This window comes from Amborella trichopoda, chromosome 13, assembly GCF_054954075.1.
Source record: "Amborella trichopoda isolate Santa Cruz 75 chromosome 13, AtrichopodaSantaCruz75HAP2 v2.0, whole genome shotgun sequence".
Classification (NCBI taxonomy): Eukaryota; Viridiplantae; Streptophyta; class Magnoliopsida; order Amborellales; family Amborellaceae; genus Amborella; species Amborella trichopoda.
The window spans coordinates 10243269-10315357 of NC_142348.1; the positions used below are offsets into that span (position 1 = coordinate 10243269).

General features: G+C 36.2%; 2 protein-coding genes across 52 annotated transcripts; both read right to left on the reverse strand.

Moving 5' to 3' along the window:
* Positions 1–6556: 6556 nt before the first annotated feature.
* Positions 6557–47336, reverse strand: LOC18432164 (Peptidyl-tRNA hydrolase family protein). Of its 50 annotated transcripts, none has more exons than XR_016046851.1 (11): positions 47099–47336; positions 21812–22012; positions 21571–21655; positions 21161–21228; positions 20023–20073; positions 19869–19942; positions 9377–9464; positions 8905–8959; positions 8431–8507; positions 7597–7628; positions 6557–6944 (listed from the first exon to the last, which is right to left on the reverse strand). XR_016046851.1 is itself a non-coding variant. In XM_088854869.1 (11 exons), exons 3-11 carry the CDS (start codon positions 22001–22003, stop codon positions 6941–6943), a joined length of 642 nt encoding a protein of 213 aa, XP_088710995.1. In that variant the 5' UTR covers positions 22004–22012; positions 38720–38879; positions 47099–47232; the 3' UTR covers positions 6557–6940. The 50 variants fall into 50 exon arrangements, 27 of the variants coding, with proteins under 27 accessions (XP_088710995.1, XP_020521596.1, XP_020521593.1 ...); XR_016046853.1 differs by having other exon boundaries at positions 8901–8959; XR_016046861.1 differs by having other exon boundaries at positions 19826–19942.
* Positions 47337–56772: 9436 nt separating this feature from the next.
* Positions 56773–66509, reverse strand: TRM22 (DnaA initiator-associating protein). Of its 2 annotated transcripts, XM_020665958.2 has the most exons (6): positions 66006–66509; positions 65112–65813; positions 64922–64986; positions 62756–64693; positions 57941–58166; positions 56773–57792 (listed from the first exon to the last, which is right to left on the reverse strand). In XM_020665958.2, exons 2-6 carry the CDS (start codon positions 65266–65268, stop codon positions 57083–57085), a joined length of 3096 nt encoding a protein of 1031 aa, XP_020521617.1. In that variant the 5' UTR covers positions 65269–65813; positions 66006–66509; the 3' UTR covers positions 56773–57082. The 2 variants fall into 2 exon arrangements, with proteins under 2 accessions (XP_020521617.1, XP_011622626.1); XM_011624324.3 differs by having other exon boundaries at positions 65112–66509.
* Positions 66510–72089: the final 5580 nt, after the last annotated feature.

Here is a 72089-nt window from a genome sequence, read left to right on the forward strand (position 1 = left end):
AGAGTTAAAAATTAATTGCACTAGAAAACCCTCTGAGATCTCCATGTCCATAGATTTCAACTGATTTGTTTATCAATCATCTAAATAATAGGGTCCTTGATAGAGCTATGTCCATCATATCTCGTTGTCATCAAATTCATCATAAGGGTGTTCGTTAGGGCTTTAGTAGGGCGTATAATTTTGTCTTGTACCTTGCTCATTAAACTCTTAGCATTATCCTGATTAGGAATAGCACCTTATATAGTTTTACTAATGGACCCCTTCATAATTATGAGGCTCAACCTATTGGACCTTTCTCATATCTCATATTGAACTTTCTGTTCGGTTGTGCTCTTGTTTTTTGTTTTGGGAGTTTCATCTTTAGTAAAACCTAAATCAATATCCAAAATGCCTAGAGTGATCTCAATCTTCCAATCAGAGAAATTATATCTATTTAGACTTTCAATTCCAACTAGTAAGTGCAGGAGGATTTAGGGCTGTCAAGATTTGTAAACACTCATGCTCACAAAACAACATTATAAATAAAACTTAGCAATAACATTTCATAAAATATTAAAATGAAGTACCTTTAATGAAGCGGCACATCATCACAACCCCTCATTTGGGCCAAGATTATGACATACAAATGGCCTACAGTAAGTGAATAATCAATCCTTATACCCACCATAGGACTAGTCGATCATAAACATGGATATTGAAGATGTTACTCCTTTGGGTTTAATGCCCTCTTGGTCTATAGTGCTCACACCAACCACTCCATTTCGCCAAGTTGCACATATAAAAAAACCACTTTTGAGTTTGATTTTTATCTATAACAGCTCAACACCATTCCATAGGCTCCTTGATAATTCACACAATTTTTTTCTTAAAATATTAAAATCAAAACAAAAAACTATTATTGGGAATCTTTAAATATTTTAATTTAATCCAAGTTGTCATGATTGCACCACTTTGATGATTATACAATCATTTCTAAATGGTTGGTTTAAATATAAGAAGCATCCACCCTTTAATTTATTTATTTATTTTATTTAATGTGCATTTAAATGTTTTTTAAAAAGATGTGGGAGACCTATATGCAATATATTGATCTCAAAATTTATTATTAACTAAACCTAAAGATATTTTTGACAATAATCAACCAAAAAGTGTAGCATTTTCTACCGAGAATTAGGGTTTTTTTAAAATTTCCTTACTGTAAAATGACTTTTTATGTGATTTCTATGGATAAACTTTGCCAAATAATTAAGACCAATGAGAGAGAAAGAGTTAGCCATTAGTGTTAGAAAGTATGCTTTATCATTGACAATAAAAAGCTCCGTTTTTGGCTAGAGACCCAATAGTTAGTCTCATCTGTTTGCTGACCTTATGAGAGAGAAAGCACAAGCCTTTCCCTTTTCTTTTGCTTGTTGAATGTTGGAGAGAGAAAGCAGAAGTCAAAGCTCATGCCAAAGTAAAGCTTATAAGATGCAAATCTAACAAATAACTAAAAAAGAAACAAACACAAGAGCCAAGCAACGATAACCCTATAAAGAGAGAAGTTGTCCGCTTAGAGAGAACTATACAATTTTTTTTTTCTTTTATGTGTATCCATATTACGAAAGTTGTTCATTACATATGTTAGTTTCTTTAATAGTACACAACCTTGTAACTCTATAAATTGAGGCTCTTGTTCACATCTTCGATACGCTCAATAATACATCTTCCATGGGGGCTTAAGGCTCAAATGTACATAAATACAGTTTTTACCATAGTATCAAAGCAAAGATTCCATAATTAGTTTTTAGAATTTGCAATCTCACACAAATCTGGTCACTCAAGATAAGTTCTTGTTTTCTTTCCAACAAGGGATTGTAGAGAGAAGGAATCCTTGTCTCTTGCTCTGACCTCCTCGGCTTCCTTCAGAGAACGAAGGAGCAGAAGAAAATCCTACCTAGGGTTTGTTTTATTCAGAGGCTGATAAAGCCATTAATCTCTTACATGGGTCTCGTCCAGTTGAGGTTGAGCTTAATCAACTAGAGAGTGAAGTAAAAAGGTGCTTTCATTCTGATGCCCCTGTCTTCCATGTGGTTATGGGCCATTATGCTTGCTTAACCGTGGTTTTCGCTGCTGATGTGTGGTGTATTGCTTATGTTGTAGTGGCAGTCCTTGGACCTCTCCGTCACTTCAATAATGCTTTTGATTTTATTCTTCCTTGGTAATCAAGTTTGGTACATTTTGGTATTTATCATGGGTTATGGGCAACTTGTTATGGGTCTTGCAGGCAGTGGAAACTCCAGCTTCAACTTCCCTATGTTAATATCCTCTCTAAGATGCAACCTCGTTACAAACAAGAAAGGATTTAGAAGGCTATTTAAATCCAGAGACACAGGTATTACTGTCAGAATTGAATCAATATATGACACCATATGTAAAATAGCTATCGAGTCGTGTTTCGACTCTCTAATCTATCTCTCTGCTAAGTCGTGTTTCGACTCTCTACTATGTCTCTCAGTCGACGTGTGTTTCGACTCTATGATCTATCTCTTTGCCAAGTTGTGTTTCGACTCTCTAACCCGTATCTCTACCAACTCGTATTTCGACTCTTTGATTTGTTTTGGATCTTACTGTTCTCAACTCTAAATCTAACGTCATATTGTGCTTGTTGGTCCGCCGCTGATTTCTGTTGGCTCTTCCAAGTGCCTGCAATTTGATGACCGAATTTATCAATCATGGTTGATGATCAAGTTTTCTGTTACTAGATCATGTTTTAATAATTGAGTTTTCCGTTACTCAAACCTATTGGATGATGGAGTTTTTTGTATCTATCATATGTGATGATCAAGTTTTTTTTATTACTCGATCATGTCTGTTCCGAAGGCCTGATGATTTGATATTATGCACGACTACTTTGTTCAAGGTGTCGGTTTCTGAGGATCATTAAATTAACTGCTCAAGCTTCTTATGTTCCTGCTTTGTTTCTACGGCCTGCTTTGAGTTGTCAAAACTCAAGTTGTTCTTCTTAATGCATCTTGATTTTGAGGGGGAGTGTGGAAATATAGAAACCTACGCTAAGGCCTGTTTTGAGTTGTCCAAACTCAAGTTGCTCTTTCTTAATGTATCTTGATTTTGAGGGGGAGTGTGGAAATATAGAAACCTGCGCTTAATTTTTAGAACAATATTCTTCTTCCTTTACGTGCACCCATGTTAGGAAGATGGTTCATTACATATGTTAGTTTTTTTAATAGTACACAACTTTATAACCCTATAAATTGGGGCTCTTGTTCACATCTTCGATAAGCTCAATAATACATCTTTCATAAGGGCTTAAAGCCCAAATATATAGAAATATAGTTTCTAACAAGAGAGAAAAAGCAGAAGACAGCTCACGCCGAAGTAAAGTTTATAAGATGTAAATCCAACGAATAACTAAAAGAGAAAGAAACACAAGAACCAAGCAGTCATAACCCGTTAGAGAGAGCAATCACCCGTTTATAGATAACTATATCATTTTTGGTATCCATAAACATGCCAAACATAGCTCTTATATCACATGTAACATAAACTATATATTTACAAATTGTAATAATTGAAAAAGGGAAAAGTTTATATAAGGTTGCAACCTTAAAATGTAGAACTACGGATGCACCTCAAAAATCCATCGAAAAAGGTCGTTTTAATGTTGAAAAACCATGTGATTGATCATCTTGACATCGAGATGTATGACTATGAAAAATAAAAAGATTTTGGGTCTCAGAAATAGTGCATCTTACAACATATTATCTACACCGTCCATTTTCAAAATTTCCATATGTTTATAGATCTACTTGATTTTAACCATTTTTTAAATTTAAAATTTTATAATTAGATATAAAAATAGATTTTGAGATAATCTTAAGACTATTTTACTTCAAAATTATATATTATGATAAAATTTGAAGGTACACCTTAGTTGGATTGTTTAAGGTTGCAACCTTATGGAAACCACACCCACCCATTGAAAAAACATGTTAATCGAGTGTTCACAATTACCGAAAAATGGAAATAAAATTGAAAGACCTAAACTACATGCCATGAGATAGAAACGTTCCTAATCTTTAGCTTTTTATGGGTCCCGAGAGGGGACATGTTAATTGGTGTTCGGTGTTCACAATTACCGAAAAATGGGAATGAAATCTTTAGCTTTTTATGGGTTCCGAGAGGGGACATGTTAATCGGTGTTCGGTGTTCCCAATTACCGAAAAATGGGAATGAAATTGAAAGACCTAGAGGGGACATGTTAATCGGTGTTCGGTGTTCACAATTACCGAAAAATGGGAATGAAATTGAAAGACCTAAACTACATGCCATGAGATAGAAAGGGTCCTAATCTTTAGCTTTTTATGGGTCCCGAGAGAGGGGTGAGATGGAAACGATCCTAATCTTTAGCTTTTTATAGGTCTTGAGAGAGGGGTGAGATGGAAACGGTCCTAACCTTTAACTTTTTATATACAAAGTGGTCACGCTCAAGACTCGAACCCACACTCTTGCGCTGGCCTTTTACCATCACACCAAGTGACGGCCCTTGATCAAACACGCACTATGAATCTTAATATTCCACTCCCTTGAAAGCACCCACCCCAGAAATGCGAAAATTGTTGCCGAAGCTTGTAGAGGTGCTTCCAAAGTGGCATATTGGGGTATTCACAAGTATAATGGACCAGTACTTTAGCAACTACTCAATTATTGTGCTTAACCCTTCTCCCAGCCAAGATAGCTTTGCTGAGTGATAGCCGAATCTGAATATTTCTCTCACAATTATGGTACAATGCAAGGCAAAAAAATCCAGGCAGTTGTGTCTCAATCAAATAATCTAGAAATACTGATAACCAAATTATTTTCTTGTGGAACTCTTTTAAGTATAATAGACTTCATAGAACTTCCCAACTGCATAAATCCATCTACCCATATTTTTCTTTTGACAATATTCCAAATTTATTAATCAAATAAATAAAAAAGATCAAATCATCTGAAATAACCAGCCAACAATGTTTAGCTAATCCATCTGCAATGTCATTTGCTTCTTTATGAACACATCAAGAGGAGATCTGTAGGGAAACCGCAATGTCTAAAATATTCAACCACCAAAGTTTCAAAGTCTAAGGTAATCTTCACTCCTTATTACTTTATTTAATCAAATTCATAGTCACCTTTGACCAAAATATATACACCTATTTAATTTTTGGAAAAATGGTAGATACTCACCAAAATCAACTTTCTACACATCCTACTCTCAATATTTTTTGTATTATATCCTAAACCCCAACATTATTTTCTTTAGTATTTACCCCCCCAATGAAAAAATCGATGAATATTGAGAAAAAATTGCCTCTTTTCTTTTTCTTCCCCTTTTATCTCTCTACCTCTCTCCACCTGTCCTCTCTCTCTCTACCCTCCCTCACTCTTTCTCTCTCCAATTTTTTTATACGATTTGACACACTCCTTGCTAAACCACACAAATTCCAGTAACTTCTCCTTTGCCCCTAACAAGGTCCAACAAAGATTATGCCAGACCGCATAAAAAAATAGAGAGAGAGAGAGATAGAAAGAGTGAAAGGTAGAGAGAGGAAGCGTGGAGGACAGAGAGATAGAGAGAGAGAAACAGGTGGAGAACGAGAGAGAGGACGAGTCGAGAGATGCAAAAAGAGAAAAAAGGAAAGAAAGAGAAAATTAACAATTTTGTCTCAAAACTCATTGACATTTTTATAGGATAAGTAAAAAGTTAACTTTGGGAAGTATTTATAATTTTCTTTTTATTTTTCTTTAAAAACTTTCTAGTCTTACAAAAACAAACTATGATTGGCCATAATGTCACCACAAGGTAAAGTCATGTATAACATAAGATGATAGCCCATTCCAATCTCTCATCAACCACTAAGGAGAAAGTAAAGACTTAGAGAGAGGGAGAGTCGCAAACTCCTAGGTACGAAGGCAAGGCTTAGAGAGAGAGAGAGAGGGAAAAGAGAATTTTTTATTGGGTAGTTATAGTGGTAGGAATTGAACTTGAGATATAACCACCCCATAGAGAGTAGATTGGGATTGACGAGCTCTTGCCTAAGTTGAGAGAGAGAATACAGGTAAAGAGAGAAATTTGACTATCCACCTCTCTTAAAGAGTCTCTTGGGTTCTTGTCTTAAAACGCTTCACTCAGAAAGATTAGGCCAAATTGGTGAACCAACTGACCATGCAAACTCCATGCTTAGTTTTAAAAATTGTTTCTCTTCACGAGCTTTTCGATTGGATTTAGGTAAAGAGAAGTGCGAAATGGCTTTGAACAATGGGAGATGAAGTTTCCCTTCGTCCGTTGCCTTGTACGGTAAATGGCACCTTTAGGATCAAGCAATTCCCATCCAGATCGGCGTTTTTTCTAAATATTAGTTTCTATGATTGCTCTCTCTCTCTCCTAGTGTGTGTGTTTTTTCCCAGGTTTGTTGTAACATTACAAAACGCTTTTAGTAATTTTAGAAAAATGTCCAGAATCACTGTTTTTGCCCAGATATGTTATGAAATTGATGAATTATGTCATAGTCGTGCAGCATTTTTGTGGTTCCATATATAACAGAATTGTTATTCGGTAATTTCCTCAAGGTGCACCACGAACATGTGTTCAAAGGCAAAGCCTTCGATTTTAGTAGGAGATAGTCTTGTTCAGTAAGAGAAGGCCTTGATTTCGAAAAGGCTCAGCACATCAGTAACTTGCAACCCAAACCTCTTGGTCAAAATAAAGAACTCAATGTTACAACAAATGATGATCAAGAAGAAAGAAGGGTACAATAACAAAAACTACAATCTAACCGAGCAAATTTTCATCACACCTGGTGATACTTGTACTTCTGGCGAAGGTTAAATCGATTGACGTTGTCATCGAAGCCTTCTAAAACTAAAGTTCTCACTGCTTCCACACCTTGCCATAGAGCAGCATTTATCTAACCCAAAAATTATCAGCAAGACCATCGATAGTAACACCAACTTCCAAATACCAAGACAAGAATATCACTTAAAAAGGAAAACTAATTTGCAAAGTATCACAAGATCTGAGAAAATTAAATTTCCAGAGTATCACAAGATCTGCCCAGCGCCCAACCCCACGGATGGACGCACACACGCACGAGTAAACTTATACAGTATGTCTTTCATGTTTCATCACCATCCAAAGACTATCAAACAGTCACAATTGTTTGATGATATTTGAATTTTAATACTTTTTACAAATCAATTAACTCAAATTTTGTGGGTATGTGCACCTTAGTGAGGTACACCTAAATGAAATATAAAAAATACTTCAAATACAAAAATAATCAAATTATGCCTATGAATATTTCAGGTGTATTTTCATCGTTTTATTTTTATCTTTTTGATATTTTATTTTTGTGAGAGATGGTTAGATATACATACACCCCAAATTTCAAATAAAACATATTTCTAGAGAAACTACTAAAATTCAAACAGGAGAATCATGTCCATCTGAATAACTTTGAATGGTGATGAGCCACGAGTAAAATATTATAGAAATTCACTCAGAGGTGTTTGTAAGTGTTATCCTATATATGTATGCACGTGCGTGTGTGTGTGTTTTACCTTTCTTTAGACATTGAGAGCCCCTGCAAAAACTACATGAAATTCATAAACACTAGTCACAACTTTTATCGACTGTCTAGGGTAGCTCAACATTCCTAAATAAACAATTTCAGGCAACCATTTGTCAGTTTTAACAGAAAAGGGAGAAAACAATAATTATGGTGATTATCTTAGGAAGACATACAAGTACGTACTAAGTGTAAAAGTAAAATTTTCAGGGACCAAAGTGTCACCTACTAAAATGGCAAGCTAGGAAAATCAAAAAGCAAAAACTGTAGGGGCACAATACTCATTTCTATACATAGGAGATGTTCAAGAGACGAGGCAGTTCATGTAACACGCCATAATGCAAAGCGGGGGGTATATAAGGTGTGTCTCAGTCAGTTTTGCCACTGAGGAATACATTTGAGAGAAAATGGACAGCCGAAAGAGGACACCTTTGAAAATAAAAATAGGCGGAGAGGACTGTTTTGTTTCTTTTGACAAGGTTACATACGAATGGAACTTGAGACGTTGGGCTATGAAACCTAACCTCTACCGTCTTGACCCAACCCCGTTTCCTAAGGTGGAGAGGGCTATTTAAACAAAAGTTGTTAAGATTTCAGTGATTTATCCACCTATCAGGTAGAGAGATGAAACCTTTCTCCTCCCCGTCATTTTATGTATCCACAGCATGTTTAGAAGTATATTAGTATCTGAATGGCTAGTTCAGATTTTCCACAATTAAACGTGTCTTCTGAATCTAAAACAATCGATTCCAAGGAATAAAAATATTCAGAACTATCCATTTAAAATCAATCCACATTAAGAATACATAAAGTTGAGCATGTGTACTTGTTCACGCTCCTTTGCACTGAACTTTTGCAGCAAATAAGCTTTCATGTCCATGGTTCCTGGAGGATTCCCAATGCCTGAGAATGCCATGGAAAATAACACTTCAGCCATTCAACAATAAACCTATAAAATTGTTTCTTATAAGGGTGCTTTTGTATAAGGCCTCAACCTTAAACAATCAAGGTACTTTAAATCTTGCTAAAAGAATCGCAGTTCCAGTGTCAGAAACCCTTATGATGGCCTAAAAATCTATTTTCACCTGTAATAATGAAATTTGAAGTTCTATAAATAGTTTAGCTCAAGAAGATCAATTGTATGGCTTTTTTTCATGTCGAAACAACCTTTCCGGTAGAAATTTGAGGCACACCTCTACAAAATAATGGTTGACACCTTATATAAATAGCAACAAACTCAAAAAATTAAAAAATAATTAATAGCTCAATATGTGAGTTATGAAATTCAAGGTTAACCTACGCTCAGTCGAGGAAATTCGCAGGAATTATCAAGATGATCCATAACACTCTTCATCCTGAAAGAACAAGACAACAATTAGTCGAAGAGAATCGAATTATATAACCCAACTGAGAGAGAGAGAGAGAGAGAGAGAGAGAGAGAGAGAGAGAGAGAGAGAGAGAGAGAGAGAGAGAGATGCCACTAGCAAGAGACAAAAGATACAATCTGAGGGTGCTAATGTTGGATCTAGATGGTTCGCCCCTCGTGGGTGGGTGGACCTCCATAGAATTACATCATTTGTTATCGGTGGAGGAAAGAGAATTATATTTGGATGGTTGGTTGAAAACTTATCCAATCTTGGGAAAATCAGTCCATGTGGTTAATTGGGTTAACTTTCAATTCAATTCGGATAACCAGATGGTCAGGGAATCAAGGGGGTAGGTTCCTCTATAAAAATGGGGCTGTAGAAAGAGCGACATAGAGTTGCACATACCTCACAAAAGCCTTTTCTACTTTTCTCGCTCTCTCTAAAATGTGCCCATAGATCCACTTCCCTTTCTCTCCTCTCACTTCCAAGACACCTAATTAAAACATGCCTCATTTAGCAAAAGCAAGAACATACAGGCATCCATCAAGGCTCGGAATTTGCTCTGTAGTCAACCATTACCGTTCTAGTAAGCAAAAGAGAGAGACTTGAGGCAGAATGGAACTCTAGACATGCGAAAGGGAGCAATCGGCACGAGAAAGGCAATTGTATCCATAAAAAGGTATGTAACCCCCACACAAAAAGGACGTTGGATCTTGCGCATGTATATTTTGTTTTGTTTCCACTGCGTTGGGACACTTATGGTGTTTGACATTGGTATCAAAGCATCTCAAGAGAGGTTTGCTTCTTAGTTCTGATTGTCATGTTTTGCTCACCACATGGTTTATCCCTTTTCCTCAATTAGCTCCTCATGCAATCCCATATGTAAATGGAAAGTGCCATGAGCTGCATTAAGCCGTAGGGGCACAACACAATCACATCCATTGGGCATGCACAAAATGCTCTTGGCACACCAGGCACTCACTAGACTCATGTTGTGAGTCAAAAAAGTAACTTGAGCTCGCTGGCGCACTGAGTGCTTGCACTATGCGCGAGGTAGTGCATTTGAGCATCCTTTGAACCTTGTTATGTACAAATTGGGTGTTGTTCATGAACTCTAGATTGTGTGGTCCCTGGGGGTGATCCTATGGCCATCAGTCCATTAGAGTGCGGTGGACTGGTGCTAGGTGCATGCACTTGCATTCTGGACTGCAGGTCTCTTATGGTGAACCTGCTATGGTCTAGTGGACCCACGGGTGCACAATAGCTCTGAGGTTAAGCACTCAACAGAACAAATCCCTCCATACGACTCAGTTACACCTGAGTGCCCTGGTGTGCAGCCGCAACATAACCTGTGAGACAGTGGCTACAACCCCACTTGTGAGGCCTGAGGCCACATAATTTTAATATTTGGTACAGCCTCACAGAGGGTGCAGCCACACATGTACAGCCTCGAGGTCGCACGAATGCAACCACACCGGAAAACTGAGGCCGCACTGGTACAGCCTCAGCCGACAGCTGCACATATTAGTTTATGTGATGCCACACCTTCCTTGCTTGCGCCGCACAGTCACTATTTATTATTGCGGCCTTGCAGCTATTGAGTGCAGTCTCAAAAGGTGAATTGTTAGACTCACTTTTCAAATGGGTATAACTTTGCATCGTGGTGCCAGAATCAGGCATATAATATATGATTTTAGGGTAGCTAAAACAGTAGATCGCAACCAGCAAGGTCCCACTTGCTGACCTAAATTTCAGCCATAAATGTTTTGGTACGCTTTCACGACACAGCTTATACAAATGCGTGGACCCATCATGATGACCCAATCTAATTTTGGGAGTCACTCTATGTGGCTACCAGCATCAAATTGCACAAATTAAAGTCACCCTAGGTAGCTACCAGCATTAAATTGCACTTAATAGTGAGGTTTTGCATCAGGGATGTAAACACTCACTTAATGACAAGGGTTATGGTGTCAAGCCTCTAAAATCTTACTTGATGATGATTATAGCAATGACAAGCAAGTTTGTGCAAGATTTTTAATTCGAGAGTATTGGAGTTTTTATTATGTTAATCCTTGAAGACACAAGAGAGTACAAGATTCAATGTCATTTTATGTGACTGGATAACCAGGTATAACAAACTAAATCATCCATGTAATTGTGATCTCCTCTTTGATTCACAGACATGGAATGCAACGACATCAAAAAATGTAATTGCTGAAGAATGGATGGTAAGAATTATGCAATGTGGCATTCTAAGATTTGATACCTGTTAGATAAGCAGGGTGTACTTGAACCCTTGACCAATAGCATGACTCCCACTAAAGGAACACAACCCAAGGGTATCGTGAATGGAAGGTTTTAAAGCGTGGCTCAAAACATATCGTTGCACATGCTACACTGTGTTGAGCAACATGCAAAACAGCCTGATTGGGCAATCTAAGATTTATCTGACATCCACGGAGATGTGGCATGGACAATAGCTCCAATTTGCAGGCACCTCCACCACCTGTCTGCAGGCACTCATGCTGGCATTCGAGACATATAAAATGCCATCCAATGTCTCCATAACTAAGCATTTCAGAAATATGTCACAAATGATACATGACGTTGTATAGCAGGCTACATGCTAAGTGATAAGAAGCAGATTTTGGTTGTGCTTAAATCACTTCCTCAGTGATTTAATTACCTCCTCACTTCCTATGCGAAAGGGAGGCAAGCGCAATGCTCCAAAAGACAAAAGGCTGTCATTTTATTAAGATTGCTAGTGTGCGGACAGAGATGCTAGTTGCTCATCTACTTTCTAATATTTGGATTATGGATTCATGAGTAATGAAACACATAGAGAGGGATGAAGACGGGTTCATAGAGGTTCGCTGAATTCTAGTCGGAGGAGTGAAGATCTTCATAGTGAACAATGTCGCCAAGGACGTGGTAGTCGTGGGAACCTATTGTTTACAATTTAAAACTGGTCAAAGAATGTTTCTCCTAATGCTCTCTGCATTCCTGGGATGAGGAGGAGCCTACTTTTAGAAAAAGATAGAGAGAAGGAGCCTACTTCTGTCCCTAGACCCTCTCAAGAAGGACATTTGATTTCATTTTAGGCAATAGAGAACAAATTAAGGAATAATAACCTTACGGACACAGTGAGGTCTATGATGGCACAAACAAATATCTCTAGGAGATTCTGGGGAAATGCTAAATTGACTGATGTGTAAATCTTGAATAGGATGCCTTAAAATCCATGTCTAAAACCCCTAATCGTTATGGATCATTAGAAAAACAAATTTAAATCATCTGCATCCTTGGGGGTCCGTTGGTTTTGTCCATATATCTGACCAGTAACCTATACAAGAGGTCCACATTCCTTCATTAGGCATCCTTAGAAATCTAAGGGTATGTCCTTTCCTATGAGCCTGGAGAAGGCAGGCTGAGAGAGATTGAATCCCGTGCTATAGACTTCATTGGGTAGAAGTTCCCAAACAGGAAGCAGTCTAACATGACCATACACCTCTATAAGATGGTTGAAGCTCAAGAAACAGGATGTGAGGATGACAATGAGAATTGTTCCCATGCTCATTGAGGACAGTGGGAGTGAGCCACCATTCGTTCTTGAACCTCATAAGAGCACATATGGCAGAGTTCCCTGGAGACATTTCGAGATTGAATAGGAAGGTCTAACATGCATCTCCATTGATGATGATGAAAAGGGTTCTTATCAGTAAGCGTTAAGATCATATGATGCAGGAAAATGAATTGCTGTAATAGACAAGGAAATTAGTTACGGGAAAGCTTTCTATGTTCCCCCTACAACATAGAAGTTCTATGTTCCCCATTTTTTAATAGAGGGCTAAGAATGCCCCAATCACAATGCCACGTCTCTACACTGTTTTATTTTTAATTTTTTTTCTATATATTTTTGACACCAAATTTTGGACGTCCATTCCTATATTAAACTCGCACTAACGAAAAATATAAAAAAAAATATTTTCAATAAAATAAAATGACCAAAATACCCCTGAAAGTTTTAAGGGGTATTTTGGTCATTATTTTTTATCGAAAATTATTGTTGATATTTTTTATAGGTGCGCCCCAATGAGAAGATGGCACGTACCAAATTTCATATTCAAAAAAATTGTATTAAAAAAACTAAAAAAAAAAATACTTTGAGACGTTGGATCAAAGATCAAATGGTGAGTGGCTCTCTTGATAAAAAATGGACGGCTGGATGGTAGGGGGAACATAGAACTTCTATGTTGTAGGGGGAACATAGAAAGCCTTCCCATTAGTTACATGGAGAAGAATAGAGTCTAGGAACTTGTGGATATTCCTAGAGAGAGAAACGCCATCAGGAACAAATGGGTCGAGGTCGATGGAACTATAAATAAGTATAAAGCTTATTTCGTGCCAATAAGGTTCACCTAAGTTGAGGGAGCAGACTATGAGGAGACATTTTACTCGATAGTGAGAATGGCCTCAATTCACCTTATACTTGCCATGTGGCACATTGGATTTGGAGCTTTACCACATGGAAGTTAAGACGTTATTCCTTAACAAGAACATGGAGGAAGAGATTTACACAGAATAGCGGAAGGGCTACAAGTCCATGGGCAAGAGCAAAAAATCTATAGGTTGCCAAGTCTATTTATGGACTTGAGCAATCATTCAGACAGTAGAACATGAGATTTCAGAGAGTTGTAAGCTCTTTTGAATTTTCAATGATTGAGCAGGATCAATGTGTACATGCCAAACATCATAAGGAGAGTTCCAAAATAATGTTGTTGCATGTTGACAACATCTTCATGGCAGGTAACAACAAAGAGATGATCAATGCCACAAAGGAGTGGCAATTTCCAATTTGATGTGAAGGACATGGGTGAAGCACATTATGTGCTCCTTGTTAAGATCGACTGCGACAGATCAAAGGGACTCCTTAGTTTGTCTCAATAGACTTAAATCAGGCATATCTTATAGGGGTTTAGGAAACACAACTTTAAGCCCATTGATACTCTTGTAAAAAAGGGTCATGCACTTTGTCTAAATCTTCATCCAAAGACAAAGGTTGAGATCGCTCAGGCACCTATGCGAGTGCAGTAGGCAATATACTGTACGTAAGAACAGATATAACTTGTGCCATCAGATGCTAGTAGTTACTAAAACAATCTAGGTTTGGAGCATTGGCAGGCTGTGAAGAGAATACTCCAATATCGTCAGGAAATTGCAGACTGCTCACTGGTCTTTCAGGGAAATGACCTTCGGTTGCATGGATTTTGTGATGCGGATTATGTGGGTGACTTGGATGAGCATAAGTTGACATAAAGACACATCTTCACTGTGGGAGGAGGAGCAATTTCCTAGTGTAGCAAGAAGCAGACGTGCGTGACATTGTCAACCATGGAGGTACTTGTTGTGCAGTCTATAGCACTTGATACGACCCCTAAGAACCTATGAGCATGTTTTGTGATAACATGGCGGCACTAGCTTTCACAAAGGACCAAAAGTATCACAATAAGACAAAGCCCATAGATATTAAGTATCACCACATGCAAGACGCCGTTGAGAAAAAAGAGGTTGTTATGACATAATCTCACAAAGGATGGTAACGGATCCTCTGACTAAGCCAATAGATTGAGAAAACTATAGGGTTCATGCCAAAGGGATCGGATTTAGGGATCCATTATTTTATTTATACCATAAAAAGTATTTTTTATTGTGGTTGCATCCCCCATTATATGAACGCATTACGTGCTATGAGGCTTAAAGCGCATCACAATAGGCTGAACATGTGCTATTTTGTGATGCACTTGCATGCGCGGCGCATCATGCATAACACCCACTTATGCACGTGCATAGCATTAATGGGCTATGTGTCCATGATTGTGGGCAAAAAGTTGGCCCACGAGCATGGGCAAAGATGCAAATCCCCCCGCGAAAAGAGGGGGAGGGAGGAGTTTGTGGGGGTATATAACACCCCCCACCCCCCCCAACCTCAAAAATGAAATGACTTTTGGTGGTTCTTAGAGGATTAAAAACCACAAAAAAAAAAAAAATGTATTTGCATTTTTTTCTAGAATTGAGAGTTTTTGAAAAGGAGTAAGAGATTATTTTGGTTATCCATTGAGATTATCTAATTTTAAATGAATTTGGGCGAAAATTCCCTAACTAATCGAGGATTTTCAATGGACAATTTCTTTCAATTATCTGGAAAGTTTTCATTTCCTAGTACTTTTTTCTCAGGCAATGTCTTCATCATCTTCAAGCAACAAGGATCCAGCTTGGAAACATGCTGAACTAAAAAACCCAAAGGATTAAAATTGTGATAATTGAATTCTGTGGGAGTACTTATATGGGGGGCATTTTCTGGCAAAAAAGAACACACCTAGCCAGTATTAGTGGGAACGTTAGAGCATGCCCCCAAGCCATTGAGGAGATTAATAGAAAGATTAAGGAATACGTTTATAGACCAAAAAGGAAAAAGAAATGAGGAAAATGAGATAAAAAGAAATAATGCAGGAAATTTAATTATTTGAAGAATATGCATCAGAAGTTGGAAGTAGGCATAGGGTTACAAGAGAGGGAGGATTATAAATATTGGTGGTAATGTTTGGCAAAATAGACGTCTCCCTAAGGGGCCAATGGTTGCATTTTACACCCCAAAGTTTTGGTTAAGGAAAGGAGGAAAAAAAACAAAATAACCACACTGGAAAATCGATCAAAGAAAGAAGAAAGGAATCAGGAATGCATCTGCATTGCTAAGTGGTTTTATCAAGCCGGTATTCCTTTCAATACCGTAAACCTTGATACTTTCAAGGTTCTAGTCAAGGCAATTGGGCAATATGGCCCAAGACTCAAACCTCCATCATTACATGAGCCTAGAGAGCCTCTTTTAAAGGATGTTGTGAATGAAGTTACGAAAATTTTCATCATCATGTTCGTTGGATGGTCTGATGGAAGGCCTCAGGCATTCATTAATTTTTTTGGTCAACTGTCCTTTAGGTGCTTTTTTCATGAAGTCTATTGATGCATCAAATAAATTACATGCTGCAACATACTTGTGTACGTTGATGGATGATATTGTAGGCTTTGTAGGGGAGGAGCATGTGGTACAAATTGTCACTGAAAATGGTGCCAATTACTCCACAATTGGGCATCTTTTGACTGTGAAGAGGAGGCTTATGTTTTAACTCCTTGCGCAGCTTGCTGCCTTGATCTCATGCTTGAGGACAAAGGTAAGACATTCAAAGTTAGTGAGGCAATTTCATAAACTAAGTTTGTCATTGGTTTTATCTATATTCATACCCTAGTTCTAAGATAATGAGGGAGTTTACAAAGAAGAAAGAGATGGTGAGGCTAGCAGCAACTAAATTTGCCGCCATTTCCTTTAAAGCCTATGCAAGTAAAAGGTACCTTAAGGACCATGTTCGCTTCAGCAAAGTGGAATAGAAGTAAGTGATCAAAGCATCAAAATGGGACAAAATTTCATCAACTTGTCCTTAATATATCTTTTTGGACCCACGTCTACTATGCATTGGATGTTTCACACCCTTTAGTGAAAGTCCAACAATTGGTGATGGTGAAGCAAAGCCCGCTACCGGCTACATACATGAGGCGATGATTAAGGCAAAAGAAGAGATCAAAATGATTCTGAAGAATGAAAAGACCAAATACAAACCTACACTTAACATTATTGATATGAGATGGGATAACCAGCTTCACCGGCCCCTCTATGCAGCTCATTTATTTATGGATCCATCTCTTCACTATAAGCACCCATCCATTAAATCAAATCGTATGATAAATGGTTGGATTATTAGACGTGCTTGAGAGGTTGGCCCCAGACCCAGCTATCTAAGATAAGATCCAAAGTCATGAGGTGATCAAGCTCCAATGTGCAGCGAGGAACTTTGGAAGAGTCATCACAACTCGAAACAAGGATACTACACAACTAGCTAACCGAGCAGTGCCTTCTTTATTTTGTTTTACTTGTATAGTTCCATTATATAAAAAATTAAATGTCTAAAATAATATGCAGCTGTGCAGTGGGCATCACATGGAAGCGAGACACCAAATCTTCATGTTTCGCAATTCGAGTGTTGAGGTTCGCATTTAGTTATGGCTGCAAATGCAATTGAAGCCCACTTGAGCATGTAAGTCTCTATTTCTTGGTTTTCAAATTCCTAAACTCTAGGAAGAGTAGGTTGTAGAAAATAACATTTTTTCCTTTTCTTGTTTTGATGTGCAACTTCATGCCAAAAAAAACAAAATATGCTTCAGCAGAAGAAGTTGAATGATCTCGTGTATGTGTGATATTACAAGTGTCGTAAGGAAAGGTATCTGAAGCGCATGGATGTCAACCCAATTCGATTGGATGATCCTAATGGCAAGGGCACCACAAGAGCTGACATGAAGTAAGGCCCAGCAATAGAAACAAAGAAGAAAAAAGGTGGGTTCAATTGCACATCAATTCCAAAGATCGAGGAGGAGGAGGTTGACTCATAGGAGACTGAGAAACACGAAGTATACAATGAGGGGGCAATGATAGTGCTGATGATGCCTCTACATCCTTTCAGATGTGGGAGACGAACATGCACATGAAGAATCGTCATATGACTTGTCTGATTGAGAGTTGAGACTTCAAAGTTGATTATCTATTGTTTTTTAATGTCTTCATAAACTTTTGGTGGTTGTTGTTTTGGAGTTTAAACTTTAAAGTTCGGAATTTTGGATGATTATGTGAAGTTTGGAACTTTAGATATGTTATATGAGATCAAATAGATTATTTCATTTTACAGGTTAATTGTATTATGCATTTATACTATTACATAAGTTAGAACAACAAACTCACTTACTCTTTGTCAAGCTATCAGGGCAGAGTCTCAGACAGCTAATATATTACAGATAATGAGTAAACTAAAATAGCTACTTTCACATAAATTGCATCTATGTTTTTTACTATGCATTATTATATTTTTTATGATTTCTTATTTTATTTTTTAAAATTTATTGACCGCATTGGAGGTGATGCACCTCATCTGGAACGCATCGCAGCATTGGCCCTCAACTGCATTAGGTCCACATCCAACATTTAAAACACTAACCATAAATGTTAGCCAACTCTTTCAGTGATGGATGATAATTGTTTTTACCATTAATATAAGTCATTTATGGTATAATGGTTTATTCAATGCACATACACTAGTTTAGATGCAACATTGACATACGCAAGCTAGGATGTTTTGTCATTGTAAGATAGATCGTCGCCAGCCCTCAATGTTAGGGACATTGGAGGACGAGACATATATGGCGTGTGTATCGCCTTGCTGAAAGATAGAGATAAGAGTCCATGATTAGAAATAGACATGATTCACATGACGTCCCATCGAATCATGTACCCTGAATGATAGCTAAGTGAGAAAATCGAGTGTTTAAGTTAGTAGTTTGGGTGAGACCTTGTGATGAACTGGGTGCGACAACAGCTATAAATGTGATTAAATGAAGACCTGCATAGTATAAATGAAGACCTGCATGGTATATATGTGATTAAATGAAGACCTGCAGAGTGTGATGTGTTTGCTACTTTAGCATTTCTCCCTATGGTCATGCATGATTCAGCTGGGAGGGAGCACAACTACGAAAGCGATTATGTCAGAGCACAATAATAGCAGGCCCAGAGAAAACATTTTGTAGCACACCACGGTTGGTACGTACATAACTAGTGCAAAACATGATGGTAATCAACTAATCAGCAACATAAAATTTTTTCTCAGGACGTTCTTGTAGAATAATATTTGAATTATCTGCATATGAATTCTTGGTGTGCATAAGAATTATATTTTCTTGGATGACATAGGTAAGTATGTGTATAAGGGGTTGATTACTCTCCTAAGCATTAAATAGCTCATGAGGGATTAGTCGAGATGCTCAATCTGGTGTGGACAAGTGTCTAAGACAGCTTGGAGCAGTAATGTGCTAGAGACAAAAGATATTCCACATTAGTCTGATGGAAACTTAATGTAGTTTTCTCTGCAAAGATGCACTGCTCCTTAAAGCCTCACTACGCATCTCTCTAATAAAATATGCAAGTGTCCATACATTGTGATGTTCCGCCGGAAGGATGAGGGATTGATATCTTTCTATGCACCCATTATAGGAGGAATCAAGAGAGTGGGGTCCTCTATAAGAAGGGGGTTGGATAGAGAGAGAGAGAGAGTTGCATGTACCTCCTAAAAGCCTTTTATTTTTCTCTCTTCTATAAAAAGTTCCCCATAGACCCACATCACACTCTCTCCTCTCTGTTCAAGGGAACCCTAGCAAAAGCATCCTTCTTTTGGCTAAAGCAAGAAGCCTTGGGCAATCTCTCAAGGCTCAAGATTTGCACATTCTAGTAATCAAAGATGGAGATTTAAGGGGCGAAAGTAAACTCAGGACAAGTGAAAAGAAGCAATAAGCGTGAAAAGGAAGACAGGATCCATAAAAAAGTATATATACCCCATCTAGTCTTGTGCATGTGTACTTTGTTTTTATATCTGCCACGTTGGGGCACATACGGTGTCCGACAACTAACAAAAGGAAAAGCTCCATCCAAGACAAATATGCATTTGCCGACAATTACCAGTAAGACACAGAACCATAAGACTGATGGGAGAATTATAACATATTTCTTGCATATAGCAACAGATACATATACTAGGGATAAGAACATACAGGGGCATCATAATTTTTCTCAATCTTAACCATAGAAACACGCAAAGAAATACTAGAACAATAAGGTGACTAACATTGTATGGCATCAAAGATCAACATACAACAGCACAGACTTCTCATTGTTTATCTGTTTTTTCTTTTAATACTTACATTGATAGCACTGCATTCACAAGAAGAGGCCAATAAGAATTACCCATTATGATACCCATGCCCTCCTTTAGCTTGAAGCCTCAAAACACCATTTGGTAAACTCATCTCGTCATAAATCTGGGAGCTTATCCCAAATGAGTGTCGTCAAATATAAAAATAAATGAATATGTAATTAACCATGAACATGGATAACTCACCAACAAGATATGTCGCAGATGTACTTGATAGTAAGCAGCAACTGCTCCTACCTATAAGCATCAAATTACACGATGAGGTGATAATGTTTCAGTCGCAATACAGAAATGCCAAAATGTGGTTCCAAATAAATCACAGTGATCTCATCGATAGTAAATGTTAACAATCAAAAAGAATGGCAATCATCCACACCTCAAATTATCAAGATTCGGTTTCTTTCAACTTAATGATAATAATTGTAAAGAAAAAACACGTACAACTCAACTGTGCACATATCAGAAGCAAGAAAAGAAAATTTGTATTTGGTGTGCACCCAAGAAAAGTGAAATGAAATTGAATCGTATATGTTGGGCGACTTCCAGTGTCAAACGGAATACTCTAGAAGAAATTATGGGGCCTAGATGGCGACATTTTGATACAATTGTTCATGGTGACATAATGCATGGACATCCTGAGAAGAGTGAGATGCATGTGCTATAACAGTCTATGGTTGAGATTTGGTATTCATGGTGACATAATGCATGGACATCCTGAGCAGAGTGGGATGCACGTGATAATTTAGCAGTCTATAATAGAAAAATGTATGCTCAAACCAAGTTGAGTATTTCATTTTGCTCGATTCCATTTTGTTTTAGATACTGAAGCATGTGTGCTTGAGAGCATCACTTTAGATGCCCTTTTAAAATACAAATAGGTACTATAAACATTCAAGATGCTGACTTTTCTGAGCGTGAAGAAATTAGAAAAGACCACTTTTCATCCCATTGGCAAGAGTCATTTTATATGTCCACCAATAACCACATGATAAAAATGCATATTAGTTTTCGAACTGGCCTACAGTCCTTACAAAAAGAAATATTACGGGGGCATATATCACCTTGAAGTTTTCTAAATCAGCAGCAGGTATATAACTTTATATAATGGGTGTTTTCTATTTTTTTTTTTGCAAAGAACACATTTACATAGTTTCTGTTTATGAGTTGATGCTGCAGAATGCATCACAAATGATGTGAGCTATAAAACTAATAGGACTTTCACAGCAGTGACAAGCCATATGCTGGAAGAACATAAAGAACATCAATATTTCAATCCTAGAAAGGAGAAAAACCCATGTTTCCTAAGTAAGGAAGAGGTATTTACCGATTCTCCACTGAAATTCATATAGGTTTGAGGCTTTGCCAACAACACAGGTACCACTCCAATTGAACCTGCATCAATTGGCACGAAATTGAAGTAACAACTAAAACATCTGTAAATAAATAGCAAATGGAAAATATAAGGGAAAAGGAATGTTTGTAGCGATAATGATATCTCAAACTCTTAATGAGTATGACACTTAATGTTCACCTATAAGAATCCCTGAGTTTTTTGTTTTTTAATAAAGTTGACTTTTATAGAGAATAAGAGGGAGTACAAAGAGAAAGAGAATTATTTAAACCTTAGAAAGCTTATACAAAGAGAATATCAGGATCATAGAATGAAATTTGCTAAAAATTACAAGCATTTCCTATCATAATGACATTGTTATGAACAAAATTCTTAAGGGATACCTATTCCTAGTAAGGTCTTTGACTGTATTGTATTCAAGGCAATGCCTTCTTCTTGAGCAATACAATCAATCATTTCAAAGCCAACCTGGTTTGAAGGATCATTGTAACCACATCAACGGAAGGAACAACCAAACTGATGCATTAAATGGCTCAAAATAAAAATAAAAATATAAAACAAAAGGAACCACAGTTCGTTAAACCATCGTAAAACAGCTCAAAAGCAAAGTCAAAGTACACATACATTGTGCCTGATACCATGATACTTGTTCCCTGGGTTTCCTAATCCAACAAGTAACCATGGAGAATATTCCAATTTAACTCCTTCAGCATGAGTTAAGGAAGCAGATAAATGTGTATTGGATCTCAAGCACCTTCGAGTAAAGTTTCGATAAGAAATGCATGTCCCTGGAAAAGAAATGGTTTGGGCCATCATCTACAGAACCTGCAACATCAAGGCTAATTTATAAATAAAATTCACATGGTTACAAATTGTGTAACAATTTTGCATTGGAACTTCATCTGTATGGTTTGTTCTTTGCAAATGCCAAAGAATAAAGAATACAGTTTTAACAAGAATTGACATGCACAAGAACACTAACAGTAAGCATGTCAAAATATCACATTTAGTCAAGTACTATATTCTTTTCAGGCCCTGAGCAAACTACTGAGAATGTATAGAAACCAAATCTCATACAATTGGAGTACCACTATGCCAAAATTCTAGACAATACAATGTGAATTTTACACAATACACTTGAATTGAACTTACAAGCAAGGTTACTGTGATTACAATGGACAAATGATTTCAAAATACACTAAAAAATAAAAGGATACAGCTCAACTAGGCTCTCTTGTCCATCAACAAAACAAACTACTCAAGGAGACCATCAAACTACACATGTATGAGGTGCTTTTGAAAATTCTGCACCGCTCAAAATTACAATGCGAAATTATACATCAATAAACTCCATAAAACTCAATATGACATGATCTCCAACATAACAACACATATATGCTCAAGTGTATAATGCAACATATCCATGGGAAGCCGATTAGAGCTCTCGAGTGCCCGGTTTACGGCCTTGGGTCTTAGCTATGTGCTATTGGATGACATTTAATGGCATAACTTAAAATTCGGCCAAATTCATCATCTCAAGAGTGGGAAGCCAAGCATCTACTAATATACACTTCAAATATGGAAGGATTTGCAAAGACCAAGTGATCAACGCAAGTAGAAAAATCATGGGAGAAATCAAGGCTCTTAAAACACAAAAATTGAGTACACAAATCGAGCTACATAAATTCGGCATAATCTCCTCTTATGAAAACAAGAATTTGAGGTATCAAAATGAAGATCTAATTCACTGATTTGGTGATCAAAATCTCACAAAATATCAATCAAAATGCTCCAAAAATCATAGGTAACTCGACCAAATTGTGTATGGATGATGCCTTCAACTAGGGATCAAGAAAGATCAAAGTAGATTCAAGAGATCAATGATCTAAGATCAAGATGATGAAGATAGCTTGCTGTAATTAAGAATTTACGAAAAGAAGAATCAAGGAAATTGAAGAGGTCTTACTCAATTGATGAAGGCCTTAAGACTAGATCATCCATGGCTTGAATTTGAGCTTTGGATCACCATTAATAGAGTTATCGAGGAACTTCAATAAAGTTTTCTCCCACTTCATCTTCAAACCAACATTCAAGAGAGAGATAAGAAGAGGAGAAGGCCTAGGGGCATGCCACTTTGATGGTTAGAGAGAGAATGGCGTGCCACTTAGAGAGAGAAAAAGAGAGAGAGAGTGAACTTATATGTCAAAGGTTAAGGCTTAAAGGGGTATTTATAGCATTCTAACCATTAAGAGTGCATATATAGTTCTAGATTGATGAATCTTAGCCCTCCATGTCATCATCCAATGGCTACAAAGAGAGGCTTGATCATAGCCCACTATCCACCATCACGTCATCAAGATGTATAGTATGGATTTAAACACCTTTATCCTCCTTTAATTCACTAGAATTCCCCTTGTAATTAAAATGCCCGTGCTTTTTACGTTTAATTAAACCAAAACCAAGACGGAGGGTATACCCTTGTGATAATCTGTCAAAATTCCAACAAAAAGCAAAATTCAAAACTTTCCTCCATTTAATTAGACTTGCAACTACCAACCCTATACCCCTTCTAGAAGCCTCACACATGTACACAAACCCCTTGCTTTTTCACATTTAATTGGTCAAGCCTGAGTCGGATTGGATTGGACCCCCTCTCGAACAACAGCATGACCTTTGCGCGGGTCGCTTGCGTGGCTCGTGCGTCACTTTGCAGATAGGTATGTCCAACTGTGAGAGGATTTTAAAAGCAATGAAGAGATAGACTCAAGCACCTACCTCTCCGCGGTTTCAGTTCGTGGGATAAGCCCGGGCTAATGCCCTCTTAGATCAGCATGCAAAAACCCTCCGGCTGTCCAGCAGCTCGGTTTGGACACAGCCCCCTCTTGAAAACTCAACACCTCACCTCGGAATCTCACTTAAGAAACTACTGATGGAATTCATATAGAATGTGCTCCTCTTTAATGTACCTTTCAATGGGTGAGTGGCTCTAATTTGTAGGTAAATGGTTCAGATAAGAGAGACAATGAGAGAGAAGGAAGCTTCCTACATCCCAAATACTGTGTGACCTAGTGGTTAGAGTAGCAAGAGGGTCAAGATTCTAAGAAAGCCGACTCAGGATGACCCCAGCCCGAGTAACTGGGTGCAAGAGAATCAATGCCTCTTATGACCCAAGTTCACTGTACGAGAAGGTGGTTAGAGCAGCAATCCCAGAATTAGGACCCTAAGACACTATCTTAGGATGACCCTAAGTCAAGTGTTTAGGCAATGAGGGAAGCAACCAATAAAGGAGAAGAGAAGTTGAAGATCGAAGATCAAAGAAATAAAATAGCAATATGATAAATTAAGAGTGAAAAAGGGTAAGGTTTAGAGAGAAAGAGCATGAAGAATGTGGGTGCAAATGTGAGGGGTAGGGATAGTTAGAGGCGATAAGGAAGTAAGGGCGAATAGAGGTAATAGGGATGTAACAGTGGGTAGGGCTTGGTATGCGCTAAAGGTGTGCGCTAAAGGTGTGTAAAAGTGTGTAGTGGTTAAGGTGGATGAAGGCACGGATGGGAGTGAGTGAGTGATAGGCACGAGCAGGGATGTAGAGAGTGATAGGCGCAGGCAGAGATGTAGAGAATGATAGGCGCGGGCACGAGTGTAAGGAGTGATAGGCGCGTGTGTGAGAACAAAGGTGAGTAAAAGTGTAGGAAAGTGCTGAGCACGGGTGTGAGAAAGTGAGGGCATGCGTGAAAGTGTAAGAGAGTGCTGGGTGCGAGCGCGACAGCAAGGGTGAGTGAAAGTGTAGGAGAATGTTGGGCACGGGTGTGGGAGAGTGAGGGTGTGCATGGGTGTGAGAGTGAGGGCGAGTGACAGTGTGAGCGAATGCTGGGCGCGAGCGCGAGAGAATGAGGGCATGCGTGAAATAGGGGCGGACAAGGTGTGGGCGTGAGAGAGGCGAGAGGATATGGCGGGTGGAAGTGAAGACATGAGAGTGATGGCACGGATGATGAATGCTGGATGATGGCGCGGATGGAGGGTACTGAATGATGATGCGGATGAAGTGTGTTGGTCGATGGCGCGGATGAGGACTGGTGAGATGGGTTAGGTGTGGATACGTGAGAGACGAGAGAGTGGCTGAAGGCGCGGGTGCAAGAGTGTAGGTGGATTAAGTGCAGATAGGAGTATGGATGTTAGGCGCGGATAAGTGAGGAACGAGAGAGTGGCTGAAGGCGCGAGTACGAGATGGTGAGGGCAGACATGAGAGGATAGATGAGAGTTGAGCGGACCAGCCTAAGGCGCAGGTCAGTCACTCAATGAGGGTGAGAGATAAAGCAACACGAGGGAAGAAGAAGAAGGAAGTCAGGCCTGCCCTAGGCGCGAGTCCGTAGCTTTGGACGAAAAGGGGGAAGTAAGTGAAGAGAGAGAGAGAGAAGGAAAGAAGGGGAGGGGTGCTCGGACCCTCCTTGAGTATGAGTAAGAAAGAGAGAGAGAGAGAGAAAGGAGAGAAAGAAGGGGAAAAGAAGAAGAGAGAGAAAAGGAAAAGAGAGAAAGGAAGAGAGACACAGAAAGAGGAGAGAGAAGAAAGAAAGAAGAGAGAGAAAGAAAGAAAGAAAGAAAGAAGAGAGAGTGAGAGGAGAGAGAGGGAGAGAGGAGAGAGAGCAAACCTAGGATGAGCTCGAACCTAGGTGCGCATCCATCGGTCTCCTTGCATGCACATTAGAGAGAGAGGTTTGGGTTCGGTGGGTCAAGGCTAGGGTCTAGGTGGATTAGGCAAATTGGGTTTAAGTGTGGTATATGGGGCTCTAAGGTGTATGGTGTGCAGTGAGGTGTAGGGAGTATGGGACTCAATGGTGTATGGTAAGGTAGGTGTAGGGCATATGGTACCCTATGGTGTATGGTGAGGAGTAAGGGATGGGTTAAGGTGCATGATGCTCTAGGGGTATTTTTGTTCTCTAGAAAATGTTTCTCTCTCCTCTCCTCTTGGTCTTGAATTTGAAAGCAAAGCACAAGCACAATAAAGAACTTGATAACAAATGACTTAACTTTCAAGAATTATCCAAAAGGCTCCATTACAAATGACTTGGGTTTCCTTATATAGAGCAACCACTAAAAGAGGGCGGAGTGCTTAAAAGTACCCAAAATTGTCAAAAAATACGCATTTAATGAATTAAAATAATCATCTCATATTTGGACCAAATGATCAAAATACCCTTAAGCACTTTTAAACAAATGACAAAACCATCCCTCCATTAGGGGCCTCGCGCCATTGCTTGTCTTCCGAAGCTTTTTCGGACATCTATAATGGTAATTCGGACGATCAATCGTCACAGAATTGATGTTTGAACTTTTGTGAGCATTTTGATTCCCTTTGATCATCTTGAAACGGATTTTTTAGGAAGAACCCGAAAACCAGCAAAGTCCATAAACTTTGTAACTCTTCAACCATCAATTTAGCATGATCTATGACGTTCCAAGTCTTCATTTTCATCACAAATCAAAGAGGACACTGTTATAATCATTTTGCAATAAATTTCGTCTATTTTGGTCTCCATTTAAGCATATTCCAAATTTGGGAAGTCGCCGAAAAATGGGATTCCGACAACCGGAAAAGTATGCCATTTTCAAACTCAAAATTTGTGTCATCCGGCCTCTGATCATATGTAAAACTCATACCAAACTGTAGCTCTTCGCAACACAGTAGCAACGGACGCATACTTGCGACGATCCGACACCGGGATCTTGAGCTATGGCCTCTCCAAGAATCAGGTGTTCTCTTTTATAAAATCTGAATTTCCATGTTTCTGGACCCATCTTCTTTCTAGAAATTCTCTTGTTTCGGGTCACGCCATGACACGTGCCTTATGTCAAAACGATCGGGTCGTTGCGATCTAGCTCGTGTCCAAATTTGAGCTTAATTGGACTCAAAATGAGCAACTTATGATCATTTGAATATCATCCCGAAATGAGAAAACACGGTTTCTATAAATGGAAATTGGTTCACTGAGACTGCACCGCAATAGTGTAAAACCCAACCTTTTATGGTAAGTTAAGCCCAGAATGGTCCCAGAGAGTTTGATTGAGCCGAAATTTGGCACCTAGGGGTTTTCGACATTCTGGCTCTAACAGAAGTGGTCTGATACTATTTTGAGACCCACAAAATAGAGTTGTAGTTTGTAGGGTCCATTTTTAGCACGATAGAAACTGGATTTGAAAACCAAATTTCGTCCTGATCATATCAAAACTTATCAGAGTGCAACGAAATTTTACAAATGTCCTTAGGGTATCACAAACTACCCTCTAGTGCAATGTGAAGCCATTCTGGCACTTCTTTGGAGTGTTCCCGTGGTCTGGCGGTGTCTTGGGTACCGTCGAAACCAAGTTACTACTGGCTCTCTCCTTATTTGCCTCGAGGATATAAGTATGTCAAAAATGACGTATAACATTAACATGTGCTCAAAATATTTTTGTAAAATCGCAATATTTAACAAAATACCAAAATACAATGCCCCTCACTTAATTAAACAAAATACGAAAGGACATGAGGGTCCCCAAGGTGGTTGATGTCACCGCCATGTCATCCTCCATGTGGGGTGACGTGGGACCCCGTAGGCCTCCACATTGACACCCATTGGCCATTTGGGCGTCCCGTATGGGCCCCGGAAGACTGTCCATAACTGCCATTTCATCCAAACAATTTTGAAAAATGCATTTTCTTGCTCAGAAAAATTAGAAAAAAATTTCAAAAATCCACAAAAATCATTTTAATGATTTTTCATCAAAAAAAAATCTTTTTCACATTGTTTAAAAACATTTACAAAGGAAATTAGCATCCTTGGAGCTGAATTAGGAATCGAAGCACTCCACTCGGATAGACCAGGAATCCAAAGCCACCTTCTCGGTAGGACCCGATAAACTCATGACCCACAATGCATAATCAGGGATTCATGATCTTAGTCTATCAAAGTCAAACCAATGAGTGACCCTAAATCCCCAAGCATAAGTGGATTTCACATCCCCTAGAGGACATGCACACACATGGTACGGGGGTCCATCTCTTGACACATGTACATACCTCGTACCAAGGATCCCTAGAAGAGCGGTTTTCCATGCATTGCGACTGTATATGAACATGCTACAAGAGTATTCTAAGAGTGAGGGATTTAGACCAATGCCCTATGTTAGCGCTAACCTTCCTGCATAAGGCTATCTCATCATTGAGCTCATATCACATAATCACATAAACATATAAATCATATCGCCTTGACCCATCACTCAATCATGAGGCACAATCATAATAACCAACCCTGACTAAGTCATAATCCACCACCATTTCGGTACCTTCAATGCATATAAATCCTCCTCATAACTCACTCGGGGTTCCCATGGTCCCAGTGCATCAAGATCCTAGAGTCATGTCACTCTTTAACTCCCACTGAAGTTAAGAGTTATCCAAAATGTCGAAATTTACGGTCATGAAAGGACATAATTCCAAACAACTACACCATTATGTCTTCTTTCTTGGTCACACTTTTGTTAGATCCATGGTTGTAACGAGTGATCAGCAATAATAAAAATGAAAGCTAGCTTCCAATACATTCATAAAAACATTTGGTTAAAAGCATTTAGCTTTTTTCTTTTCATTTCTTTTTTTTTTTTTTTTTTAATAGCTAGCTTTGTTTCATTGCTATGAGTAACAGAAATGTACAAGTGTGTCAAGAAATTGGGGTTAAGAATACAACACCCCCGCAAAAATGTCAAAAAAAGGCGATTGGTAATAAAACATCCCCAATTTGCTTGTATATGGCTTATCAATGAAGTGGCTTGCTGGGTTGTGCTTTCTACAAAATGCGGTCTAAAGTTTTCTGATTTGAGGGGTGGATGACTTCATATGTCCTTATTTACTCTAGCTCTACTGGGGTATCTACCTAGCTGTTAGCTTTGCGCCAAATATGTCACTCAAATATTTGATAATGGCAAAAATCTCCTCAAACACCTGACAAAACCTCAATGGCATGCGGCCTCCTTGCTGGCACATGCAACAAGGTTAGCAGAAACTACTACTAAGAATAGCCCCATTCCTAGTCAAAGAATTATAGACTAGTCAACTAGGCAAAGTTTCGTCTTAGGTCGCATCTCAAACTCTGAGTGGTCTTGAGTGGGAAGACAGTTTAGACCATGGTGTTTAGAAATAAGCTACCTGCTCCTGCGGATCCTGAGATACACGGAAGCTACCATCCAAATTTTAGCTTCACGACATCCCCTTCTGGTGGGTCCCGACGTGAGGACCTTGGTATCCTCTGTGGATGGTACCAGATGATATCCTTTCGGTTGTATAAATTTGGGGTGGAGAGTCCCTAGAATTCTCAGCAGACATAAGCATGTCGTCAAGTTATCTATATGTTTCTGGTGATACATTAATCCTCAATGTTAATGCCCATGACCCAACACATTCTTATGCATTTCCCCAACACTTCCTAATCCTATCTTTCCATGAATTTTACCGCTTTTCCAAAATATGACTCATTTATCCACCTCATTTCCCTTTCTAAAGGCACCATTTGATAAACATGCAAATTTCCAAATTGCATTTTCCTTTGCATTTTGAGAATTTGGCATTTGCAATCTCAAAGTGTTTGACTCATCTTTCTAAATTGCGACTGGGAAATGATTTTTTTTTATATAAGTTAACATTTGAATTGCTATAAAGAGTTGGAATACAGCGTTGGGTTAATCCGAGAGTACCCACTAGACAGGTATTGCAATTGGGAAATTTTAAGATTCTAGCTTGTTTGATTGTCTTTTTTTCAAACTAGAATTCTATTTGTTTGGAATATTTGTATGTAATGAAAATCAATAATCTATTGCACAAACTGTATTCGTTTCAGCAAAGGGCGCCCTCTGCTGCTTTTCTTACTTAGCAGACACTTCCTAGTCATATCTTTCCATGAATTTACCTCTATTTCTAAATATGACTTATTTATCAACCTCATTTCCCTTTCTAAAGCACCGTTTGATAACCAAGGTTGGAAATTTGCTGATAAATTTCCAAATTGCATTTTCCCTTGCATTTTGAGAATTTGGCATTTGCCATCTTGACGTGTTTGACTCATCTATCAAAATTGCGATTGGGAAATGCTAAGATTCTATAGCCTGTTTGATTGTCTTTTTTTGAAACTAGAATTCTAATTGTTTGGAATATTTGTATGTAATGAAAATCAATAATCTATTGAACAAACTGTATGCATTTCACACAAAGGGCCCTCTCTTTCTTAACAGCTGCTTTTCTTACATAGCAGACACACATGTAGGCACACAAAAACACAAAGGACTTGGTGTAACTTAGTCAACTGTATGCGTTTCACGCAAAGGGTCCTCTCTTTCTTAACTGTCGCTTTTCTTACACAGCAGACAAGTATGTAGGCACACAAAAAGACAAAGGAATGCACATATGCACTTAGTGTAACTTATTCTCATCATCCCTTTTAAAAATAATGGTAACTGATATTGCTAGTTAATATTAGGAACAACATTATGCGAAGGAAGAGTCATATATGAATTACCTTTGTTTCCCATTTGCTTTTACCATTTCTATTTCAATCTTTTTGCTAGGAAGAATATTTTTAAATTTTAGTTATCAACAATTTTAGAAATTCAAAACTTAAGGCTTATATTGTACTAAAAGACCTGTCTCCCCTCAAAGAGCACCATTATCACCCCTCAATGATATTGCACATTCAGACCCACCTGATCCCACGATGCACAAAAATGATGGAAATTCACACAATCTTGGACTAATTAGCACATCAAATGAATGAAGATACAAGGGAATAGCAATTTCAATTTTTTGTTCATCTAACAATAACATGGGGAACCATAGCCCAATAGGCATTGGTTCACTCGTGCCTTTCAGTTTTGTAATAGTATGGCTTTCCTCCTTGTAAAAAGAAATCAGCTACCATAATCAAAATCAGCATAAAGGAAAAATCATCATCATTATCATCATCATAGCCTTTTCCCAACTAAGTGGGGTCAACTACAGGAATCCTAGTCCACCATTATGTTCTATTAAGGGCCATGCACTCAGTGAGGCCATAAGTCCCCATATCTTTTCTCACCATCTCCAACCATGTCCTTTTGGGCCTACCCCTTGCCTTTTTTTAACTTCCACTTGAACTAACTCGCACCTCCTAATATGTGTTGTACTGGGTCTGTGTTGTAATTGGCCAGCCTACTTAAGTCTTCTTTCTCTCATCTTATCGCCTATTGGAACCACACCTAAGTTCTTCCAAATGCATTCATTTTGAATTCTAGCCCTTCTTGTCTTGCCAGCCATCCATTTTAACATCTTCATCTCAGCTACACTCATTTTATGAGTATGTTGGTTCTTCATCGCCCAATATTCTACCCTATAAAGCAAATCTGGTCTCTCAGTTGTCCCATAGAACTTGCACTTCAGCTCATAGATATGCGGAGATCACGTAAAAATCAAGTTCCATGTTTCTACTTCGCCCACCCAGCTCTAACTCTATGTGCAACATCTTCCTCAAACTCTCCATTTTCCTATAATATTGACCCAAGATAAATAAACTCTCTACCTTTCGTTGATCCTTCACCAAGACCCTTTGATCATCACTCTTAATAAATTTAATATGGTTTAGATCCCCTAACTTTATCTCTCTTTTTTGCTAATATGAAAAGGCGAGCATAACCATAGTTTTGAAATTCTTTCTAAAAACTGGATAATAAGATAGATAAATCTATAAATAAAAAACAAGTCAGCCAATGTTTTAAAAAGCGCTAGGGGACACCTAGGCGGTCGGGGGGGTCAAGGCCACCCAACGCCTAGGCGAGCGCCCAGAACCTGAGCGGCCTAGTAGAAATTTTTATTTTTTTGGTTTTTTCTCTCTAAAATAGGCTCTAATGGGTTCTAGGTTTTAAATAAACCTAAAACCCACAATTTTTCACCTTTGGTGTTAAAAAATAACCCAAAAATGCCCTTAACGAGGGCCATTTCTGCCCCTGGGCGGGAAGCAGGCCTTGGTTGGCCGCCCAGGCGGCCACCTCGACGGGTTCCCAGCTACCTAGGCGAGTGCCCACGGATATCGCTTTTTTTGGGCGCCTAGGCCTGGGCGATGCGACCAGGCCCCTAAAACCACCTAGCAGCCGCCCAGGTGCTGGGCGGTCCGCTTTTTGAAACATTAAAATTAGCACAGAAACACATAAGAAAGTGCATATAGAAATTGATAAAAGGCTTCATTTCAATTCTAGTAACGACACAATCAATCAAGATTATGACATCCAACAAAGACATATACATAAACATACATACATACATGCATAGATACATATAATATACATACATACATATAATATATATACATAAATAATTACATATAATATACAAACAAACATATATATATGGGATTGTATACTATGTGACCATTTATTTTTGGTAAAAAAAATCATAATCACTTTTAATCATTAGATATGAAATCCAATAGATGAAAGTGTGTCGATACATTTGAAAAATTTTATTTTGGACTTCATGCCCAAACAATGACACATCTTCAACCATCCAATTTTAAATCTAATGGTCAATGATGATTGTGACCTCCCTATATCAAAAGTAAATAGTCTCATTGTATATATAGAATAGGAAAAGTCTTTCCAACGCCTATAGGCACAAATGAATAGTGATTTCGCCTACCCTCATCAACGTCCAAATTTCATCGCGCGGTCACGATTGTCTGGTAGTGTTTTATTTTTCATTTTTTTTTTTAACATATCAGAATGACCTGAAATTTGGAGTGTATGTACATCTTACTGAGGCGCATCTAATAAAAATATTAAAAAAAATTATCCGCAAAAATTAAATTAACCAAAATACCCTCGAAACGTTTTTGAGGTATTTTGGTCAATTTTTTTCATGTAAAATATTTTTTTTATAATTTTCGAAGATACCCCTATTTTTGATGAATACACGCTTCAAATTTCAAATCATTCCGATTAGTAGAAAAAAAATGAAAAATGAACCGCTACAGGACAATCGTGACTGCGCGATGAACTTTGGACGGTGATGGGGGTAAGCGAAATCACTGTTCATTTTCACCTATAGGCGTTGCGTAGTGTTTTCCTATAGAATATATATATATATATATATATATATATATATATATGGGCAATGATATCATGTCACCATGTCATTATAATATAATGAAACCACAACCGTAAAAAGTCATATTTATAACATATATTTGACCCCAAATTTTACACACACTCTCTCTTCATCATAATAATAAATCTCAAGTAAAATAAAATTCAATTTGCACCCTAAATATGATCAAAATAAGTTCCTTCCAACAATGAATCAAGACCATGTATTTGATGAATTTCTAAATCTAGGTATTTTCAAATTCAAAATCTTTATTTTTTTTCACCATTGTTAATTTATTGATAAGAAAATTATCTAAAAATTTTGAAAAGGAAAACAATCCTTAATAGGGCCTAGATCTAAGCATCTCATTAAAATGGACAGCCTATAATAATTGGGCTAACAAAATATTTTAGGGTGTGTTTTCAAATTGTACTTTTTTGTGATTGTTCATTGGAATTAAAAAAGTGTAGAGTTTAAAATTAAAGTCAAATAAATAGCCGTAACATGGTTTTTAAAGAGCGCAGGTTCGAGTCGTGAGAGCGGCCACTTTGTGCATAAGCCAAAGGTTAGGACCGTTTCTAGCCGACCCCACCCGAGACATTGTTTAGGCGAAACCAAAACCATATATATATATATATATATATATATATATATATATATATATATATATTTAAGCAGAATAATATGATTCCTATGAATGGAACTATTGAGATATCAAGTACTATCCATTGAGCGTAACTAGTGTTTCCTATTTTAATATTAAACAAGATTTTAAACTGCATAATAGGTATGCATAAAATCACACTAGCATCTTATTAATATCCACATTTGTTTACAAAAAATACAGAAATATTACAGGAAAATATTGCAGTGAAATAAAGCAGAGGGATAATTAACAGAGTAGAGAGGGATAATAACAAAGAAGAGTGAACTTAGAAAGAAAGTAAGGGACTTACTGGGTGCATACACAGTAACTGGAAAAGAGTTTCCAGTGGTGAGGACAGTAAGAAGGCAAGTTATTGATATTGCAATCACACATAATTAAGAGTAAGGTGAGAGTGAACCTGGTTCAGCTATGAGGGCAATGATAGCTGCAGATAGGATGGTGAGGAGGAACTGTTGCAGAGGTTCGGTTAGAACTGGGTTTCAGGGATGTAGAAGTTTATGCGGTTTAGGTCAAGGTTCAAGGTTCAAGTTTGAAAATAGACTGCAGAGGTAAAAGGTTTCCGGTGAAGGTTCAAAGGCTTCTGTTAAAGATTCAGAGGTCTGAGGTTACAGGTAGCAGAGGTGTACTGTAGAGGTCAGGAGGTTCAGAGGTTTTCAGGTAAAGGCTCAGAGGTTTTCTGGTAAGGGCTCAGAGGTTTTCAAGTAAAGGCTCAGAGGTTTTCCGGTAAGGGCTCAGAGGTTTTCAAGTAAAGGCTCAGAGGTTTTCCGGTAAGGGCTCAGAGGTTTTCAAGTAAAGGCTCAGAGGTTTTCCGGTAAGGGCTCAGAGGAGGCTTTGGCTTTTAGGAAGAGAAGAGAGGAGTTGGCTCTTAGTAGGAAAGAAGAGGAGTGAGGCCCTGCTGAGGAAGAGGGAAGAGTTTCCTTCTTATAGAGGTCGAAGAGAATCTCTTCGTCCAACTGACAACCATTATTGAAAGAAGACAAAAGAAGAAGATGCCTTTGTCGGCAGATGAAGACAAGAGAAGGTGGAACAGCTGGCATGAGATGCCTTTGTCGGTGGATGAAGTCAAAAGAAGGTGGAACAGCTGTCCTCCATTATCAATAAAGGATAAAAGAGAGAAACAGTGTGACAGAGAGGTGAGAGAAAGATGTCGGTGGAAAACGACAAGGGGGAGAGAGAGAGGTGCTAGTGGACAAGCATAGGAAGATGCTTTTTTCAAAAAAGTAAACAGTATCTATGTGCATCGGCCCTATTACAATAGGAGTGTTTGTCGTTGGTGGTAGGACCCTTATTTGTCCCATATACTATCTTTCTTCTGGACGGTGATGATGATTATTCATGGTCTTTGGCTGAACTCGTCCGGATCGTCTTCTTCTGGATCTGTTTCGTCTGGATCTGTTTCTTCTGGATCCTTCTGACTGAGCTGGAGATACCTATTGGTGTGTAGTGGAGAGGACTGAACTGTTTCTTCGGAAGATGTAGGTTTTCTTCCTGCTTCAGCAAAGATCTCTTTCATTTGTTTTTCAAGTTCGTCCTTGGAAGCATGTGGGTTGGTTTGAAGCATATTTCTCAAGTAGGTAGGAAAATCGAATGAAGTGTTTGGAGTATTTGGGTTTTCCTGGTATATAGGTGCTTTGGGCGGTATTCTTTTTGGAGTGGCTTTGGTGAGATCCATTTGAAAGATATCCCACCATTTTACAGAGATGGTTTTTCCCAAACGAGGGATGTATGTATAATCGTTGGAAGTATTGGGTGAGATGGTATAATCCCATTTCATAATCCAAGGGATTTGGTATAAAGCCATAAAGTAAAGGTGAGTGTCAACTGAATTATTGATATTATTGTATTGTATAAATTGCTCCTGCAGCTCCTTAAAAGCAGGAGGTAAAATCATAGCAGTTGATCCCCACACGAAATACCAGTTTTGAAACCAAGTGGGGAACCTTTCAAAAATTGGTAGCCGGAATTGCAAATACCAGCTATGAGTATTGTTGGGGTTTTGATAATAGAAAAATTTATGCCAAGCTTCTATGTACTCAGCATATTTGAAATATTTATAAGAAAATTCAAGATTTTGTAATTTCTTCCCTTGTGCGGGATTAGAACCCCACTCAGTATAAGGAAGAAGCTTTTTTATTTGTACCTTTGAATATGCTATGATTCGGGTATTCTGTTGAAAGTAGTGGACAACAGAGATGGACCCTGTTTCCATTAAAATGGCTTCGTAATATTCTCGGGTCTTAACCCCATTAATAGGATTAAGATGATTTAAAAGATAAAATGGTGCAAGCTTGCTTGGATCCATGTGAACCTGATGTTCATCAATGGTAATGTCCATTAAAAAGGCCTTTTCAATGTATTCAGATCTGGGAGTATTGGTAGGAATAGTAGACTTGGATTGGGCAGGTGAAAATGTAGGAGTTGAAGTTCGTGCTTCTGGGTATGTAATTTGATGAACTGGTGATTGAGATGGTGAACGAATATTCAGGGGTGAGGGTTCCCCTTCATATGGTACTAAAGAGTGCATGGGTTGTTTTCCCCAGCGAGTATTGCCTCGGGAGCCCATATTTTTATTAGCAGCAAGATCAAAAGACTTGCTCTCTAATCTACGCTGTCCTACTCTTTCTCATTATAAATGGTATAAGGATATATTTTTCTCAAGACTTTTAATACGTGAAGATTGCCAGCTAGACCATTGGAAGGAAAAATTCATAGCTGGTCTTCCATATCTATTTGCAGAAAAAGTCAAGGAAAGACTTCGCAAAAAACATAATGGAATAATAGTATATTCATCATATACACTCGGAGAACTCTCCGCAGAAATATGTGCAGAAGGCTTAGCCCTCTGTACTGATATGAAATTAAAAAGACAAATAGATAAACAAAAGCTCACCAAGAAAAAAGAACTTGGAGATTTCTGTGAGCAATTTGGCTATTATTTAGATAGAAAAAATATGCCTAACTACGTCAAAAAGAAAAAGAAAAAATACAAAAAAAAAAAATATATTAAAGCCAAAAAGAAGAATAAGGATAAAGAATATTATAAAAAGTCAAAGAGAAAATTAATATATATATATATATATATATATATATGGAAGATGCTAAGGTCAGCCCACTAGCTGATGGAATAGTATAAGCCCAACGGCCCAGATTGAATTGACCCGATCAGATGGTCAAGAAGTATTTTGGTAATATAATTTTAATATTTTTTATATAAATCCAAATAACATGAAATTTCGAGCATCAACTCTTCTCATCAAGGCGCAACTTATAAAAATATTAAAAAAATAATTCGCATTAAATAAATTGACCAAAATACCCCTAGAACTTTTCAAGGGTATTTGGTTCATTTAGTATTTGTGAATTATTTTTTTGATTTTTTTATTAGATTCCACTATTTTCTAATAATAGACGCTCCAAATTTCAAGTGATTTGGATTTGTCGAAAAAAATTAAAATTCAATTACGAAATACAACAGTGATCATTGGATTGGCCCAAATTCAATCTGGACCGTTGGGCTTACACTATTCCATCAACCCATGGGCTGACTGTAGCTTTTTCATATATATATATATATATATATATATATATATATATATAGAGAGAGAGAGAGAGAGAGATTGAATCTGGACCGATCATACGGTCACGACCTTATTTTGTATTTGAATTTTTATTTTTTTTATACAAATTCAAATCACTTGAAAATGTAGACATAGATTCTACTTATCAAGGCGCACCTAATAAAAATATTAAAAAAATAAGTCGAAAAATATAAATTTCGGGGGTATTTTGGTCAATTTATATTTTTCAAATTATTTTTTTAATATTTTTATTAGATTCTAATATTTTTAAAGAATAGTAAACGCTCAAAATTTCAAGCACTTTGGATTTGTATAAAAAAAATAAAAATTCAAATACGAAATGAGGTCGTGACCATTGGATTGGGCCCAAATTCAACCTGGGCCATTGGTTGATACTGTGGCTATCAGCCAGTGGGCTGACAGGATCTTTTCCTTATATATATATATATATATATATATCAAATTTGCTATATTTCTAGCTATAATTCAGGTTTATATAATCAATAGTAATTACATAAGCAGCCTAATGAATCCAAAGTAAACCAACACAGCTATTAGAATAAACAAAGAGAAGGGAGAAATATCTAGTACGATCCAATTTGTAGAGGTAATTTCCCTAATCTTTATATTAAATATAAACTTTATTTGCATTCTAAAAATTACTTACAAAAAGACAAGCAAATAACTTACAAGAAATGTAATATATGAAAGCAGGAACTTACATAGTACAAATACAGAAGCTGTGAAGAGCTTCCACTCTTCAGGACAGTAAGTAGGCAGACTATTAAGATTACAGTCACACATTTACTCAACTTTTCGATTGGTATATGATACACCACCGGATATACAGTGACTAATAAGTACAAGAATTACAAACAGAGAAGTTATTAAAAAGAAGAGCTTGAGATTGGACATTCACTGAGATTTATTAAAGAACATGGATAGAAGAACCTGTAAAAGGTTTTAAGTAAAGCAAGAATAAGCTATTGAGATATTTCGAAATTTACCCGGACTTCAAGAGGAGTACCCAAAAGCTGAGAAGAGAAGTAAGCAGACTCTTTTGAACAGAGATTTAAAAAAGAAATGGAAGAGAGAGAACAAAGAGATAGCAGAGGGAAGGAAGAGAGTAGAGAGAAAGGACTCTGTCTTACCGCATTTCAGCTTATGCCAGGCTCCTACTATTTATAAGCCTCGGATCTCAAACGATTATAAATTATTCTTCATAAGTCGATATCGCTTTAAAAGCTGTAACAGTGCTTTGATTTGGCTAAAAGGTTCCTTGAGGGGACCAAAAGGTTGTCGGCAGCATCTCTGCACAGTGAAAGGTTATGAACAGTATTATGAGGGGACCGAAAAGTTGTCGGCATAGTGGCAGGCATAGTGCACAGTATCTCTGCACAGTATATTTTCTTGCCCAACCTTGGGATATATTCCCAATCACTAGTAAAATTATCAGATATTGAAAAGTTCCATTTCATAATCCAAGGGATTTGATATTTAGCCATGAAGTATAAATGATGATCTATTTGGGGGTCATTATTATTGTATTCTGCAAATTTCTTTTGAGACTTTTGTATTTTATTAAGGAGAATATCTGTTCCGAATCCCCAGATCTGGAACCAGTTTCTAAACCAATTTGGAAGTTTTTCCACAACTGGCATCTTCATCTGTATAAACCAAGTATGCGAGTTATTATTATTTTGGAGGGCAAACACTTTACGCCAGGCATCCATATATTCAGAATATTTGAAATATTTATTATTGAACTCTGGAGCCTGTAATTTTCTACTTCTCATTGGGTCTAATCCCCATTCTCTGTATGTTATTATTTTTCTTATTTGCAGTTTTGAATTGGCCACAATATTTGTATTCCTTTGGTAGAAGTGTACCAAAGTGATTGAGCCTATTTCAAGCAGAATTGCTTCATACCATTCCCTCGTCTTATTGCCATTAGAGGGATTTAAATTATTTATCAGATAACGATTGGCAATTATTCTATAATTGAATCGATAAGAAAAGTGGTTTCTATAAACAAAGATTTTGCTAAAGGAGGGGCTTTTATTGGACTAGGAGAAAGGACAAGTTCTTGCGCTTGTCTTTTTACTAGCAGGCTTGGGGTTCCTCGATAGGTTATCATAGGCTTATCTGGGGATGGTGAAAGTGGTGGATAACTTATTATAGGTGATCCAGAAGAGGATGATGGAACAATTTCTATCTTATTTTTTCCTTTATTTTGACTATTAATATTCATTATTATTGGTCGTCGTTGGCTGTTTACTCTATCTCTGTCCCCCCTGCAAAAATTCACGAGTTAAGAAATCAAGAAGGAAGTTAGTATTGCCTTTAAGATGTTCGATATCGAAATCAAAAGAGGAGAGAATTGCTTGCCATTGGGCAAATATTTGTTTCGAAACCAAGTTTTTAATATCCTTGAGAAGAATGTCTTTAGCAGCTTTACAATCAGTGCGAATTAAAAATTTCTGATTAAGAATATCACTTTGAAAATTGGTGACACAATGAACTATTGCTAATATTTCTTTCTTAACCGTAGAATAATTTTGCTGAGTATTATTCCAGGCTTTTAAAGTACAACGGACAAGTTGGTCCTTATTATTTATTCGTTGTTTCAAAATTCCTCCCAATCCAATCTCGGAGGCATCACATTCAATTATTTTAAAAGCCTTGGGATCAGACAGTATAAGACATGGTAATTCCTTAGCTTTATATTTTATTGTTTGGACTGCCATAGTATGTTCATTAGTCCACTTGGGTGGATTCTTTTTTGACCTTGCGAATAAAGGTTTAGCATCAATGGCCAGGTTTTCATAAAAGTCGGCAATGTAATTTAAACAGCCCAAAAATCGTTGGAGTTCAGTTTTATTGAGAATAATATCAGGGAACTTATAAGCAAATGCTTTTGCCCTATCAATAGGGGTAATACTTCCTTGGAAGATATTATGACCCAAGAATCTCATTTTAGTTTGACAGAGACTGATCTTTCTTGCTGAAACAACCAATCCTGAAGCTTTGATTGCATTTATAAATATATTTATGTGTTTAAAATGTTGATCAATATTTTCTGAAAATATTAAAACATCATCTATGTAAACAATCATGAATTTCATATAAGGGTTAAAAATATCATTCATTATTTTTTGGAATTCAAAAGGAGCGTTTTTTAGCCCAAAAGGCATTACGTTCCATTCGTATTGTCCAAAAGGTACATTAAAAGCAGTTTTATATTTATCTTCTTCAGTTATTTGTATTTGCTAATAACCAGATTTTAAATCAAATTTTGAAAATATACATGCATGGACCAGTCTATCAAGTAAATCCTTTTTGTTAGGTATAGGATACCTGCTCCATTTGAGTACCTGGTTTAGAGGCTTGTAATTTATTACAAGTCTTGGTGCTCCTCGTTCTTTTTTTGCAGCTTTTTCTGCATAAAAGGCTGAACAACTCCAAGAGAAAGAACTTTCCCGATTAAATTTTTTTGGAGTAATTCATCAATTTCTTTTTTACATATTTCAAGGAGTCTAGTATTCATTTGGATTGGTCTAGCTTTAGTTGGTATTTTATTTTCATTAAATCCTTCTTCATAAGGTAAACTCACCATATGTTTTTTTCTATTCCAGAAAGCATTTGGCAAATCATTACAAATTTCTTCTTCTATCTTTCTCTTAATATTGTCAATTTTCTTTTTGTTTTCTGATAATAGAAGGTTTTCATCTATTAATTCGTATTTTATTTCTTCTTTTAAATAGCATAAAAACATTTCTTTATTTTCTATAGTCTGTTTGACATTATTAATTTCTTTAACCTTAGGTTTATCTATAAAATCGAATTTTACCTTATGACCATCTAGATTTGATTCAATTCATGTACTATCTATTTTCAAGGGATATAATAAATTTAAGAAAGGAGTTCCAAGGATAACAGCTTGGCTTAACCCCTTAACCATTATAAAGGGCATTTCAAAGCAATTTCCATTATTGCATAGAGCAGCATTAGATGATTTATATTTTATCATTAGTTTACTATCATCTGGTGTATTAAGTATCTGAGTAGTTTTGTCAAAATATTTGGTTGGTACTAATCCCTCATTTATATAATTAAGGTCAGCGCCTGAGTCTATTAAGGCAAGGGATTGAAAGCTATATTCTCTGTTTACTATTATTCTTATCAGGGTAAACCATTTTTGAGTAATTACTCTATCCAATAAATTTCGATAACTGTTTTCTCGTAAATTTTTATTGGTTGGGCTGGAGGATTCTGGCTTGTCTAAATCAGGAGATACAATTGGTGATACTATTCTTTTATGGGTATCAAGAAGGCTATCAACTTCTAATTCATCATTAGTTCCTGCATCTAAAAAGTCAGCAGTCATTTCTAAAATCCTTATTCTATTTTTAAGATGCTGGACCTCAGTTTTTACCTCATTTATTTCTTGCTTCAACTCAGAAATAGAAGGTTCCTTTTGTATATTCTCTTTTATTGATTCTTTTAAGTATTTCTGCAAAACTATATTCTTCTTGTGTTTTAACAAGAGGAGCAGGTTTATTTTTTATTTTAGCTATTTTCAAATACTGTATTAAATTTCTGGGTCAGATATTTTATCTATTAAATCTATAATTAGATTTTCTTCATTTGTAAGAGTATTAACCATTTTACAGAGACAATCTTCTATATCTTCTTCAGAGTCTGAGGTACTTAAGATTAGATTTTCATCCTCGATTTTTCCTACAAGAGACTCTGTTTCGGAATTTGAGGTATCCATATCTGATTCATCATCTATTTGAAGTATATCATATATCTGGGTTTTGATATCCTCTTTCAGCTGTAAGGCATTGATTTTCTTTTTAACCTTACAATTATTTTTATAATGTCCTACCTTCCCACAATTATAACATACTAGAAGCTTTCTTTTTCCTTTCTTGAATTTGGCTTTCGAGGCAAATTTCTTAGTGAAATTTCCCTAATATCTTTCTTTTGCCCAAATTTATGCTTTTTATTCTTATTTTTTCCTTTATATAATTTATCAGATGAGGGTACCGTGTTATAACCAAATTGTTCGCAGAAATCTCCTAATTCTTTTTTCCCCGTCATTCTCTGTTTATCTAACTGCCTCTTTAGTTTTAAATCAGTGCATAGGGCAACACCTTCTGCACAATTTCTGCAGACAGTTCTCCTAGAGTGTAAAGGGAGTTAGGGATTATTCCTTGATTCTTATTTTTTAGTCTAGTTTTTACCTTTTCAGCAAACAAATAGAGTAGACCTGCTATGAATTTTTCCTTCCAATGGTCCGCACTGCTATCCACTCGGGTTAGAAAGCGTGAAAAGAATACATCCTTATACCACTTATAATGAGATAATGTTGGACATTTGAGATTTGATAATAAGTCTTCCGACCTAGCATTTAACAAAGAAGTACTCCCTACAAAATGGAGGGCTATTGTATATATGAGTGTATTGACAGCATCACTTTCACTATGGGGAATATCTTGATTGAATTCATTCTTTACAGTCCATTGTCTTGTGGCATTTAATATTTGATTTTTAGTGGTTTCACTCATATGAAAGTCCCACCAGCCTCGTAGCCATCCAGTAAAACCACAGACAATAGCCTTAGTTATTTCCTGGTCATGATTTCCTGCTACTTTACAGGCAGTGGCATACATAGTAATATGCTTCATGGTATCGAGTATCTGATGGTCAGACATACCATCAATATTCCAATTAACGATCGTCTTTCCTGAGTAAGATACAGTGTGGGAAACCAAATCTTCTTCAAACTGTATATCTACTGGGGTTGGTCTAGTATCGTACATTCTTGATTGAGCCGTAGGTCTATATATATATATATATATATATATATATGCGATATTCTAAACTTCACAACCCTTCAAATTACAAAGGTCCAAGATAGAGAGAGTTGTGAAGGGTGGATTTGTTAATTTTGTTGTCTATTTTTTAAAAAAAGTTACTTTTGTGGGGCAAATTTGTAAATATTACTACAAGACAAAGGGTATTTTTGTCATCTCCAAAAGGAGTAAAATTGAAATTTTAAGTAAAGGACAAAGGCACTCTACAAATAAAATTCCAAAACACTAACTTCCAAAATGCCATTGTACTTTTGTGAAAATTTCAAATTTGCCCTTGCTTAATGGTAAAGTTACCTATTTAAATAATTTTTTAATAAAAAAATAATGATTGTTTTTATAAATACACCCATCACAACCCTTTCTAACTTGAACCTTTATATATATATATATATATATATATATATATATATATATATATATATATATATATATATATATATATATATATATGAGGAATGATCTAATGCAGCGGTTGTATCATAGTATAATGCAACGACACTTCTAAAAAACCATGTTTGTGGTATTTGTATGACCCAAAATTTTGCACACACACTCTCTTCATCTCAATAATCAATCCCCCCCAAAAAAAGTTCAATTTGAACCCTAGATATGGTCAAAATGAGTCCCCTCCAAAAACGAATCTAAACCATTCATTTGGTGAATTTCAAGATCCTAGCTTTTATAAACTCAAGATCATTTTTTTTTTTTTTTAACATTGTTCATCTAATGATAATAAAACTATCCAAAAAAATTGGAAATGAAAAAAATCGTTTTAAGACTTAGATCTAAGAATCTCAACAAAATGAACGATGTATATTAATTGGGCTAAAAAAATACTTTCTAGGTTATGTTTTCAATTTTTTTCTTTTTTGTGATTGTTCATTAGAATGAAAAAATGTATATTTCAAAATTTGGATCAAACAAATAGCCATAACATGGTTTTTGAAGGTTGTTGCATCATATTACTATGCCATCGTTGCATGAAATCATTGCCCTACATATATATATATATATATATATATATATATATATATATAAAGCCCACCACGGTTTCTAACAAACGGATCTGTTCGGCCCTGTAGTGACTTTAGAGACCTTAATGCTACTAGTCCTTCCTATTGATGATCCAAATCATCTATAGAAAAATGGATTTGAAGGAGACAATTGAATAGGATATTTTCCTAATGTAGAAAAACCTGCTTGCGATTGGAATGGGGAACCTACTACTACTTCCTATTTGATCCGAAGAATGCTGGTGCAATGACTACTTATATATATATATATATATATATATATATATATATATATATATATATATATATATATATATATATATGTATATATATATAGCACATTGCACTACTCATGCCCGCCACTAACTCTTTTCTATCTAGCCATCAATTGGTTCTATTCACTCCGATCCTCTAAATGGCCGCCCAAGCAAAAGGAGGTTCTTTAATTCCCAGAGTCTTGAATGCTGAGATATGGATGTATGCTATAGGCCGATCAATATGTAATGTTGTTCGGACTTGGTCGGCAGAAGTTCCCTACTTCTTGCTTCGCTTCTTAGAAGATAGATAAATTTTCAGAATGGGCATGTACTGCTAGTTAGATATGCTTGTATATATATATATATATATATATATATATCTATATTGTTTCCTTTGGTAGCTTCCCCACTATTGAAACGAAGAACTAAAAACATTAGCTTTCAAGATGATACTTCTAACCTAAGAATATTAACAAGAACAATAAATGTGGTATATAAATAATTTGAGGAAAACCGTGCGACAATGAGACAATATTAAATAAATAAATCACCGCTTTGAAGATAAGGATTCTAAATTAACAATGTTAACAATGATGTTTCTCACTACATTACCCTAGAGACCACCTGTTGATGTTTCTCACTACATGACCCTAGAGTTTATCCGTTGGACCACTCAAATTTTCTCTTTCTACATTACCCCAGTCTCAGGGAATTTCCCATTCCAACCCCACAACTCGTCTTCTCTAAAGACTCTCAAAGCAACAACACGAAATCAACCCTCTAGTCTTCCTCCTGAGTTACTCCCCAAAAACTAGCATTGAAATAGCAAACCCTCCATTATCTTATCAACTACCAGCTCCTACCATCAGCAAACCTTAGATCATACGTTTAAAGAACTAAAACCTACAAGAGCCTACCTTCTAATTAAACTTCTTCTTTCTTCTTACTTCTTTCTTCTTTCTTCTTCTTCTTCTTTGCTTTCTGTTAAGATGGTGGTGCAATTAGTGAGAGATAGGGCAAACGAATAAGTGGTTAGATGGAGAGGGTATGGAAGAACCAAATAGAAGAAGGAGAAAGAGAAGGGTACTAGAGGGTCACGGGCAAAGAGGGACCTGAGAGAGGTGGATCATGGAGGTAAAATTTGAGATGCAACTAGGGAGCTCTCTGCACCCAAAAAATCGCCTTGAAGATTTGCAAATCAACTTGGGCTTGATTTTCTAAAGATATCATTTGAAGCTTTGTTTGGTGGTGTAAAGGATTCAAATCAAGACAATCAAATGAGGTAAGCAATAAATTGGAAGAGGAAATATTTCAAATGAGCCCAAACTACAATGTGGGCTGGATATCAGATGGATGCAAACTATTTGTGTCCTCGACTCATTTCTTAGATCGTTCTTGAACCCATTTCTTCTCCAAGCAACCATGAGGTTTCGTCTCCAATATTCCAGACCACAATCAAAGTAAATAAGGTTCAGCGTGATGTCAAAGCACTTTCCACATGGACTCTGACTTATTACAGTTGTTACCAACTGGCTTGGTAGTCAAGTCAACAATAAGCTGCTATTTAAAGGTTACGTGGCAATAACACCTTATTGGAGTTCATAATAACCATTACTTGCTCGACCCAATTTCAACATACTGAATTACAATCAATGTAACAGCACTATGATCACAGTTAAATGACAGGGTGGGAGAAAATGAACAAAATACAAAAATAAGAAAAAACCAAATTATAATTAATTATGCATAATAAACCTTGATATCTAACACAAGAAAAGCAAATCCAATTTCTTTCCAGAAATAAGCGACAATCTCATGAAACAAGTTCCTCACTGGTTTTGACGCCCTGAAAACTAAAATCCACTCCTAACAAGATGCGATACAAAGCTCTTTAACGAGAGGTTATACTTAAAATGCAATGAAACCCATCATAGCAAGTGGCTCCATGATAACTCTGTGCTATTGAACTGGAAAAAATATCATCAAACTATGCATATTCAGCAATAGAAAAAAAATAAAAAATAAAAAAGACTGGCAGAAGTCTCCTGTTTAGTAGTGTAACAAAAATAGTAGCATAGACCGAAACATTTGAAAAAAAAAAAAAAAGGGAAAAACCAAAGAACAGAGGAGTATAAAACAGATTTCCAGTGCTCTGTCATAAAATAGACGAAAAAGGACGAGAAAAATCTTAATTTTACACATCACCCACTAAATAACTCGGTTATCAAACAGTTCGTACCCATAGCTTTTATTATTATATATCCACGGGCAAATGCAGAAGCTTACATCATAAGGAAGCGTTTTATAAACTGAATAAATATGAGAGAGAGAGACAGAGAGAATAGGAGCTTAAATAATTATCAGAGGCTTAAAAGTACCTTTTTATCAATCTAGAGAAATGGGTTCTCTGCTCCTATACTCATTTGAAGAAGAAATGTTTGCGCCTGCCCTAAATCGGTGCAGAGACTTCACAATCTACTTTTATACCACAGTCATTGTTGTTGTTTAAGATAATTGGAGATATCTAGACTGCTCCCACACGGAGAGCGTAACATTTGTAAGAAAATTGTTTCATGAGTCGGGGACGTATTCCTACATTTGTGTCCCCCTAGGTACAAATCATCCATTTTAAAAATCGAAATAAATGGGTGGTCCATCCAAAGACAATAGAAACCAACCGTTCAAATATTCTTTTTATAAAATTATTATTTTTAATTTTTAAAATTTAATTGTTTTTTCATATTCGTGATCTCCATGCTAGAGATTATACGTCCTCAAAAATTGGGTCCAAAGTCTATGGTAAAAATAGATTTTTATGAGGGGACTCATTTCTACAAGGACTTATGGAAACTGTCCTTTGTAGCAATGGGTGGGTCAGCCGACTCACCTATTACCATGCTGTCCCCTGTCTATTATTTATCATCCATATCTAAGATGGATGTTAGAAAATGTTATATCCAGTGAAGAGACGTATGTCAAAAAATGTTATATCCACTAAAAGTTAAAATGAATGGTGAAGAAAGGAATTCAAATATATATATATATATATATAACGATTCTATCATAGTATAATGCAATCACACTTCTTAAAAACTATATTTATGGCACTTGTATGAACCAAAAGTTTGCACACATACTCTTTTCATCTAAATAATGAATCCCCAAACAACAAAAATTCAATTTGAACTCTAGATATGGTCAAAATGAGTCCCCTCCAACAACGAATCTAGACCATTCATTTGGTGAATTTTAAGATCTAGCCTTTACAAAATCAAAATCATTTTTTTCTTTCTTAACAATGTTCATCTAATGATAATAAAACCATCTAAAAAAATTGAAAAATAAAAAAATCTTTCTAAAGCCTAGATCTAAGCATCTTATTAAAATAGACAGCCTATATTAATTGAGCTAAAAAAATATTTTCTATATTGTGTTTTCAAATTTTTCTTTTTTGTGGTTGTTCATTAAAACGAAAAGAATGTATATTCTAAAATTTGGATCAAACAAATGGTCTTAACATAGTTTTTGAAGATTGTTTCATTATACTATGATACAATCATTGCATGAGATCACCAGCCTATATATATAACAATGATCCAATACAACGGTTGTATCATAGTATAATGCAACGGCACTCCTAGAAAATCATATTTGTAGTATTTGTATGTTCCCAAATTTTGCACACTCACTCTCTTCATCTCAATAATTAATCCCCCAAAAAAACAAAGGTTCAATTTGAACCCTAAATATCATCAAAATGATTCCCCTCCAAAAGCGAATCTAGACCATTTATTTTGTGAATTTCAAGATCTTAGCCTTTATAAACTCAAAATCATTTTTTTTTTCTTTAACATTGTTCATCTATGATAATAAAGCCATCTAAAAAAATTGAAAATGAAAAAATCCTTCTAAAGCCTAGATCTAAGCATATGACCAAAATGAATACCCTATGGTAATTGAGCTAAAAAAATACTTTCTAAGTTATGTTTTCAATTTTTTCTTTTTTTGTGATTGTTCATTAGAATGAAAAGAGTGTATATTTCAAAATTTGGATCAAACAAATGGCCATAATATGGTTTTTTAATGTTGTTATATCATATTACTATACAACGGTTGCATGAAATCATTATATATATATATATATATATTAAAAAATAAGAATTCTAAATTTAGATCATTTTCATGGTTGAGGTCATTGAACTCTACAATTTTGAATCGAAAAAACATCTTTGATATATATTTTGTAAGGAGACCTCACAAGAATAGTGTAAGTCGGCGGACTCACCAAATGCTTTTCCTTGTACTTTAAAATGAAGTTTTCTCCCAAAATATGAAGCTTTGAGCGCGCGCAGCGTGCTCCCGCCAGATTACACTATGCATCTTTTCCTTCTCCATTGTCAACCATTTATTAGATCCAGCCGTGGATACCACCCCAGTGGAAAATGTCTAACACGTTGCCTGCCTTTGAAACTTATAAGGAGCGGAAGAGTAGGAGGATGCAAACTGTGTATAACGACTCCCTTAGGTAAAAGAGTAACTTGGGAGATTTTTTTTATCAACTTTTCAGATCCATATAAGTATCATCAGACTAATTTTTTAAATAGACTTTTAAGTTCTTGAACCCTTCAAGGATGGTTCATATTCAATCTTGAAACATTAGTTTTTAGGGACATATAACGAGCTTATTTAATTTTCTTTTTGTTTGAGGTAAGTTATTAGGTTCTAGATGCTGCATCTCAAAATTTAGGGTCCAAAAAATATTACTAACATGATTTTTACCGCGATGGAGCTAATGCACATTGTGCTCCCCCACGAGGAGCATATCATTTTACGGTAAGAGTTTTGTCAGGCTAATCCATTCCATAGACATGCTAAACTTTCATTGGCTAGTTCTTTTTAATATAAAAACCTTTTGTGGCAAGGCAATTTTATTAACGAAAAAGTTTATATAAGGTTGCTACTTAAAAGTAGTTGCCCCTTAGAAATCTATTGTAAAAGGTTGTTTTGAAGTTGGAAAATCTTCTAATCGATCATCTCGACATCGAGATGTCTAAATATGAAAAAAAAAATGATTTTGAGTCCCAAAAATTACATCTTACAATAAAATTCATTGATGCACCTCACTTGTTTAAGGTTGCAACCTTATACACACCACACCCTTTTATCAATTATTATAAAATGATTAATTGGACCTAGTGTGCATGTCTAGATTGGGTGCTCTATCTACTCTTCGGCTAGGTAATCTAGGTCATGTCTTAGTCGCCGTCAATCCAAAAAGGTGGCGATCTGAGACCAATTAGCTACATTTCAATGTACAAATTGATCAGATGACACCTACGCTCTTTGAGGCTTACGAGATACTAGGTCTAGCTATGGATGGCAAGCTTATTACCGGTAGTCCAATTACTAACTACCGTGAGTATATAAAAAACCAATGGGGTCAAGTCCCCAGTGAGGCTAACTTGGGTGTCATCAAGTTAAGGCCAAATTCAACAAACTGCCATCAGGTGTAGGCCCACTAGACATTATTAGGAGCACCATTACCTACCTGATCTTCCTCATTAGAGTTATCATTTTCTCATATGCATCATAGGTGACAGCACCAACATGGCATTTGCAATTTTTTGATAATATTGAGCAAGCAGACAACTATGTTTGGGGTGCTGCAGCCCTCGCTTATCTGTATCATTCACTCGCAAAGTCTGCTTATTTTAAGCCCAAACACTTTTAGTGGTTCAACCACACTTATGCAGATAAATCATATTTTCTATATTGATTTGATTTTTATGGATACTCATATCTTATATAAACATAATGGTTTATACTAGTGTCTTGGTATTATACTTTATCATTTCTTGATATAATACAGTGTTGGTCATATGAACATGTTATGCATATGAAGCCTATACCAAAGTGTATCCCTTTAAATTGGCCTAGAGCAAAAAAGTAGGAGCCTCCAAAAGAATATAAGGGCAATTCACATAATATAATGCCTGTGTTATACGGTAGGAATTCGATAACCTCCAACGTAATAAGGTTAGACCACATTATTAAGACTGAATTTGATTGTTTTTTCAAGTCTTTTGTAGTTATTTGCTCTATGATTGTTTTATGTGGGATTTCAAATGATATGACAGGTCATATGGAATCTTTATTTTAAGCCTGGTGATGACTTCGATGACGATAGGACGATATTTTAAACTACGATGTGCATAAAAACCCTCATATTTGATGACACCGTCGAGCCATATATATCGGACCATGTGCGCCGACAAGTTAGAGTAAAACAATGTATACCAAGGAATCTCATCTTTGAAGTGTTGTTGTTCAGATTAATAACTCTTTCAAACCAAAAGTATTTTTGACGGGTAATTGAAAAAGGAAGGATGCAATCTAACATCTTTATTTTCGAACTACCAAAATGTTGGTTCATTAAAGCTATTGAAGTACAAGCTATTTTGGGTGTTTGAATAACCGAAAATAAAAATAAAGGATTGCAATCTAACATCTTTTCTATTTTAACCAAAATGTAGGTTCATTTAGGCAATTGGAGTACAAGATATTGGTTCTCATTAAATCTATTGGAGTGTACTAGCTACTAGTTTTCAGTGTTTAAAATACAAAATAAAACATTTTGGTTTTTCAAAAACTCATATTTTTAAATTTTTGGTTGTTGAAAAACTGAAATTGTGCTTCATTTTTCCAGCAGCCTATTGGAATACAGTAACTTAGTTTTGGTTTTTCAAATACCAAAAACATTCAAATTTCAGTTGTTGAAAACTGAAAATATTGATTATTTTTTCAATAACTTACTAGAAAACAGTGACTTCTTTTCGGTTTTTCAAATACCAAAAACACACAAATTTCAGTGTTTGAATAACTAAAGATATAATATTTTCGGTTGTTGAAAAGCCGAAGTCTTGGTACATTTTTCTAGTAACTTACTAGAAAATAGTGACTTCGTTTGAATCTTTCAAAGGTAAAGGTTTCTATACTTCCCTTGCAGCATAGAAGTTCTATCCTCCCCCTACCATCCAGACGTCCAATTTTGATCAAGAGAGCCACTCACCGTTTGATCTTAGATCCGATGTCTCAAAGTATTTTATTTTTAGTTTTTTTATACAAATTGTATGAATATGAAATTTGGTATGTGCCATCTTATCATTGGGCCGCACCTATAAAATATATTAAAAATAATTTTTTGATAAAATATAATGACTAAACTACCCCATTGAAATTTTCAGGGGTATTTTGGTCGTTTTATTTATTGAAAATATTTTTTTTATATTTTTCGCTAGTGCGAGTTAATAGAGGAATGGACATCCGATATTTGGTATCAAAATAGTTTATAGAAAAAAATTAAAAATGAAATAGTATAGAGACGTGACATTATGATTGGAGCAATGTTAGCCCTCCATTCATAATGGACAGTTGGATAAGGGGGAGGATAGAACTTCTATGTTATAGAGAGCATAAAAAGCTTGCCCTTTTTCAAAAACCGAAAACGTACAAATTTCGGTTTTTAAATAACCAAAAATATAATATTTTTTGTTGTTGAAAAAATCCGAAATCTTAGTTCATTTTTCTAATAACTTACTGGAAAACATGTTGGGTATCCCTTCCCATGGTGGGAGGGGCACCAAAGAAATTTATCCTAGCTAAATGGGCAGTTTGAAAAAGTGGAAAAGTGCGACGGGTTAACCAAGTGATCCTCTCACATAAATAGGATACACTTCGAATTATGGTTAACATGAGAGGACTTCGTGGGTTGTTGTTGACTCTTATTCGTATATTAAGAAAAATACAAAGACATTTCTTTTGCAGAAAAGAAGAAGAGATAAAGGGAGAATATTTCTTTTAAAGAGAGAAAGTTTTTTAAAAAAAGAAGAAGAGAAGAACCTCAAAGAAAAAAAACTTAGAAAGAAAAAATCTTTAGAAGAAATCAGTGAACCCAAAAAAGTTTGTTTTTTGGAAGACTATTGTAATCGTTAAGTTAATAGTGGATTTGTCTCTTTCTCCTGTGGACGTAGCCTGGAAAGGTGAATCACATAAATATCAATATCAATAAGTTTTATTTCTTAGTTACTTTATTTGCATGTTTTCCCACTCATACACACACTTCGACTTTGATATATTTTTCTATCTCATATATTCATATTCCACTGCGCGCATCCGCATTTATGCGAGAGAGCACTAATTGGGTGAGCCCAACAAAACAGTGACCGCTTTTCGGATTTTGAAATACCAAAAACACACAAATTTAAGTTTCTGAATAAACGAAAATATGAGCTATTTGATTGTTGAAAAACTGAAATCTTGGTTTCGAGTAACCCACTGCAACACAGTTGTTGTTTCTCGATCTTTTAATTACTGGAAATAAAAAAATATTGGCATTTTAATTATCGACAATTTGAATTTGTCGCTATTTGAAAAACCAAAAAAGTGGTTCCTTTTTCCAGTAAGCTAATGGAAAACAATGACTATTTTGCGGTATTTGAAATACCAAAAAATCAAAATTTTTCAGTTTTTTAATATCAAAAAATTTGAAAATTTTTGAAAAACAGCAAATGGTGCCCGGCTTTTCCAATTCCTACAGTAATTATCCCGTTTACATTGGTGCATTCGACATTTGCTACTAAAAATTTCTAATGCCATACAATTTTCAAGTGGAATTTTGGAATCTCGAAATATACGAGTTTCAATTGCAAGGTACAATCAATAAAAAAATGCAATACACAAACTCTTTTTTGTAAGGTACAATCGACATTCATTCATTTTGGAGAATGAATGTCGATAGTGGATCTCGCACTGCGTATCCATGGCCAATATAATTGTATGTAAAAAATTTACCTTATTCTTTAACAAGTTGAGTAATTTTTGTATTTTGGGTACTAGGATGCCAGTCCACCTATTAGCGAATTACAACTTCTCTTCAAACAATTTACCCCAAAAAACTTCTCTTCAAACATGCTCATCAACTTTACTCTTATGTATTCACACAATGTAATGATTGGCTTGTCCTGAGCTGGTAAAATACAGTTGTTAAGTGCTCGGCTATGTTTGAGGCTAATTGTATTTAACCCTTGAAAAATGGACATTTGTCCAAATTTTGGGAGGAATATTCATAATCCACTCGTATGTTTATAGGTCAGTAGACTATATCGCCAGTATTTTTATCAAACTCTAATATGGTCCATTTGGGGGCAACCTTTCAAAATAGCGTCAGTAATATTATTGTATTTTTTTATTTCTTCATAGAGCTCTTGAAATTCTCTGACAAATGTCGTGTGCAGAATGCTGGAAAACATTTGGGAAAACATTTTTTTGATTGCTTCTGGTAAGTTTTCCTGTCGATTTGCTACAATTGTCAAGGTAACCAGATTGGCATGCTCATTGAATACATCACTTGGAATACTCAAGAACTAATGACAACTCTAATAATTCTCCTTTTCGAACACTACAAATGCTATTGAGAAGATAACATCATTAGCATCTGCGGCAATGGTACAATAATATTCTTAGATATTTTCCTTTTAATAATGTCCCATCAATACCCATTATTGGCTTGCATCTATTAACAAAAATCATGATACAGTAATAAAAGACAATAAATAGTCGTTTGAACCTACTTTCATTATCTGTGTGGATGCATACTTCGATTCTAGGTTGATTCTTCAGAGTTTTTCCATGTATTATGGGAGGTCATTGTATTGTTGGTCATGTGACCCATCTACTATTTTCCTAACAACTTCTTTGCTCCACCAAGCTTGCATGTAGGAAAGTATGATACTGTGATCGCATTGGATATCATTTATAATATATTTCGGTATAATCTTAGGTTGGTTATGAAAGGAAAATTTAATATTTTTTTCCTCTAATGGCTGATTAACCCTCCCTATTGGACAGCTGCATATGCTCATTAACCATAAACTTCACTACAAAGTATGACGTACTACAAACTCTTAAGTATCGCACTTGCTACGTACATCCATTTGCCTTGCAACTTGCCCAAACTCTCCCTCCTTACTTATGGAAAACTTCAAAATAATATTAGTGGACAACAAAATCAACCAGATGATGCTGACATTCATTAACACTTTCGAAATATTGGCCAATTTTCAAAACAACATCTTTACCGATTCCTCTACATGGGCTCTCAATTAGTTCAATATCATCCTTATCACGCTCTAGTACAAGTACAAGCTCAAGCTCGTTCTCTATTTGGATAAGCACCACTTCGTTACGCTCTAACTGATCAGCTAAAGGTGCCTTAGACCTACTGTTAATAGAAGACAAGAGTACAATAAGTTGAGCTAAACAAAACACAAATATTTGTGAACATGGACGATTTTAATTAAAGTAAATTACAAATGAAATTATAAATTGTAAAAGTACCTATTCCTTGTAGATTGAGAATCACCATTATGTTTTGTCATTCGAAATTCCATTAATCTCTACTCCGGCTCCAATACAGATGCAATGTATATAACAGTATTCGACAACTCTCCTCCCAACATGTAAGATACATCTATCTTATCACCTATGTAAAAATTCAAGGCCACTAGATAGGCTCGTGTTGTAATACATAATAGTCAATTTGCTCAGATCACATGATGTCAAGCTCCCAAAATGACTTTTTAGTTTATCCAAAGAACTATTTATATGGTACTTGGTAACCTTTAGTTTTACGCTTTTGTAAAATATCCCCATTTGTAAAAAAGAAGTCAGTCATTTGTGTTCATCTCAAAAGACCCTCTAAATTGAAATACCAGTGGCACTCCCTCGGTAACCATTGTCGATGTTACTACATTAAATGAATACCAAAATTCAAATCACAAAAAAAAAAAAAAAAAAAAGTCATCAAAAAATATGGGATATGTTTAATACGTAAATAAATATTCATTGAGGGGTCATAAAATATGAGTTTTAGATACAAGATCTGGCAAGTTGGCCTCGCCTGTAGGGCAAGGCTGAAGAATAATGTGTACTAGTAGATCAATCCAATATTAAAAGTTAATCAACTATTCAATCCAATATTTACCCAAAAAATGTTCACTTCAAAGACAAATGACAACTATCGATACATACAAAGAATATTGTATTAATTTAATCAAATTTACATAACGGATCTTAAAATAAAACAAGAAATGTACCAATCATATAAAATTAAAATTCAATTAGAGAATGAACCCTAGATATCCTACTGATTGTGAAAGTGAGACATAGCAAATCCATTCAAGTTCGTAAGTTGGAGAAAGAGATTGTGAGAAGATGAGTGTGTGAGAGAGAGTGGCTAGTGGGAACCCTCCAAAGGATAGAGGAATGCTCGTAGGATAGTATTATTTCGCATGAACTTTAGTGTGAAACTTTCCGGATATTCAATCACCGAAAGTATAATTTCTGATTTTAAAGAACTAAAAACCTGAATTTCGGATTTTCAAAATCCAAAAATTTAATAATTTCGGTTAACTGAAAATACCAAAAGTCTAATTCGATTCTTCAAAATCCAATAATTTGAACTAATTTGAACTATTCAGTTATGGACGGGATTAGCGCACATATAGATCTATTCTTGAGATGGATTTTTTCACTTAATTTCTAAGGATATGTAATTTCTAATATGGAAATGATGATTATGAAAATAAAATAAAAATTCAAAAAAATAGAAAAAATAATTCTATTAAAAAAAACATTTGAACCATTAGTTTCAATTGTTTTTAGAAGGATCACATATTTACATCCATCTTATACTTTTGGACGGCATATGTAGAAATGCAGTCTTCTAACAGTTGAATCGGCCGATTTACCAGTTAAACCGGTTCTGATTCGATTTTGCAAACACTGTTCTCACCTTTGAGAAAAACACCCTTGCAAAAAAAAAAGGTTATGAATCCAGCGGAGCCCCTCAAATAGGCATTTGCCCAAGAAGCGCACAATCTCCTCCACAAGACCACAGGTGTGCTTTTATGCCTGTTCTGCAGCGGGATGGAGAGAAAATCCGTGCATTTTGGGCATGAGAGAGAGAGAGAGACCTTGTCCAGCACAGCATTGATGAGTAAGAAATCCACCCAATAAAACATACATTAACCCTCCTTGAGATATACAATCTCTGGGAATAATCCATGAAGCTCATTGATTTGTACAGATAAGAGATGCATACACCAAAAAACCCCTGAACATGGGTAACTCAAAAGAGCCGTGTAATTACAAAAATGAAAGCCAAAATCTGTACCTGAAACCCCGAAAAAATTCCATCTACACATCCTCAAGTAACAGAACATTTCCAAAAGCCATGAAAAGTAAACCCGTGTAATTGAACATCTTGCCGAAACTTAGAACAGTAAAGGCCTCTTTACAGAGCATCATGTAACTGAAAAAGAGTTCATGCCATTAAAAGACGATTTTGGCCAGAATCCTGCAAGTTCAACGGCAAGTTCTTGAATCAGTGTTCGCATTATTTCTCTCTCTGTTTCTACCCCAATCTCAAAAGCCTCTACCTCGAAGTCCAACCATTTACCCAATGGACTGCTCATTTCAACATCTATAATTTCATCCAAAACTTTATGGGTCATACTCTTCCACCTTGAAATCTCTCCATAAATTTCCTTGGTTAACCTCTCTCTCAAAACCAAGAAGGGCAGTTTGGCCCATGCTTTGTATCCAGCCCTGCAACACCGACTATATTTCATATTCATAGTCTCTGTTATACAATCAAACAGGAACCTCCTGTTAAGGTAACCACCATTGGATTTTGAGAACCCAAACCCACATTGAGCTTCTAATTTATCAAAGAGAAGAGGGTCTATAATTGAGCCCCCCATTAGTACTGCATTCTCAAACATCAAATCAGCATTGGATACGACTTCTCGGACATAATTGAGTTCTTGGTATTCTAAACTCAAATAGTGCTCTCCCAAACCAATAACTGAAGGTTTGATACCGTGCATTCTGGAGATGTCAATGATGGTACTCATGATTTTTTCACTTCCAACCTTTTCTACATCCACAGAAGTTGCAGAGTCCGATAACTCAGCATCTGGGCGATCCGCAGGTGAGAGATTCAGCTTGTGGACTGGCAGAAATAGTAGGTAAGTAAGATCTCTCTCTCTAATACACAAACGCACTGTCCATTCTACCAAGACAAGAAACCATACCACATAATCCTATGCAATCAATAAAACACACACACACTCGTTGAGAGCCAGAAAGGGAAGGAGTACCTGGGGTGTTATCAAAACTCTCTGAGGAATGGCAACTGTCATTTGAGAAAGAAGCATCAAGGATGGATACTGGACTGTGATGATTACAGTTGTTGGCAAGCACCGACCCAGTAGAAGAAACACCTGATTTCAGGTTCATCTGAAGACAGTTACAGTTGGGATTTGTTTTATCATAGAAGGAAAATTCAGTGCCCTCCAGCTCTTTATGCAGGCTCTGTTTCTCCCTCTGTACCGAAATCAATTTGCAGGATAAATCAGTTCATTGTCAAGTGCTCACAAATTGATAGGAGCCATCAGAAAGCCCATACTGGCCAGTTCAGGCCAACATATTCAAATGACAAACGATTAAAATAAAATAAAATAAAAGGAAGAAAGAAAAGGTTTACGAGAAATGAGACTACAACACAACCAAAATACGAGGTGATAAAAACTAAACTATACAAGGTATTGACCAGCCTTAACGAGGACAATATTATGCCCAAAATGAAGATAACAGAAATCTAGATCGCTAGATGTTAGACTACAAAGTAAAAATTTTAACTTCAAAGATTGAAGTAAAAACATTTTAAGCAAAAGTCCAGTTTCCAATTTGCAGGTGACATAATAGGGGAACAACAATTTGTATACAGCAAATAACCTAAGAGACATAATCCACAAGAAATAAAGTAAAAGCAATAAGACTAGGATGAGGAGAGCGACGAGGTAAACTGGGGCGGAATAGAGTCAACAGCTAAAGATAGAATGCTCCCATTGCCTAACCAAGTATGGAAGCCAAGGGAATCCATGTTGTCACAACCCAAGAATATCGCATCACTATAAAGGATAACCTCCATAATATCACCTAATCTTCAGAGCAATCCCTCTCCTCTGCAAATGCATCTCATGACATTAGAACTGCTTTCTACAATCCAAGGATCTCAGCAGTTGATCTTCAAGATGTCATTCCTAGAAATAATTTTGATGTTCTGACGATTCAATCTAGGTTGAGGATCAACCTTTTTTTTGAGAGAGAAGTTCTGACCGTCTTACCAGTAAAGGACATAAGGAGCTCAAAGTCAGATTTTTCTGTTTTTAGATAAAGTGAGTTCAAAGTCAGATTTTGATATCAGATCAAGTCATAAAGCAGAAAAGTAACAGAATAAATACCTTCTGTTGCATTATGCCCTCACAAACCCTAGAGGCCACCTCTGGAACCCAGATATGGAGACCTTTTAGTTTATTCTTGCCCAAACATCCAATTCCTTTACTTGACCTGGAGAACTGCCTCACTCGAACAAATCCAAACAAGATTCCAGACTACTATGATACCTCCTAATATAAAGAAATACAAAGAGAATTCTACAAAGAGAGGAGTGAGATAGGCATGAACAATTTGGTTAGCTCAGAGAATATCAAGCCTAAGTTCCAAGGAGGTATGAAAGCTCCCATTAAATTTTAACCTATGGTGAAGAACTCAAGGCCGTTCTGCATAGAGTTTTGGAAGGGGTACATAGCAGTGTACTGCAACTCGGCCGAGTCCACTTGGTGCCTCACCCTATAGTGAGGCGAGTTAAGCTGTACACCCAGGTTTGTATCCATCCTATATATAATGTCTCTTTTAATTCACCAATGTTCAATTGCCCTTTGGGTTAGCGCATCAGACTTTTCTCCGTAGTGGTGAGGATTCCAATCCCCCCAACATGCACTCTCTTTATTATTTTACCCACGAGACTCGAGCCCAAAAGAAAGAGGTATGTGGGGCTCGAACCCAAGATGCAGTTCACAGCAGCATACTATGAGCGGCATGCCAAACCAACATGGCCTTTGATGTTTGATGAGAAGAAAATGCAATGTTATATACATATAACATAGCATTTGTCCTATTTCTTAAATCCGAGCTGGACTTGGGCGAGTTACTCCAACTCGCCTCAGCCGAGGTCCGAGTACCATGGCCAAGTTGATTTTCGGTACACTGGTACATAGTCATAACATGTCAGAAACCAGACATCCATGCAGGTGTAGCAGAATGGTGTGAAAAAGGATTTCTTCAATAGGAGGAGAAAGAAAACGGGGGGGAGGGGGGGAGAGAGAAAGAGTGAGAGAGATTAGTTGTCCAAATATTTGTTTCATCATGCGTTTGGGAGGGGGTAGGAGTTGCAGTCCATCTCCCTTGAATTATGCCTTAGCATGCATGATTTAGGAACAGGTACTAATTCATTATTTCAGGGTCTTGTTCAAGTTGGTCCAAAGCATGGTTGGTTTAAATAGGTTATCTATTTAAATGATGCCACCTCTAGCTATTTTGGTAAGCATACGAAAGATAAGAAAGAAATATTAAGGGCTCCTAGATTGGCTACTTGAGAATAACACATCAAAGGCATTTATCCTACAAGCACGTGGATACAAAGAGTCTCTGGATTGAAAGCAAAGCAATGGGTTCAGTACTATCATCTGTTGGTTGCCCACGGCTCTCAATCTTAGGCAAAGAACTAGGATCTCGTGTGTTTCCTAGAGCTTTTGAATTCAGTAACATTTTCATGAGAGCCCGCATTATCCTGGGTCCAGTGCCTAATTGGAAATAACCTTGGTTGAACTCAAACGCCTTTTAGGGACTCACTGGAAGTTGTGATTCTTCATAGGCTAAATCAGGAGCTCTTCTGAGATGCCTTGATGTATTCTTCTGCTCCCCAAGTTCGTTAATTGTCAAAACTACAACTAATTTAGCATCATTGGATAGGCTAACGAATATACATGATATTTGTGGGGGATGAGAGTTTATCAATGACATCATGTTCCCAGACAAGCCAACTGCCTGATTACCTCACTGTTCAAGAAGTAAAGGAGGATTCACTTCTGAGTTCGGGGCTTCGACTATAATTTTCCTTGATTCTTTATCTATTAATAATTTTCCTTTTGGGGGGCTTATGCCCTTGTGATTGCATTTCCAGCGCAACTTAAGACACCATTCATATTCAATCTATCAAAAACAATGTACCCCATCAAGGTCTAAAATGGCAGCAAAAACCAAACCATGGCCCCAATCCAACTATAATACGATGAAATACAAAGATTGAGAACCTATAAGTTGAGAGTAAGGAATGTCATGCAAATCATTTATTATGTTTGATAAATGATCACATGTCCATTTTTCGACATGAAAGAACCGAAGTGTCCTTGAAAAATGAAAAGATAGTTAGAAAAGGGTTCAATTTACAAATGATATCACAAGCCAAGATATGACACAATAATTAAGTATGACATACAAAGAATGGAAACCTATAAAATGAAACTGAGGAATGCTATGCACAAGTGATTTATTACTTTTGATAAGCAATCACAATTTCCTTTTTTCAATATAAAGGAAAAGCTTCCAAAAAAAGAAAAAAAATGTTAAGGCTGGTTGAATTTTCATCAAAAATCAAAAGTCTTCCCAAAAATGACATTTCTCATCATAAATAATGTTCTCTAACTTATACCATTCTAATCTTACAATAGTTCTCTATGTTCTTTTATAAGTGGTAAACTTACAAAAGTTGCTCCCCATAATAGTTGTATTTAATTTAATTGATGTAGAAAAAACCAAACAAATGTGGCAATTATATTGAAAAACAGGACCCAAACTTCAGGAGGGGAAGAATCCAATACTCTCACCCACCCCAAGCCAATAAATAAACAACCTCATAAGGCTTCCCAATGGACATGTATGAAAAGTGACCTCCTTGGAACTAGTTCATTAGCTATACAACTGCATTCCTACCATGCAAGAAAAACGCCCACTCACATAATGAAACACTTAAAGCAGATGCCCTTCCCAACCAAGGGAAGCAAAGATGGATGCTGTGATAATCCAAGTAAAAAGAGGAGTGCTTCATCAACAAGGGCTAATGCTAAAGAAATGTCATTTCCACTCCCACCGAAAATTTTAAAATCCAGTAAAATTTCAAAAATAAAAAGGAGTATTTCATCGAGGTAATTGTAACAAAAAAAATTCCAAAAAAACCTTTTTTACAAGATTATCACTGAATTCATGCAAAGTAACTACTATGATTGGCCTAAAGTAAAATACCACAATCATTTGCCAGCCCAATAATATTACACAGATAACATACATAGACTTTCAAAAACTGATCCAGCCTTAAATAGAAAAACCTACTATAGGCAAGGATCTATCCTGGCATTTAAACTATTAGAAGGCTCACCAGAATACTAATTAACATTGCTGGCTCATATATACTTGTAGCCACTGGTACAATGTGGAAGAAAAGGTAAGTATGTATCCAACAATGAATAAACTACACAATAACACCTAATTTAAGGCTCATACATACTCGTAACCACTGGTACAATGTGCAAGAAAAGGTAAGTATGTGTCCAACAATGAATAAACCACACAATGACACTTAATTTACGAGCAAGCCTCTACTCTATACCTCAAAGGTGGACAATCAATTTTTCCAATAGAGATAACGAAGTTAACAATCATGCTTTACTCCAAAATTTTCCATGCAAATGCATGCATCATTGTACACCAGCATGTGTAAATACATGCAAACTGTTAATTTTTATGCTTATGCATGGATATATATATAGATATAAACATGGAGACAGATTCATATCAATAACATGCACACATTTTTTTCATATATTTGTCTAATTTTGGGGAAAAAATAAATATACTATATTTCAGTAAGAAAAATCCAAAGAAGTAACCCAGATATAATAAGTCAAAAAGCCCCCACTCTATTCCTTATAAACTGAAGTCAAAACATAACTGGCAAAACAAATAATGCAAACATGCAAAAAGGAACGAATCAAAGGTGAGAAGATATGACAGACCTGTGGCTTTGTATTATAGAACTGGCTACTAGTGGAGGAACAAGCAGAATTGACAGGACTATCTACCAAGAAGTTCCTGTCCCGCTCCTGAGAAACAGGCCCGTCACTAGTAAGACCGGATATAAGGTCTTGTAGAATGGAAACTGTAGTTTTTCCTTGTGCACCATTGGTCAACAAATTGGGATTCTGAGAAGCCAACTCTCTTAACTTCTGTTCCAAAAGAGCACTTAAAAGGTCTCCTGTCACTGCTGTGGATCCAGGAGACGACAGATCTCCATCCATTGCATTAGAGGCTGTCTTTCTATTTAACATATTTGATGAGGTGGAAGACCCACATGCTGGTCTCATCGGGGAAGTAAATGTAAAAGAGACAATGTCCATCTCTCTACTGCCACTAGAAGCATCATGGTCAGCTTCATCTGGGCTTTCTCGGCTATTTACTGCTTTTGCTATAGGCTCACTTTTGTTATGGCTCATAACCAAAAATTGGTTGCTCAAACTCATCTCTTTCCTGCCACTACTCACCATAATCTCTCTCTCTTGATCCCCATTCATCACCCTTTTTTTTCTCATCAAGGTCTTTGCTCTCAATGAGGAATCAATTTTCCTATCCAAGGCATTCCTCTTCACTGGTTCTTTATGCTTCAGAGCAATTTTAGAATCACCTGACACTTTGTTGCAAGTTTTGTTTCTAGAGTAGCCATTCAAATTCTTGTTCAAAAGAACAAAATCTTTTGCAGCCCCAATGGATGAATCTCTCCCAGATTGCAAATTACACAATCTGGGTTTTATAGGAGCCCTTTCTTTCACTGACAATGCCTTATCCCGCCTTAAATTGTTATGTGGAATTGAACTCAACGCACCAACATTGTGGTGACTCAGCTCCACCCTCTCACTAGATGAACATTTAACTTGCTCCGTTGGAAGAAACCTGGTCCTATTCTGAGCATCTCGAGTCTTTTTTTGTATGTTTACCTTCGCTTGAATGGCAAGGGACATGCCATTTTCATTGTTCCCTAAACTAGCTGTCTTTGTACTGTTTGAATTTGAACAAAATGATACTGCTCCCACTGCATTATTCATCTCTTGGTTGTATGCCATGACAGGAGGAGTTTTTGATCTCTTGTTGCTGGGATCTTGGGCAACTTCTGAAACACAACCACCAAGCTTTTGCTTCTGCTTCTGCTCAAATGCCTCAGAGTTTGACCCAGAATTTACAGTCTCCCTTAGAATATCACAAATCTTGGGCAAAGTCTGTTCCTTTGCTGACTTAACATTTATCTCGACTCTCTTTTGAGGTGCTCCATGGAGCCTGCTTTCTCTCTCTAGAATCTCAGTTTCCTCATCTGATACCCGATCTCTCAGTGCTGCATGAGTAGAGAGAGAACAAGGGAGGGCACATTTTGCCCTGCTGGTTGCTTGCAACCCTGGCTCCAATAACTTGGACGCAGCATCCATTAACCGAGCTGCATGTTTTGAAGAAAGGATCCCTGGGCTCTTAACAGGAGAGAGAAGCTTTGGGTGCTTCTTCTTGGACTTGGAAATTACACCTCTAAATGACAATGAATCAGTCTGAAACCTCGACACTGGGCGCTTCTCAAAGAAACCAGTTTTCTGCAACTTTTGAGGCCTTGATTCAACAAGTTTCCTAGAGAAAGAATCGACCCTCGTGGGTTCCTTTTCTGAGCATGGGTCAATACCACAATCCGGCAATTCAGATTTTTTCCTTTGCTTGTCAATGGAATTGTTAAATTCCGTTTTTTGGAGACTACGATTTGAAGGTTCAGGTGATGGCAAAAATTCGAGGCCCATGAGCCTAGCAACCACACCAGGTCGCCTGCTGCCTGTTTTAGTACCTCCATTGCTAGTGTTAGAAGAGATGCAATCTGGATCAGGTTTCTTTGCATTTGGAAAGCCCCCTCTGTTCTCATCAGCAATCTGAAAATCAAAAAGAGAACCCATCAGAACTAGGTCTGCAAGTAATCCAATATTGAACTTGAATTTCTTTTAGTTTTGGAAGATTAATAAGACAGCTTCAAGTTTCTTCGCACTCGGGGAAACTGGGTTTGTCAAGTACATCATTTCAGGGATAGAGAAAGCAAACTAGATAAAACCTATCAATTAAATTAAGCAAATGTGAAAAGATAAAGAAAGAAAACAACATACCAGAAGTAGCTTTGCCATGGGCAGTTTCTCTTTCCTGAACTTTTTAGATAGCTGTTTTGTTCGGTCTGCATCCAATGATCACAAGAGGACAATTAGAGAGAGAGAGAGAGAGAGAACAGATGTCAAGATTAACCAAAGATCAGGTAAATGCAGTTGTCACACAGAGAGAAAGAAAGAAAGTATAATTTACCTGGTAGAAGAAGCCTGTTGGAGAACAATTTCTTCTTTGACAGACGGCGATTCCAGTCGAAAAGCTGAAAAAAAGCACCTACACAACCCCCAGGCTTGTGATGCCATTTATCAGCAACTGTTAAACTAGAAATCGCCTTCCCAGATGTATCGCTCATCTTCACCTAATGAACTCTATAACTTCCCTAAGATTTATTTTAGTCACTCTTTTTTCTCTCCCAATTTCTTCAATAATGACCCAAACTCTTTTAATCATGCCCTAATCTCTTTAACAATGCCCCGTAGAATTTGGTTTCCTTTTGATTAAATAACGGAAATGCTCGAGAAAAATCCCTAAAGCACTTCAATCTTTAATGGCTTCTTATGTCCATAACCAATTCCAAATATTAGCTGAGTAGGAAACACCAATCAAATGTGTCAGCATTCTTCCTTAACTTCTCGAAAAAATGCAACTTTTCAAAAAAAAAATTCTGCACGGTACTTCAACTTCTTCAATAAATAACCTAATTTACTTCTGTTAAGCCTGAAACGACATTGACGCCTCAAAAATTCATGCAAGAAAAACCCTAACTCTCTCTGCATTTATCTATTTCAGTGCCCTATATTATCGAATAGAACAGCAGTAAGGCACTTTCATACCGCCATTTTTTTCCCTGCAAAGAAGGAGCCCCTGCCATCTTTCTGAGGGCCATAAATCTCATACCTAAAAAACAGAATACATAAACTTCACAAAAAAGATCAAGGCAGAAAACTTAAAATTCCACACAAGTGTTCCAAATATTCCACTGAAGCTTTTAACCAATGATTTCAAACACCCAAAAACCCCAAAAATCCACAGAAAGTTCAAGAGAAAAGCTATATAAAGGCGTCATAAAACTCTCCGAAATGAATGTACCCTGCAATTTCAAGACCGTCCAAACGCCAGCATTCTCCGAAATCGCCACTAAAATTCCCAGAACTGCACTGACCTCAAACACCCAACAATACCCTAAAAAGTTCGCTAGAGAAACCCTAATGCACATTAACCCTAGAAATCGCTGGAGAAAATCTCTGAAAATGAGACGAAGAGCTAAGACACCGCGATTAAAGTCCCCAGAAAAGCTCTAAGAGGGAGAAGGCCACTTGGGATGAGAACGAGCAAAAACCCTAATCATAGAAGATCCTCTAGCTAGGGTTAGGTTACAGTACCCTGTTGTGCGGGCTCATGAATCAAGAAAAAGCTGAACCTCTCTGAATCACAGAGAGACACATTAGAGCTTCTTCACGCAAGCTCAGATTCAGGTACATGTGCATACTTGCTTAAGACAAAAGCAAGACATTTATCTATATTTTAAAAAAGAGAAAAAAGACCCATTTTTCATTAAAGGCCAAATCAGAGCCCTGCCACCCTAAAAAGACCAGTGCTTCATGCTTGTGTTCCCCCATTAAAACTACTGGGAAAAAATTCACCATGTTTTTTATTTCCAGTTAAACAATATTTTATTTTATTTTATTCAATTTATTATTAATTTTTATTTTGTCATAGATTTGAGAATGGGACAAATTGATGCAACGTCTATGAGAGGGGAGTGGGTTTTCGAACAGAGCACGGAGAGGGACGTGACTCGTTCGAGCAAAAAATAAGGTTTTCTTGGGTTCCGAAAATAGCCTTGTTATTTTGTTAATTGACAGATGTACCCTTGTCCTTTTAACCAATAAGACATAATGACGGATCTACCTATCGCATGGAATGTGAAAAATAACGGAACCGAGGGTAAGGAAAGGGTAGGGTAAAAAAACTAAGGAAAAGGTTTATATAAGTAACACGATCTAACCATCAAATTAGGGCATGCTTTTAAAATTTCACTAGAAGAAGTATTTTAAATGCTCAAATTGATCATCTCGGCCACAAGATGCATGGACATGAGAAAAAAATAGATTTCAAGTTTTGAAAATAATGCATTTTTGAACTGTCAATTTTCTAGATTTTCATGTTTTCATAAATCTACTCGATTTGCATTATTTTTTAAGCTTTAAGTTTTATAATTAGAAATGAAAATATATTTTAAGGCTATCACATAGATTTTTAGTATTGAAACCATATTTCTCGATACTATTTGAAGGTGTGCACCACTTTGATTGTTTAGAGCCTCAGCTCTATAATCACACCCAAAAAAAATAAGGTGGTTGGTTTGAATAGAACCACCCTCTAAACAATAAAAGTAAAGGGCACCTTAAATAGTGTTGAGAATTGTGGTTTCAATACTAAAAATCTTTGTGATAGCCTTAAAATATATTTTTACCTTTGATTATAAAATTTAAAGTTTAAAAAATAAAGTAGATCGACCAGTTCTATGCAGACTTGAAAATCTTAAAAAGTAATGGTCCAAAAATAAGTTATAAGATGCACTGTTTCCAAAACTTGAAATCCATTTTTTTCTCATGTCAATGCCTCTTGATGTCGAGATGATCAATTTGAGGATATTTGAGCATCAAAACAATATCTTCTAGTGAAACTTTTGAGGTGGGCTCTAATTTGATTGTTTAGAGCCTGGCTTTATATAAACCTTTTCAAAAAAAATAAAGGCATTGGTTGATATTCCCATTGTGATCTTGTATTTATGGTCCAACTAATGTTATTGATCATGCTAAATTAGTTGGTCTCCACCTATTAAATGGAGACATATATATTTATGAGACATGCGAGTATTAGAAATGTGAACTCAAAAAAGAATATCTAGATAGGACGTTGTCTATATAATATATAGGCATCCACGTATATGCGCATGTTTATATATAAATATATTGAAATTTATATATAGTTTACATTTCAATTTACATATTCAACAATTTATATAAAGTCAAACATCATAGAAAAATTAGGTTAGATTAACAGTCCAAAAGTGTTGCTTTGTGAATCAAAATTTTATTCATAGAAAATTTCTTATTGTCTAACATAAGGTTGTGTATGTCATAACAACATGGAAAAGAACTAAATACTATCAGTTAATTCATCATCATCATCATCATTAGACCTTTTCCAAACTATTTAAGGTTGGCTATATAGATCCTGATATGTCATTTTACTCTATCAAGGTTCATACCGTCAATGAGGTTATAAGTCCTTATATGTTTTCTCACTACTTCCAACCATATTCTTTTGGACTACATTTTGCCTTTTTTTTGCATTCCACTTGAACCAACTCGAACCTCTTAACAAACATTGTGTCGGGTATTCGTTTCACATGGTCAATGTACCTAAATCTACTTTTTGTCATCTTATCACTTATTAAAGCCACATCTAAGTTCTCTCGAATGTATTCATTCTGAATTCTATCCCTTTATGGATTGCCATTCATCTAGCTCAACATCATCATCTTAGATCACTCATCGTATGGGTATGTTGTTTCTTGACTGCCCAACAATCCGCCTTATAAAAATAAAGCTGGTATCAAAGTTGCTCTATAGAACTTCTCATTCAGCTTCATTAGTATGCATCGATCGCATAAAACTCTAGTTGCACATCTCCATTTTTGCCTACCCAATTCTAATTCTATGTGCAATATCTTTCTCAACATCTTTATTTTTTTGAATTATCGACCTAAAATATCAAAACTACACTCTTTTTAGCATATTTTGGTCATCAATCTTGACTAGTTATTCGTCTCTACTCCTATTATTACTAAACTTGCATTTCTATATACTTTTTTTTAGTTTGGCTAATTTTAAAATACAAAACATCCTTCTAAAATTCTACTTTTTGTTGGCGTCACTTCGAGTCTCATCGATTAAAACTATGTATCCGCAAACAACATAAACTATAGTACATCATCTTGTAGGTGCTCCATTAATTCGCCCATAACTAAGCCATGGGCTCAACGCTCACTCATGATGTATATCTATTGTCATAAAAACTTAACTGTCTATCCACTAGTTGTCCACACACCAGTTAGCACTCCCTCGTACATATCTCTCATCAAGTCGATAAAAAAAAAAAAAAGTATGCGTTAATTATTTATTCAAAATATAATACTTTTATTGTATGACTATTGAATAGGATCCTAATGTATTCATCTAAAATCATATGATCGGATGACTCACCCTCAATAAATAAAAAAATTATTTTTATGCAAATTTATTTTTATTATTCTAAAATATTTTTTATTTTTTAAATAAAATGTTATTTGTTGAAGAATGGCATTTCTAAACAACAAATGCCAAATTCCAAAAATGGTACATCCTAAAAGAGGGGCGGGCACACGATCATATGTGTTTCTAGAAGTCTTGACATATGTGTTGTATCCGCCATGTACACTAAATGTGGACAATACTGTTCAACAAGTGGACACGTGGTCAAACCCCTTGGACACATGTTTATCTTTGATAAGTCTTGGCTGGTTGGTTAATCAATTAGCATTATTTTAAATTTGTTTTACTTTTTCAAATTTAATCCAACAAAACATATCAATTTTTAGTGGACAAGATCCTTAAAAAAGTAGCATATTTTGGTACCATTGTATCAAACAATATAAACATTGCATTGCCCCGACTTTTGATACCAATGCGTCCTATTTCATGTCATGAAAAGGAGAACAATCTTTTTTCCTTTTTTTTTTTTTTCAAATTGAAAAGGAGAACAATCTTAATCAATACAATCAATACAAAGGTAGGGCTTGCTAGAACCCCAACCAACATACGACGAATTAGTGCATGCATCCATTATTTCCATCTCTCCAATCCAATATTTCAAAATTTTAATACCGGGGGTGGATCTTCCACCCATATACGTGTTGGGCTGATTTGTATCGGTCCGAAATGTAGATCTAAACAAATCATCACCATCATCTTTGAAGACTTATCTCACCTGTTTGGTACCAATTATACGAATTTTGTTTGGCCTCTACTTTATCAAGAGCCATACCATCAGTCAGGCTATAAATCAAGAAAATTTAGAGTAAGCTTTTAATATTCGATCACGGTTCATAATAAGGATGTGAAAATTTAGAATAAGCTTTTAATACTGAATCACGGTTCATAATAAGGATGTGGCAAAAGTTCTCCATGGACTACCAACATAATACAACCCTCATTTCTCATCTTGGTTTGGAACCGACATGGTAGAGTTGGTGATCTAAAAAATTATTTAAAGATAATAATACTCATAAATAAAAACAAAGGTTTATGGTAGGAAGATTGAGGGGGGCCTAAGAAAATTAAAATAAGCTTAAAAAATATAAAAAATGAAGGGCCATTTTAGGGGGGGAATCAGGTCGATACTGATATCTTCCTAGAACCATTTGGTCTTAGATTCCCAATCCATTCGGTCCCAAGCGATTCTCAATTCAGATCTTAGGGTTCTTAATTTTGTCATATCTATGTATCTTGTCTCCTCCACATCATTTTTTTAAAAAGATAAATTTATTTAATAAAAATATAGAAAAAGTATACAATGACACCATTTACCTTTGGTAAAGGTGGTCGCAGTTAATGTCGACCATTGGATGTGAAATTGCATGGTTGCATTTACTCTATGGACTATGCACAAAGTTTAGAATAAACTTTTTTGAACTTTTTTGACACACTGAAGCTATCGGACTTCACATCAGAGGATTATAAACAATTGTGACCTCCTTGTAGCAATAGTAAAATGGTCTCATTAAATATAATCACATATTAATATTTCCTTTATATATATAAAAAGAAAAACATTTATATAAGGTTGCAACCTTAAAATGTAGAATTACATTTGCACCTCAAAAATCCATTGAAAAAGGCTGGTTTAATGTTGAAAACCCCTTTGATCATCTCGGCATCGAGATGTATGAATATGATAAAGAAAAAGATTTTGAGTTCTATAAATAGTACATCTTGCAATACATTATCTAAACGTCAAGTTTCGAGATTTTCATATGTTTATAGATGTACTTGATTTTAACCATTTTTGAAGTTTAAACTTTTATAATTAGAGATGAAAATAAATTTTAAGATAAGCCTAAAAAAGTTTTATACCTAAACTACATGTTATGATAAAATTTAGAGATACATCTTAATTGGATTGTTTGAGGTTGCAACCTTATAGAAACTACACCCATAAAAAAAATGTACAAAAAACTTATTTATTTTTTGGGCAAAGGGGGTCACTAACACTTTCATAAGTAAGATTTCAAATCGAATAGTTATAAGAGTATCATTGACTCGATGCCAATGAGCTTCCAAGTGGAAGTGGTTCGGATTATTGGTGGGAATGTGTCCATTGCCTATGACTCGAATGTTTTAGGCACGTGTACTAAGCTGGTAAAAAGAAAATAGCGAATTAGGTAGATGGATGAGACATCATAATAATGTATTATTTTTTAATTTCAATATTAGATGCAAACAAGAAGGTCAAATTCAAAATCAAATACATAATCACCTCCTTAGACATGAATAAATCATTACTTTTTTTAAAAAAAAGAAGTGAAATAATAGTTGTAAAAGTGAGGCGTGGAGGCTTTAGTCCAAGCATCATGCATTACATGTGAACCAAACATTTTCGCTTAGGTGAGGAGGGGTGAGATGCCAAAGCTTTATTCTTTCTTCCTTTTTTTTTTTCTTTTTTTCTTTTTTCTTTTTCTTGTTCTTCTTCTTCTTCTTTTTTTTTTTTTTTGGATAATTTTCTTCTTCTTCTTCTTCATTTTTTTTTGTTTTTCTTTTTTCTTTTGGATATATCAAAACGTGTGGTTTGTAACAATCAAAGTAAGGCGCACCTTCAAATAGTGCCAAAGGATGTTTACATACTAAAAATATTTGTGATGGGCTGAAAATTTATTTTCACCTCTAATTATAAGACTTAAAGCTTAAAAAATGACGTAGATCAAGCTGATCTATGAACACTTGAAAATTGACGGACCAAAAAATACATTACAAAATACACTATTTCAAATACGTGAAATCCATTTTTTTTCGTGTCTATACATGTTGAAGTTGAGATAATTAATTTGAAGATTTTTAGGGTATCAAA

Coding starts and splice junctions, on each gene's coding strand:
- LOC18432164 (XM_011624292.3), bottom strand. CDS start 22,003: ATGATGGCCCAAACCATTTCTTTTCCAGGGACATGCATTTCTTATCGA. Junction 8,508..8,900: donor ATTTCCTCGACTGAGCGTAG/GTTAACCTTGAA, acceptor TGGCATTCTCAG/GCATTGGGAATCCTCCAGGA. Junction 6,945..8,430: donor GTGCAAAGGAGCGTGAACAA/GTACACATGCTC, acceptor TTTTTGGGTTAG/ATAAATGCTGCTCTATGGCA.
- TRM22 (XM_020665958.2), bottom strand. CDS start 65,268: ATGAGCGATACATCTGGGAAGGCGATTTCTAGTTTAACAGTTGCTGAT. Junction 64,694..64,921: donor CCATGGCAAAGCTACTTCTG/GTATGTTGTTTT, acceptor TTTGATTTTCAG/ATTGCTGATGAGAACAGAGG. Junction 57,793..57,940: donor GAGTTTTGATAACACCCCAG/GTACTCCTTCCC, acceptor TATTTCTGCCAG/TCCACAAGCTGAATCTCTCA.